Source organism: Dendropsophus ebraccatus, chromosome 6 (assembly GCF_027789765.1).
Source record: "Dendropsophus ebraccatus isolate aDenEbr1 chromosome 6, aDenEbr1.pat, whole genome shotgun sequence".
Classification (NCBI taxonomy): domain Eukaryota; kingdom Metazoa; phylum Chordata; class Amphibia; order Anura; family Hylidae; genus Dendropsophus; species Dendropsophus ebraccatus.
In genome coordinates this window covers 57,890,859-57,962,947 of record NC_091459.1, presented here as the reverse complement: position 1 = coordinate 57,962,947, position 72,089 = coordinate 57,890,859, and the positions used below count along the sequence as shown (strand labels likewise).

Here is a 72,089-nt window from a genome sequence, read left to right as displayed (position 1 = left end):
TCCTTATTGTGGGTCTCAAGTTGAAATACAAAACATGCTCTATCATAATATGTACGGGGAGATGAAAAGAAAAAATCAGAAAGATAATTATTCCAATATCGGCGTTACAGGTAGAGAATACAGTGCGCTGAGTGGGCAAGAACACAATGAAGTGATGTAGTACTACAAACGATAAAGTACTGCACTTAAATAATTCAGTAACACAATGAAACTGCGATGTGTGAACACAGCCTAGATGTTCTGCAGCAGCTTTGGGCGGGAATGTGCAGGGTGGAGGACTGTGATGAACAGCTGAGGGAAAGCATTGCATTCTGGAACCTGTAGTACTGAGCATCTGCTCAACCAGGAAGTAGAACCAGAAAATACAGAACTAAGACTCCCAAACAAATGGATTTTTGGTAGTTTCAGAACTTGGTCAGACAGGTAAGAAATGCTATATGCCTCTACAGCTGATTTATTATTTTTACCTTTAGCTGGAGTACCCCTTTAATGGGTTTATCCAGCGTGAGAAAAACATTGCCATTTTCTTCTGGAGACAGCACCACTCTTGTCTCCAGTTTGGGTGCAGGTTTTGCAACTCTATTCCATTAAAGTGAATGGATCTTAATTGCAAACCACAACTAAACTGGAGACAAGATTGGTACTGTCTCTGGAGAAAAGGGGGCATGTTTTTCTAATACCCTGTAACCCCTTTAAAATCTGAATCATTTCCCCTTGGTTTTAGCAGAGTACATATTGCACATGTTAAAACCCTGTGTTTTCTTTGTGTTCTTTGGTAGAAGCCAAATGTGTTCCCAAATGATCGCTTATACCCAGCACAGATGAAAAGGTAGAATAGTGTTTGGTTAAAGCAGTGCTTCCTAACCTTTTCCACCTAAGGGCACCCCTTAGAAAAAAAAATTAGCTTGGGGCACCCCAACAAAATAATGTTCTACACAATATAAAAACCGCCATTCAGTGACTCACAGGTAACTGCTTCTTTGATCCGATAACTTTCCCTTTCCCTCTCCATCTGACCCAGACCTCCATGACAATTTCTTCCAGCTACAATTCATCTCTTGGCAGAGCCTGCCAGACAGACATTTTAGGCTCCACACATTTCTAGCAACTTTCTTCCCTTTCTCCCTCCTATAGGCTCCTAAACTGTATTAACTGCTTGGTGTCATGCACAGTAAAGCGAGTAGGTATGTAGGTTGCTCCATATAGTAGTAGTAATCCATGCTGTGCCCCAATATAGTAATAATGACCCCTGCTGTTCCCTCATATACTAATAATGACCCCTGTTGTGCTCCACATTCAATAATAATGCCCCCTGCTGTGCTCCCACATAGTAATAATGCCCCCTTATACTAATAATGCCCCATATAGTACATATAGTAGTAATGCCCTTCATAGTAATAACACCCCTGCTGTGCCCTCTGCATGGTAATAACACCCCTGCTGTGCCCTCTGCATGGTAATAACACCCCTGCTGTGCCCTCTGCATGGTAATAACACCCCTGCTGTGCCCTCTGCATGGTAATAACACCCCTGCTGTGCCCTCTATATAGTAATAATATCCTTGTTTTGCCTCATAATAAAAATGCCAACTGTTGTCCCTTCCATAGTAATAAAATATCCCATACTGTGCCCTTCATAATTTATGCCCCCATGCTGTCCCCCACAGTATTAAATGCCCCCCTCCACTGTGGCTTCCATAGTAATAATGCCCCCCCACCTGCTGTGCACCAAAATAATAAAAAAACATCCTACTCGCCTAATCCAGGCTGTGTGGATGCAGGGAACAGCTCTTCTCTATGAGCTCCATCCTGTGAACCGCAGGGATGGATCCTCTTGCAGGCATGATGACGTGACATCACCACTCCTTCTGGAGAGACCACGTCTCATAGGCTGCAGGCATGACGTGCTGGTGGCCTATGGGATTGAATGTAGAACCAGGACGCTTAAGCCCCTATTATACGGGGCAAGGGAGAGGAGCAAATGAACGATGTGAGTGGTCGCTTGCTCCTTGTTCCCCACTTGCTGCTGGGTGAGTGCAGAGGGAACTGCGGGGGGGGGGGGGGATTCGGGATGGGGGGAGCAAATAACAGTGGTCTACTGCCGCCGCCTCTATCCCGTGGAGCGGGGGCAGCATATCGCTGCTATCTAGGTTGTCTTCCAACATGTTGACAGACATTGTTCATGTTGGCTGCTCCTTGTCTTCTATTACACGAGACAATTAGCAGCCGAATACGGACGATAATCGTTTTGTGTAATAGGGCCTTGACAGTTCCTGCTCTTACATTCTGTTCATTTAAAAGTTCCGCCCGCTCACCAAGTGGGCAGGTGGAACATCAAAGTGATCAGTGTATGCTTGCATGCGGCCGCACAGCTTCTAGGGATACTTAAGTCAGTGTCACAATTCCCACCGGGATCCTGCAGCACCCCTAGCGGGTAGTCCTGGCGCCCCGGTGTGTCACGGTACCCTGGCTGGGAACCGCTGGGTTAGAGATTTGCAGTGATATCTTTACTGCAGGTTAAAGCTTCAGGGGGTTTAGTGGTTAATACCTACAAAAAGTTGTATAAAGAAAGACAGTGACCGGGACCGTCACTGGACATGTGGCTTTGGCTGCCACCTTGCCTTGTAATAACAGTAATACCTGGTGTGCTGGGGAGGTTGCAGCAGTCTGGCTCACTCCCACTATGAGCCACCAGCTCGGAGGAAGTCCCCGGTTACCTGTGGCTAAATACAATTGTGGGCTTATTCCAATGGGGACCCATTGCTGTGCCCCAGTAGCTGCCTCCGGGTAACTTATCAGGAGCGTACAAGTCTTTCACATATAGTAATATTCTTTACATATATTAAGTTTATCACACGTCTGTCCATCTGTCAGCACTTCAGTGGCTTGTGAAAAAGTTATTACCAACAGTTATAGGGCATCAGGTGCAGTGTTTTTTTCAGCATAGGATTCCATGGAAAGAGGCACAGACACTAGTAGATCTGCTAAGTACTGTGCACCTGCCCTGAAGTAGGGCAGCAATTCATCATAGATGTAATAATTGCTTTGTAACCTGGTGGGAAATGGGACAAGAGGTCCCAGAACGTGGTTCACTGGCATTGTATGCTACACTAACTGCTCCTGAACAAGAATACCTGTAGTTCTCTGCATTGTTTGGGATTGTCTGCAGTTTTCTCCTGTTTTACATCAGTTATAGCTTCTGTGGTCTCCCTGTGGTCTCCACAGACGAGCCACAGAGGGACATGCAGGAGCGGGTATGTATGCAGGACCCTGTCTGGGAGGTGGGGTGGGTTCGGGGGAGCTGCTCGGGGTAACAGGCTGCCTTTAAAGCTGCCATCATATACAGCAATTTTTTAAAGAACAGCCACTGCTGTTTTTGAGGCAAAGCCAAAAGTATTCCCATATATTTCACATTCCTTTTGGAATCCACTCTTAGGCCACATTCACACATTCAAAGAATGTGACATGTTACATAATCTGGTTTTGATCACCGTATAAGATCCCATGTAAAGGTGTATTGTGTAATTTGTTTTTGTTTTTTTTCTTTTTCAGTCTTCATTTGTTGTAGATGAAGTGAGCAACATCATTAAAGAGGTCAGTTCTCACCAGTCAGTGGAATTCTGCAGATATGCTGTACATTGACTTGTATAAACCTTCTTGTTGACTTGTCACAGGGTTTTAAGTGGTAAAGTGCACAGTTGTATAGGGCTTCTCTGATTTCATGCATATCTTGCTTTAACAGATTGAGCCCTCCAGTGCAGAAAGAGCTGCCTTTTTATTATGGAATTGAGCTCCAAAAGCCCAGGGGGTCTTCCTTCTGGATGCAAAGCTATGCATGAAACAGACTGAGAAACCCTATACAACCATGCCGTTTGTTTAACCACCTAAAGCCCAGTGACAGGTCCCCTTTAAAGGGGTAGTGCGGTGAAAAGCATTTCCCCTCATTCCCTTCCCACATGCAAAGTTATATAACTTCATAATATACATTGGTAGCCGATTCCAGGCTTACTTCCGGGTTTGTCAGGACCATCTTACAGCCCCGGGCGCCATCTGGGGGTCGACATGTAGGCCGGCACGTCATGATCTGGGGCGTTCCCTCCCTGCTTGGCACGCCTTTCCTACCTCCCCAAGCTCTGCTTCACTCTGCCTCTCTCTCTGTACAGCTGTCAGTACTATTAGAACTGCAAGTCCCAGTGCACCCGATGGTGATACACATATCTGGCCAGTGTGTATGACCATCGGGTCTGCTGGGACTTGCAGTTCTAACAGTACTCACAGCTGTACAGAGAGCAACAGGGTAAAGCAGGTCATACACATAGTCCTGTACCTCCCCGCACCCCACCCCCCCCCCCTTGTATACAGTCATGTTCGACCGCCCCGACTCTCATCCGCCGCGCTTGGGTTATACAGTGATGTGCGATTGCCCACACCTGATGTATACAGTCATGTACGCCCAGACCCCCCACCCCCCGTATACAATCCTGTTCCCCCTGCATGCACCGCCAACGACATCTGTCACTTCCCACCGGCAGATGGGTGACAGTGCCGCAGAGTCGCCATCTACCTCCTGTGCCGGCACCGCCACCACCATCGACGCTTCCCCCCCCAGCGCGGCTCACAGCTGACAGTGCCGCACAGCTGCCGGACTCAATGAACTCATAATGGCCACTGTGCGGCACTGTCAGCTGTGAGTCTCGCTGGGGGGGGAGCGTCGATGGTGGTGGCAGGGTTACAGGAAACGGGAGGTAGATGGCGACTCTGTGGCACTGTCACCCGGTCGCCGGGTGGGAGGTGACAGATGTAGATAGCGGATTGTATACAGGGGGGGGGCGTACATGACTGTATACATCGGGTGAGCGATCGCACATCACTGTATAACCCAAGCGGGGCGGATGGGAGTCAGGGCGGTCGTTCATGGGGGGGGGGTTGCGGGGAGGTACATGACTGTATGTGTATGACCTGCTTTACTTTGTTGCTCTCTGTAGAGCTCTCAGTACTGTTAGAACTGCAAGTCCCAGCGCACCCGATGGTGATACACATATCAGGCCAGTGTGTATGACCATCACCATCGGGTGCGCTGGGACTTGCAGTTCTAATAGTACTGACAGCTGTACAGAGAGAGGGGCAGAGTGAAGCAGGACCCAATTGCAGAGCTTGGGGAGGTAGGAGAGGCGTGCCAAGTAGGGAGGGAGTGCCTGGGAGCCCAAGGAACGCCCCAGATCATGAAGTGCCGGCCTACGTGACGACCCCCAGATGGCGCCCGGGGCTGTAAGATGGTCCTGACGAACCCGGAAGTAAGCCACTTTTGGTGGCCAGCGGGACCAGGGAAAATGGGGTAAGGACCTGGAATTGGCTACCAATGTATATTATGAAGTTATATAACTTTGCATGTGGGGAGGGAATGAGGGGAAATGCTTTTCACCGCACTACCCCTTTTAAATAAATTTTGGGTTGTGTGGTTTTCTGTATTTTTCAACATTTTTTAATATTGGGATGTTCTTTGTATTCAGTCCATAGAAAGTGCCATCGGTGGAAATGCTTATCAACACAACAAAGTCAACCAGTGGACCACCAATGTCGTGGAGCAAACTCTCAGCCAACTCACTAAACTGGGGAAGCCATTCAAGTACATTGGTATGTGGCAAAATCCCAGGAGTCAGATAGTCATTGTGGATATTAATTTGCTGATGGCGCCTTACTATCTGGATTGTTTTGAAATTATTTAAAGGGATACTGTCATCCTTTTACTCTATGTACGGTTCTCCGCACCATCCACAAGCTCAGATGCTGCATATTCGATATATACCTATATAAAACTTGTCTGTGTCTTCTTGCTATCCTAAAATCACTTCATTTCATCGGTGGACAGTGTCATCTAGGTGAGAGGAGGGGGCCCAACTGGTGTGAAGCCCCGCCTAGGTGACACTGTCCACTGATGACATGAAACGAAAGCAAGGGAGGTTCCAGGCCCGCTCAACCAAGCAGAGCAGGAACACCGCTACAGCCACTGACTGGCTGAGCGGGCCTGGAACATTGTGTTCCAAGTCCCCTTTCTAGGCTAGGGACCATGGGACCAGAGCGGAGTACAGGGTACACCAGCCCTGAAAAAATCTGGAGATCCCCTTTTAAAGATAAAACTATCTTTTTGAATTATGTGTTGGCTACATGTTCTGTTTTAAAGGGGTTGGCATTAAATTTAAAAAAACAATGTTTATTCTCCTGCCCCCATTCTTTCCCTTGCATTTGCCCCAATGGTGTCCAGGCTGGGTGCCTGAGATACCTTGATACCTGAGAAGCACCTCCTCAGGCAGTCACTGACTAGGGCAGGTTTAGCTTTTCTCTTTTCATTGCTATGCCTGAGCCCATTGATATGAATTCTGTCATGCTAGAAACCTCTTTACAGCCTGTTTCCCTCTAGTTTTATAATGTACCTCGCATATGAAAGAGACCAGGAAGAGAATTATGTTCACAAATGTTTTCTTACAAAGATTTTCCCCATATAATCTTTACTTTCCATATTTCATCCAGTTACCTGTGTGATCATGCAGAAGAACGGTGCGGGTCTTCATACAGCCAGTTCCTGTTTTTGGGATAACACTACGGACGGTATGCTTGATACTTGCTCACTTTTATCAGTGACCATTAGAAGGTTTATGGAGATACGGCTGATAACCTAATGGTACCCTCCAAATATCTTACACTAGGCTGATACTGAATTATGGCACAGTGCTGTGTCTTTTAGTTCTCCTCTTTTGCTTCATTCAGTTTTTATAGCTCATAGCTGAGAATAGTGACCACAATTCTTGAATTTCTTAGCAGCCCAATTTATGCAGTGTCTGCACAGTAATGGTGCTTTTACAGAGAGATTTATCTGAGAGATCTTTGAAGCCAAAGCCAGGAACAGACTGTAAACACAGAACAGGTCATAAAGGAAAGACTTGGATCTATCCTCTTTAAAATCCATTTGTGGCTTTGGCTTAAAAAAATTTGTTAGTTAAATCTCTGTGTAAATGCACCATTACTACAGCACCACTCCTGTTAGGTTGGGTGTGGGGATTTGCAACTAAGGCTGCATTCCCACGTTCCGTGATCCTGACGGATCACGGACATGGAATGCATGTACCAGAGTCCCCCTGTATTCATAAGCGCCACACTGTAGTAACAGCACCGCGCGGCTGATTCATTACAGCGCGGCGCTTATGAATACAGTCTCCCCCGCTCCCAGCATCTAATTACAGATGCTGTCCGGGCGCGGGGGGGGGGGGGATCCGTCAGCATCACGGAACGTGGGAATGCAGCCTAAGTTCTATTGAAGTAAATGGGACTGAATTGTAATACCACACACAACCTGAGGGACAGGGGTGGTGCTGTTTTGGCAAGAATAACTTTTTTTTTTAGAAATTCTGGATAACCCCTATATAAGCACCTGCTTAGTACTGAATAATATCCAATGAATAAACCTGAAGCATTACCCATATTTACATGGAAAAGCGGTCAGGGAAGGGCTGTAAAAATCGGAAATTCTCTAGCATGTGGTAGATATTATTTATACATTTTGCTAGCAAACAGCTTAGTCTTCTAAATCCTCTTGGTAGCAGGGCTGGGATAAGGGGCAGGCAGAGCAGGTGGCTGCCAAGGGTGCAGAGGCGCAATTTTATTGTAAGGGGGGGGCTGTTGATGTTGAGCATGAACAGGTAATGTATAAACTTCACTTTTATAGCAAGGGCTGCACGGACATCGCTAACACTATATACAGCCCTTGTTTACTATAGTGATCAAGCATGTAATCGGCCCTATGGCACCAAAATACCTTGTCCTGGCCCTGCTTGGGAAAGAAACATTCTTCTGTGTAGCTGCACTCAGTGACTATGGTTTTCTATAAATATTCATTTTTTTATTTTTTTTTTCAAACCTATTTTATTGCATTTTCATGGCTACAATACAGATAGGAACAAGTACACAGATGTATCTCCAGGATAGCTATATAAAGCGATACATGTCTGGATTAAAAGGATGTATACGTTGGAAGTTTATAGCTGAAGTAGCCAACAGTTTTTTACAGTTCATTGTCCAAAAAACATATCTGCGGGTAAATGAACTCGAAGAATAACCAAAGAACTCAAACTAGGCGTTCTAGCATACATTTAAAATGCAAGTTTTCTGTAGCATGAAACAGATTAAATACATAACAATGGATTATAACATGTCCGGCAATAGTCCTGGTGGGGGAAATCAAAGTAAAACTATGTCAAGGATGTAAACCATGTGTGAGGGGAATAGAAGTGCCCACCCATTACATGTCATATATATCTGACAATACCGCAAGGAGGACCAGAAACTAAAATCTAAATTCTCTTTAAAGGAGAAGCCTGGTGTTTTTTTTTTTTTTAAAGCCAGCAGGGGGGAAATTGATTTCAATTAACAATTTACCTCCCCCAGTGCCTGCATTGAGATGCTGGAGCCGCCACGGGACCCTCGACGGAAGTCATTTTCCTCAGAGTTGTGATGACTTCTTGGGGAGGTTTGATGCCTGTCCCGCTGACGCACTGGCCTCTCAGCTAATCAGTCACTGACTGGCTGAGCAGCCAGTCCATCAGCCGGACACGGGGAGAGGTAAGTTGTTACTTGAAATAAATTTCCCCCCTCCCCCTGCAGGCTGACGGCTTTTAGAAAACACGAGACTTCTCCTTCAGGTCAGCCAGACAATACCGTTCTGTCAGGTGAAACTGTATCATTATAGCTTACACTCCTTTTTGTTTCTTTGTAGGAAGCTGTACTGTAAGATGGGAGAACAAGACTATGTACTGTATAGTCAGTGCCTTTGGACTTGCAATTTGACCATTTTCTTCTTTGTTTCAGTCATTACATAGTCTATATGTATTTTGCTTTGTACACACTCTGAAATGTATTTTTTTTCTTTGATTCACCATTTCTTCACTATGTTAACACTTTCTTTCAATGTATGGAACCTCTATGTAATTTGAGGTGCTACAGCCTAAAAGTGCCACTATAAAACTTACTGAAAGTCATACCTCTGATACACTAACTGTTTATTATCATATTTTAGCTAGTGCAAAATAAATTATTGCTTTAAAAATTTTGTGTTTAGTATTTTTTATTTTTTTATTTTTTTTTTAACTATTTTATTAGTGGCTTATGTAATATTTGAACATACATATTGAAAATTCATTACATATTCAAAAAGAAAGTCGCTCACAGGCAACAAAGGATTGTATGTTTACAATATCATACAGATACAATGAGCCTTTGTAATAACCTTAAAAGATATATTATCATATACAATACAACATAGTCTTACCAAAAACATAAGTAGAAAAACAGTAATTTATAATATCACCTTAAAACACGGTATAGATGTCAGATATTCAAATATGCTACCAATAGAATGGAGAGAATTGTCTTTAGCAGAGAAAGGGAAAAGCTTAAGATATTTGGAGTGCTCCCAGAGTTCCCTTTTGGGCGGCCATGCAATACCAATCAGTGTCCTTAAATTGATTAATGACAGAGTCTCTCTCTTCTATAGTTAAATCATGAATTAGAAATTGTGTCCATTTGGACATAAATGTTTTTGTTGATTTTTCTTTGGTGCGCAATACATCCAAAAGTTCCCAATGAAAGATCTCCTTCAGAGCGGAGATTACCTCAGAAATGTCTGGTAGAGTATCCAGTATCCAGTGTCTTAATAAACATTTCAGGGAAACTAATAGAGTTAAATGAATTCCTTTAGAAGTAAGTAATTTAGGAGACGGAGTAGTAGAGTCTATATCAATAAAATGAAAAAGATAACTAAGAGGGAGAAGTGGTATGGCATGGCCCCAAGTGGACAAAAGATAGAGCCGCACAGAGTCCCAAAATTCCTGCACATGCGTGCAGGCCCAGGCACGATGAAACAAGTCTGCTTTAGGAAGTGAACATTTCGGGTAACTGTTTATGTGAGAAGTGTGGGAGTTGGAAAAAGGAATATTAAAGGCATATATAGCCTTGTGTATAAAGCGGAAATGTATTTCACGTAGAACCACATTAGGAGTAACAGAATGCACTGGTTGAGATCCTCTCAATATTTGTTGGGTCAGATCCTCTGAAAAATTACGGAGGACCATTTTTTGAAAAAAATTTGTCTAGATAAATTCTTTTGAGAGCGTGATCTAAGTTCTCCATATGTATGTGATAAAGAATTATGAACCGGTGGTGTTGGGAATAGATTATCAAATTCTATATCACTTTCTGCTTCTGCTATGTCCCGTACTCTGGAAGTAAGAAATTCAATTATAGAATCGTATTGAGGTAAATGAAATGAAGACAATTTAAATCGTGTTCTGATGATATCCCATGATAAGAAAGCGCTGGAATTAGTATCCAGCAGATCCCCAACAGAAGAAACATGTGCACTCTGCCACTCTGAGTAGTCCAATTTGTCTGAGTCAGGTGGGTAAAGTGGTGAATGCCACAGAGGAAATCTTTTCGATAGGCAAAAGGGTAAACCATATAATTTTCGTATCGCCTTCCATGTGGCAATGGTGTCTTTAACCTCTTAAGGACATATGACGTACCCGTACGTCATATGTCCTCATTAGCACTTCAAAGCGGGGCCGCGCGGCGCCCCCGCTTTGAAGTGCCACTGTCCCGGGTGCCGCGTGTAGCCCGGGACCGCCGCTATTAGCGGGCACGGTCTGATCTCCATGCCCGCTAATTAGCTAATCGGAGGCAGCACTATCTAAAATTCCGCACTATAGCCATCAGGGCCTGGAGCTTTATTTTTAAGTGTAGAGATAGTGGCAGTAATTTCCTCCAATGTGACTGGGGCGTTGAGAGAATCAAGAGAAGGTGTATCAAGAGAAGGTAGAGTTAATGACTCTAGAAAGTTCTTACCAGCAGCTATCTTACCAGCAGTTCTTCCAAAGCCTATCTTTGGAATATAGTGAGCGGTAAAATTGTTGTAAAAGTTGTGATATGACTTTAGGATCTTTTTGTATATTACCCGCTGTATCTTTGAGAGCTAAATCTAAACGGGATATGTATTGATCTCTATATATAGCATTGAGTTTTTCCTGTGCAATTTCGAAAGCTTGTCTAGCTGCTGTCCATTTAGATTTATTGTCATCTGTAGGGGAAGACCGGAAAAGAGTGTATGTAGAGCGCTGATCTTGGGAAAGTTGAAGATAGTTTTTACGTGCTTCACGTTTCTGGGCAACCACATAAGAAATTATTTGGCCCCTTAGAACTGCTTTTGCAGTCTCCCAGAAAAGTATTGGGGATTGTGTATGTTCAGCATTGTTAGAATAAAAGTCTGACCACCATTTTTTTAAGTTTGATAAATGATTCATCATTAGCTAAATGAGAAGGAAATCTCCAAATAATATCGGATCCCTTCTGAAAAATATCTCTTAATTGTAAACTAACAGGGGAGTGATCCGAAATGACTATATCATGAATTTCAGAGTCTTCTACTCTGCCAAGAGAGTCCGGTGACACTAAACAGTAGTCTATTCTTGACCAGGCCGTTTGGGAGTGAGAGTAAAAAGAGTATTCTCTACCATCTGGGTGTAGATGACGCCAAGAATCAGATAGGGAGGTAGCATTAAGGAAGTTGGATAAAATATTATCTGATGAAGTATATACAGTAGGGGTCTTAGTTCTTTTTCTATCTTCAGTTGTATTAAGAACAGTATTTAGGTCTCCACCAACTATTTTAAGATTGTCATCTTGCAGAATGAGGTTTTCCAATTTTTAAAAAAAATCAGGTCTCTGAGTGTTGGGACCATAAACGTTATATATGCTATATTTGCCCGCTGGAGTGTCAATAAGAAGATGACATATCCTGCCTTCATCATCTTGATATTGAGATAATACCGTACAGGCTAAATTTTTATGTGTAAGAATAACTACCCCGCCTTTACGGTTAATAGCTGGTGAACCATAAACAGCACCCACCCAAAAACATTTGAGTCTGAAATAATCCGATTCAGTTAAATGTGTTTCTTGCAATAATACTATATCGGCCCTAAGTCTCTTAAGATGTTTAAGTATAGAAGTCCTCATAGATGGGGAACGTAGTCCCTTAACATTCCAAGTGATTAATTTCATACAATATTAATAGAAGAGGAGGTGTTAAGAAGAGACCCTGGAAGCACAATAACATAGTGGGTAACCCTTTCAGGCAGAAAAAGAGGATAGCATGTAGCATTTTCAGACAAACTAAAGGTGATATACCTAAGAATAAAACAGTTAACAATATAAACTAAGCGAATAAAGTGAGATGTGGACTTCACTTTTTTCGTATTGTCCAATGTTCGGAGCATTCGCAAACTCCGCATTATGGAGAAGAAATAAAGAGAAAGAAATAACTGGTGGAGAGGTCACATCAACCTCCGCTCCACTAAATGAGTATATATTAAAATTAAAGACATACACATCCCTACCCTCCTGAGAAATGTGTGAGTTGTCACAGGGAAGCAAATAAATAAAAGGAAGAGCCAGTATATAATATTAGTACTTAAAGAAGTTGTACTTAAACCTAAAACCATACAAGGTGGAATTATACATATACATACATATATATGCACACACACATATACATATATACATACATAAATACATACTTACACACAGACACACACCACCAAATGCATTACTACCTAGACTAAAGAAAATAATAAAGTAGTAACAAGGTGTCCCTAATATAGTATTTAGTCAACATATATAGGGCTAAATAGAGAAACAATACTCAGTTTTAATGAGCAGCATAGCGTCCAACAGAATAGAGACGGAGTTCATAATCATTCCATTTTTTCTACCGTGTCAATAGTACGTCGTCTCTTGTGCTTGTCTTGAATAGGTGGAGTAAGACCATTAACATCTTTAAGGGAAAAAATGGCTTCCTCAGGAGAACTGTAAAGAGAGGCTGAACCATCCGATTTGAAAACTTTCAGTATGGCAGGATAAAGAAGAGCAAATCGTATTTGATTTTTTACCAATGTCGAGCAAATGTGCGAAAGCTTTACGTTTTTGAACCACTGCTGCGGAGTAGTCATTAAACATGAGGATTTTGTGGCCACGAATTGCAACATCAACTGTAGATTTTTTAAGCTTTGTAAAATGTTGTTTTTATCATTATAATTCAGATACTTGACAATCACTTGTCTGGATTTCTGCTCTTTTTTTATTTGCATCTTGCTTTTGTTTCGCTGGTGGGGGTCCCACACGGTGAGCTCTTTCCACAGTAATGTGACCTGGGATACCCAAGGCTTGAGGAATTTCTAGAGAACATATAGCATGTAATTGCATGGCTGGAATGGATTCAGGTAAACCTATAATACTTAAATTGTTGCGCCTAGAGCGGTTCTCTAGATCATCAGTCTTTGTTTGCAATGAAGCTGTGACATTCATATTCTGTTGTAGTTTTATTTTTGTAGAATGTATTTCATCTTCTAACAGGCTGACTCTCTCCTGAAGTTCAGTAATCTGTGAGGTATGCGTTGCTATATCTCCCTGTATGGTTGTTAGGAAGGAAACTATAGTGGCCTCAAGAGAGAATTTTATGTCATTTAATATCATCTTGGACACTTGAATTGCCAGTGCCTTGCAAGACATATTTAGTCCTGGTATTATGGTGTCACAGAGGTCCGGCACTGGGGTTTGTGAGGTATGTGTTTCCTCTGTGTGTGCCTCAGCAGCAGCACCTCGTGTCGGCGCCATCTTAGGTGTCCCTGTGACAGAGCTGTGAGTTAAATGAAGGAGGGCTTATGGGGAGGTGTATAACTGGTTCCCAGCTTAATGAAGTGGTGCTTCTGACTCCTCGGCACTTAGAGAAGTCAGAGATGTGGTCCGGCAGGGCCGGTAATGTCAGAAGTCAGAGCGGGGAGCGATATTATGAGCGGAGGGTGGAGGAGCTCACTCACACTGCTGCCATCCGATACGCGCCGGAACCGAAAGTTACGTGTTTAGTATTTTATGGCTAGTGTTTTTTTTTTCCCCCTTATGCTTCATCAGCGCCATTTCTTTGCTTTTGGTAGCAAAACAAAGTGTCATACGTGGTTTCCAGAAATAATAAGATGTGATGTTTGCTTTGAGGCCATTACATGGATCTTTATTACCAATGTGACTTATTCTGCACAGGAGTAGAGTTGAGCGAATCTTGAGCATGTTTGGGTCCATCCAAAATCAAAGTGTTCAGCTTTTGATTAACAGCGGCTACACTATGGCTTTGTCCAAGTTTTCCTGGACTCCCAATGGCTGCATCAAACTTCTTCAGCCATGCGTAATCAAATGCAGAATGATCAGACTCAAAATTGCAGGAGTCTCTCTCATCTCTAAAAGGCCTCTAATCATCAGATATGTAGTTATTGGAGCATTTCCCTTTCCTATTTATTTTACCAAACATGGTGGAATTTTCATACATGTAGCTATGCCGGGTACTGTAGGTCTGCTCCATTCAATTAAATGGTACCGGACTGAGCCCATGTATCATAAGCCATCAGTATAAGTGTCTGTAAAACAGAAAAAAAACGAAAAAATTGGTCAGCTCTCCTAGAACACTGTTCACACTAGGCAGGAGCAAGTTGCCATGGCTGAAATTGCAAACACACAAAAACACAGAAAAATGCAACAGCTCACCGCAACAGCAAGATACAGACCCACCATAGACATGAAAATAATTAAAAGCAGCCCCCCAACTGCCCAAAAAATTCCCACAAAAATAATGAGTCTCTTGGTTACTATTTGCAAACAGTGTAAACTGCCTCACCACAATAAGGTGGACTCATATCGAGGCAGACCCTACACTGTATGTACACTATGGCCTCTCCATGGCGTATAATACGCCTATGCTCTGGGCATGCAAGATCCGTCTAATACCTGCAAAAATAATTGCATCACCTGGGTGAGACAGGTGGAGTGCACGACCCAATAGAGGCAGCCACTCCTCCAACTGAAAAACAGAAAAAAAAAGGAAAAAATTGGTCAGCTCTCCTAGAACACTGTTCACACTAGGCAGGAGCACGTTGCCATGGCTGAAATTGCAAACACACAAAAACACAGAAAAATGCGACAGCTCACCGCAACAGCAAGATACAGTGTAGGGTCTGCCTCGATATGAGTCCACCTTATCGTGGTGAGGCAGTTTACGCTGTTTGCAAATAGTAACCAAGAGACTCATTATTTTTGTGGGAATTGTTTGGGCAGTTGGGGGGGGGCTGCTTTTAATTATTTTCATGTCTATGGTGGGTCTGTATCTTGCTGTTGCGGTGAGCTGTTGCATTTTTCTGTGTTTTTGTGTGTTTGCAATTTCAGCCATGGCAACGTGCTCCTGCCTAGTGTGAACAGTGTTCTAGGAGAGCTGACCAATTTTTTCCTTTTCTTTCTGTTTTCCAGTTGGGGGAGTGGCTGCCTCTATTGGGTCGTGCACTCCACCTGTCTCACCCAGGTGATGCAATTATTTTTGCAGGTATTAGACGGATCTTGCATGCCCAGAGCATAGGCGTATTATACACCATGGAGAGGCCATAGTGTACATACAGTGTAGGGTCTGCCTCGATATGAGTCCACCTTATCGTGGTGAGGCAGTTTACGCTGTTTGCAAATAGTAACCAAGAGACTCATTATTTTTGTGGGAATTGTTTGGGCAGTTGGGGGGGGCTGCTTTTAATTATTTTCATGTCTATGGTGGGTCTGTATCTTGCTGTTGCGGTGAGCTGTTGCATTTTTGTGTTTTGTGGTTTTTGTATAAGTGTCTGTAAACCCAATCACATTGTGGCCTGTTTCCACATACAATATTGCAGCGGATTCCATGCTGCGAAGTTCCGCAGCTGCGAGGGGACAGAGCACTGATTGGCTGAGTGGGACATCAGAGACCTGGGAGCCAGAAAAGAAAGCAGGAGTTTGGCCAGGTAACATTTTTAGTGGTGGGTTAACTGGGCAGGGGCTCCATTCAATTTCTGCAGGAATGTAGAGCCATAGGAAATGACAGGACACAGTATTGCAGCAGACTTTGCTGTTAAACTTGTATGGTGAAATTCGCTGTGATGTGGTCTGTGTGAAACTGGTCTAAAGTGTTATTCTGCCAATTTTATGAAAAATAAAAATTACCTCACCCTTCCATACTCGGGGGGGGGGGGGGGGGGATTGATCTTTTTGTGATATTTTACTACTTTTGCACACATTTGTGGATAAATTTTGGGCCTCTTGCTTACTTGGACCCATTCACACTGAGCAAAAGTCTCAGAATTTTGGACACCACCAAAACCCACCATATTAAGTGGCCCCTTCAGTCAATATCCAACTCAAGTAGATGATATAACCAGGGAGATACCAAGGCTAAGTAACCATCCTCAGACAGCTGTTGCTCCTCAACAGTGTGAAGCAGGATTCTGGCTAGGTGGGAGCAATGCCTAGTAGATAGAGATGAGTCCATCCGAACCTGATCGTTCGGCATTTGATTAGCGGTGGCTGCTGAACTTGGATAAAGCCCTTAGGCTATGTGGAAATTGTGGATATAGTCATTAGGTGTTTCCATGTTTTCCAGACAACCTTAGAGCGTTATCCAAGTTCAGCAGCCCCAGCTAATCAAATACCGAACGTTCGGATCGACCCGAAGCCGGTTCGCTCATCTCTACTAGTAGACCAATACTGCAAACAGATCACTGATCTGAGAGACCAGCCAAAGAAGACCCTCTCGGCTGCTGGTTCAAGCACTCAATAGAATGAAATCCTAGGTGCATTGCCCCCAGGGAAACATCAATATGCAAAAAGGTCCGCAGAGCCTCAATTATGAGTCTCAAAACACATGACTAGCCAGGCCTAAAAAAAAAAAAAGGATGGCTCCTGTACGGAGACTACCAACGCCACCATATTAAGTAGCCCCCAGATGTAAGATTCTCAGTGATTTATGCCTCTGCTTTTTTGTGCACTATGCACAAGTGCCTTTTTTTTATTTAAATTACGTTTGTCAGGAAGACATACATCTTTAGTTAAAAGCAAAAGCATCAAGCATATACATGGCTAAAGTGTCACCTGAGTAGTGTACACTGTGGGGGACATTTAGCAAGACTAGCATCTTATTTTTTGCTAAATAAACGGGAATTTGGTGTTTGAGGCAGCAACTGTATTGCTTCATACAGTAACATTGTCCCCACATAGAAGAGCCCCCAATGTGCCCAACATATAGTAGACAAGCCCACTCTGTGCATCCTTGTAGGTAGAGGTATAATAGATGAGGGGTGTAGTAGTAGTCACATTATAGTAGATAAGGGGTGTAGTAGAGGTATAGTGGCTGAGGGGAGTAGTAGCAGTAATATTGTAGATAAGTGGAGTAGTAGTACCAGGGCAATGCACAGGTCCTCACCCGCTCTCCGGTGGTGGCACTCATGCTCGTCCTGCCGCTCTCCCTTTTGTTTGTGGCCCCAGGCCACATTAATGTGTTCAAAGCAGTTTGAACCTGCCATTTTATATTTATGGGGAAGCCCAAGAAAATTTCAGGCCTCTTTTTATGATACACTTAGTTGATTTGCTGTATCAAAGCCTCTCATGTGTGATACACTCTCAGAGAAACACACAGCACTACACCCACCATCATATTGTATAGTCTAATGAATGTGGTATCTGTAAGGAAGAGACATATATGGTTGGAGGACTCTTCTTTTCCTTGGCATCTCCAGTTGTGCTGTGAAGTACAGTATGGAGCTACAGATGGCTAAAGGGCTGTATTATGGCTCCTTACAAAGCTTGTACTTTACACTTGTTCTCTAGATATAAATAATATACAGGGTGATCTTATAGAAATAAATAAGATGAGTAATAAACCATCTGGCTGCAGGTAGGAAGTGGAGAAGCAGTCTGGTGTCCATTGGCCCCTCTGGATGGGGATGTAAAGGGATTATCTCAGAATAAAGAGGTTTGCCTTGTCCCAGAATTTTCTCCACTCATTTGGTTGGATTGTAACCAGGAAAGGATTTTATACAAATTCCTCAGTTCTCCTTCCCTATTCACACTAAATCTTATCGCTTCTATCCTGACCTTTTCTGATGCAGTAAGTGTTTGTTTATTTTCAGTCTGACACGGTGCTCTCTGCTGACATCTCTGACCGAGACAGGAACTCTCTCGGTTTTCTATGAATCCCCATAGAAAACCTCTTCTGCTCTGGACAGTTCCTGTCTTGGACAGTGGTGGCAGCAGAGAGCACTGTGTTAGACTGAAAATAAAACAACATTCCTGCATGACATATATTAGCTAATAAGTATGGGAAGACTTGATATTTTTTTAATAGAAGTAAATTACAAATCTATTTAACTTTCTGACACAAGTTGATTTAAAAGAAAAAGGACAACCCCTTTAACCCTTTCAAGACTAAGGCCTTCAGAAGGCTTAACACCCAGTGAAAAATAATTATTCTTTTCTTTCTGTTTGTCCAGATAGGGGGCAAAGACCAAAGTTTTTGTTTTTTTTGTTTGTTTTTTTTGCCCAGCTTCTCTGGATTCTCTAGTTTCTACTTATTAGTCACTTGTATTTATTGCTGAAAGTTTAACCCTTTGAGGACCAAGCCCAAAATGACCCAGTAGACTGCGCAAATCTTCATTTTTGTGTTTTCGTTTTTTCCTCCCCTTCTAGGAGCTCTAGCACTTTCAGTTTTCTATCTACAGGGCTTGTTTTTTACAGGAGTAGTTGTACTTTGTAATGGCATCTTTCATTCTACCATAACATGTATGATGGAACCCCAAATATATTATTCGTGTCCAATCAAGGGGAAACAACTTCCGGCACCACTTAGTCCTTTGTTTGGCAGACAGTATTCATACCAACCGCTATATGATAACCTCCGTGCTGCAGGGGAGTGTTGCTCAACAACGAGTACAAGTGTCCGGTATATACGCAAAAAAGAAATTGTGGCACTCGCCCCAAAAAGCAGTAAATCGGCTGTAGCCCAGTCACTTGTCAGCCTCTTCACCGAGCCGCTCTGCAATAAAGGCTTTTAAAACTGCTTTTTGGGGTGAGTGCCACAATTTCTTTTTTGCATATATACCAAAAATATTATTTATGAAGATATAAATTGGTAATATCGTAAAATAGAATGCAATATGGTCACGTTTGGGGGGTTCCTGTGTCTACGTAATGCAATATATGGTAAAAGTGACATGATACCATTATTCTATAGGTCAGTCTGAACACAACCACATTGCAGGTTTACACAGATTCTCTGATGTTCTATATATTTTTTTATGAAATTCTTTTTTTTTTTTTTTTGCAATAATTAATAAAATGGGCCTATTGTGAAGCTTCTAACGGTTTTAGTTTTTCACCTACAGGGCTGTATGGGGTGTCTTTTTTTCCGCCATGATATTTAGTTTTTATTAAATTAAATTTTATTGTGAAGATCGAACGTTTTGATAATTTTTTTTTATATATAATGTAACAAAAAAATCAGTAACCCTGTCGCTATTTTCCCTCTTTTCGTCTACGCCGTTGATGATTGTTATATTTTAATAGATAGGACAATTTCGCATGCTACGGTATATTATATGTTTATTTTTATGTTTTATTTATATAATGGAAAAGGGGGCGATTTTAACTTTTATTGGGAAGGGTCTTTGGGATACTTATAAAAACTTTTTTACTTCTTTTTTTTATACACATTTTAAGTCCCCTTGGGGGACTTTTACATACAATTATTCCATTACATACACTGTACAATGCTATGCCATAGGCAGCGTTGTTCAGTGTAATAGGCGTTCTGCAGAAAGCCGATCAAACCGTTCGGAGGAAGGAAATAGGCGGTCCGATACAGCGAATCGAGACCCCCGCAGTTACACTGCGGGGGTCCCGATCGGTAAGTGACTGCCCCTGTCACTTACACTTAAAGGCTCGGTTCACACGTTGTAAGAGTGCGGCTGTATTTGCGGCTGTAATTGTGCGGCGGTATTTTTGGTGGTTCGTGTGTATGCTTGGAAGTATAGGATATGCGGCTGCACAGTGCACACTATGTATGAATCTACGGCCCTATCGTAAACGGACCCGTAAAAAATGAACAAGACCATTGTTTGCGGCTGAATATGCGGCCGTGGATTGACAGGCGGTCCGTACGGAGTACTTCAAAAATAGCCGGCAATGATGCCGAATGCCGATGCCTCTAATAGTTAATATATTAAATTAATCAAACACATTTTCTTTGTAATCAAGACACTTTCGTTGATCAATAATTTATTTCTAACGAATCCATCATTTTGCAATTAAATATACTGTTAAAAAAAATAGATATATAAATAAATGTATATTTATCTATATATTTATTTTTTGACAGTATATTGAATTGCACAATGATGGATTCGTTAGAAATAAATTATTGACCAACGAAACTGAATTTATTTCAACGAAAATGTGTTTTTTTAATTAAATATTAATTAGTACAGGAAGCTCCATAAGCCGTTAATTCATATTGCCGGTAATAGAGCATTCTGTACTAATCATCACTTTACTTTAATGAAAACATCAAATGTTTCTTCTAATTATGTTATCACAATAGCATTATTAGAAGAAACATTTAGAATTATATGTGCGCTCAGCTGATTGGCTGTTCGGCTGAGCGCACATATAATGAGCCGGTCCGCAGTACAGTGACTTCATTGTGCTGCGGACCAGCGAAGGGGCAACATCGGGGTGAGTATAGAGCTCTCCCCACCCCCTCCCCTGCACTGCACCCCTCCCAGCAAGGAAGGGGGGTCACTTAACCCCTTCCTTGCTGGGATGGGTGCAGTCTGACATCAGTCTGGCCCCCAAGGGGTTAAGGGGGATGCAATACATCCTCCCTTAACCCCTTGGGGGCCAGACTGTAAGCAGCGATCTGTAAAGATGCTGCATACTGTAAGGAGCACAACACCGCTCACAATGATGGGTGTTGTGCTCCTGTTTGTGTGTTTTTGTGTGTTTCTCCCTTTTTGTTTTTCAGATATCGGTATCCTGGGGATTACGTCGGATTCCGTGGACTACGTCGATGACCAGCGTTTTTTTAATGTTTTTTTTTAATAAAATGGTCAATGAGGGGTGTGGGGGTGTTTTTATTTGAATAAAAAAATTTGTAAACTTGTGTCTTGTCTTTATTTCTTTACTTTATAGACTTAGTAGTGGAAGCCGTCTAATAGACGGAATCCATTACTAAGTCGGGGCCTAGTGTTAGCCGGTATAAAATGGCTAACACTAACCCCCCATTATTACCCCAGTACCCAATGCCACCAGGGGTACTGGGAAGAGCCGGGTGCCAGTGGTCCCGGAGCGTCAAAATTGGCGCTCCTGGACCGGGCGGCAGCAGGCTGGTAAGATTTAGGCTGGGGAGGGCCTAAACCAATGGCTCTTCCCACCCTGGTGTTACCAGGCTGCTGTCGCTTGGTTTTTAACCCGGCTGGTTATAAAAATAGGGGGGACCCTATGCGGGGTTTTTTTTTAAATAAATAAATAATTAAAAAAAAACGCATAGGGTCCCCCCTATTTTTATAACCAGCCGGGTTAAAAACCAAACGACAGCAGCCTGGTAACACCAGGGTGGGAAGAGCCATTGGTTTAGGCCCTCCCCAGCCTAAATCTTACCAGCCTGCTGCCGCCCGGTCCAGGAGCGCCAATTTTGACGCTCCGGGACCACTGGCACCCGGCTCTTCCCAGTACCCCTGGTGGCATTGGGTACTGGGGTAATAATGGGGGGTTAGTGTTAGCCATTTTATACCGGCTAACACTAGGCCCCGACTTAGTAATGGATTCCGTCTATTAGACGGCTTCCACTACTAAGTCTATAAAGTAAAGAAATAAAGACAAGACACAAGTTTACAAATTTTTTTATTCAAATAAAAACACCCCCACACCCCTCATTGACCATTTTATTAAAAAAAACATTAAAAAAACGCTGGTCATCGACGTAGTCCATGGAATCCGACGTAATCCCCAGGATACCGATATCTGAAAAACAAAAAGGGAGAAACACACAAAAAACACACAAACAGGAGCACAACACCCATCATTGTGAGCGGTGTTGTGCACCTTACAGTATGCAGCATCTTTACAGATCGCTGCTTACAGTCTGACCCCCAAGGGGTTAAGGGAGGATGTATTGCATCCCCCTTAACCCCCTGGGGGCCAGACTGATGTCAGACTGCACCCATCCCAGCAAGGAAGGGGTTAAGTGACCCCCCTTCCTTGCTGGGAGGGGTGCAGTGCTGGGGAGGGGGTGGGGAGAGCTCTATACTCACCCCGATGTTGCCCCTTCGCTGGTCCGCAGCACAATGAAGTCACTGTACTGCGGACCGGCTCATTATATGTGCGCTGAGCCGAACAGCCAATCAGCTGAGCGCACATATAATTCTAAATGTTTCTTCTAATAATGCTATTGTGATAACATAATTAGAAGAAACATTTGATGTTTTCATTAAAGTAAAGTGATGATTAGTACAGAATGCTCTATTGCCGGCATATGAATTACCGGCTTATGGAGTTTCCTGTACTAATTAATATTTAATTAAGAAAACACATTTTCGTTTAAATAAATTCAGTTTCGTTGGTCAATAATTTAATTCTAACGAATCCATCATTGTGCAATTAAATATACTGTCAAAAAATAAATATATATATAAATATACATTTATTTATATATATATTTATTTTAACAGTATATTTAATTGCAAAATGATGGAATCGTTTACATTTAATTATTGAACAATAAAAGGGACTTTATTAGACAGAAAATGTGTTTTATTAATTCAATATATTAACCATGAGACACATCGGCTATAGTGCAGAGGATCGCAAACCCCGGTAATAGCGATTCATGTAAACTGTGTTCCCTGCTTTCCCAGATGCATCCAGAGGTGTTTGCATCACTTTCTTAACATTTTATTTGTTATTTTTAGTTGAACCAGATTTCCAAGTAAATGACCGTATGTTTTGAGCCGCATGTCTATTTTTTCCCACGGCCGGAGTTTCACCCGCACATTTACAGCCGCATAAAAAATACAGCCGCACAGTTACAGCGTGTGAACCCAGCCAAACACTGCGGTCGTGGCGTTTAAGGGGTTAATGACACGCTGCAGCCTGTCATTTACGGTGAGGGCCGGGCTGCTCAATACAGCCGGCCCCCATCTCCTATGAAACGCGCTCTAAGACGTCCTGATACGCCCAGGGCCGTCTGGCTGGTATTTTTAGGCTGGGAAGGGACCCAAAAAATGGCCCTTCCTGCCATGGTACTACAAGGGCGCTGCTGTTTGGTATTTAAATCTGGCTTGTTATGGAAATAGAGGGAACCCTATACATTTTTTTTTTCAATAAACAAAAAAAAAAAAAAATAAATAAAAAAAAAAAAATATATATATATATATATATATATATATTTTTTTTATATATATATATATATATATATATATATATATATATATATATAGGGTTTCCCCTATTTCCATAACCAGCTAGGTTTTAAAACCAAACAGCGGCAGCCTAGTAGTACCAGGGTGGGAAAGGACATCTTTTTGGCCCTCCCCAGCCTAACAATACCAGCCTGATAGCGCCCAGTTCAAGAGTGCCAAAGTTGAGACTCCGGAACTACTGGTACCCGGCTTTTCTCAGTACCCTTAGTGTGGTGGGTACGGCAAAAAAAAAATTCAGTACTGGTTCAGTACATTTGCTTTTATGTCTTAAATGGCCATCAGTGCTTATAGGCTAAATACCTTTAACATAAAGTTCATACAGATCCAGTGACTTGACTCGTCTTCTTTAAAGGGGTTATCCAGTGCTAGAAAATACATGGCCACTTTCTTTCAGATACAACACAACTCTTGTCTCCAGTTCAGGTGTGGTTTGCAATTAAGCTCCATTCACTTCAATGGAACTGAGCAGCAAAACCCCACCCAAGCTGGAGACAAGAGTGGGGCTGTCTCTGGAGGAAAGTGGCCATGTTTTTGTGGCGCTGGATAACCCCTTTAAGAATAACATGTCTGTCTGCTAGCTGTCTACTCTGCAACTACTCCACAACAGTTGTCAGACCTCGTATTACAGCCATGTTGGCCCTACAGTGAAAAATCCTCTATCTCTGCCAGAGAACGTGTGAATGAGGCCGAATCTGTCCCTAATGCACCATATTCAGCTAATGTGAAGGTGCCTTATTAACTGGCTGCTTTAGTGCTGTGTGCTACCCACAGGTGAGACTCTGATAGCCAGGGCCCTGCTGTGATGGAACTTTTGGCTGCAGTGTATTAGTGCTCAGTGATGTCAGGATGAGTGTGGCAGGCACAGGATGGAGTTAATGTCTGAATAAGTATGGCAGGCACAGGATGGAGGTGATGTCTGGATGAGTGTGGCAGGTACAGGATGGAGTTAATGTCTGAATAAGTATGGCAGGTACAGGATGGAGGTGATGTCTGGATGAGTGTGTCAGGTACAGGATGGAGGTGATGGAAGGATGAGTGTGTCAGGTACAGGATGGAAGTGATGGAAGGATGAGTGTGGCAGGCACAAGATGGAGGTGATGTCACAGGGATGGCGGTGATGTCACAAGGATGAAGAGTCTGTCAGAATGAGTGTGGCAGGCACAGGATGGAGGTGATGTCAGGATGAGTGTGGCAGGTACAGGATGGATGGAGGTGATGTCACAGGGATGGAGGTGATGTCAGGATCAGTGTGGCAGGCACAGGATGGATGGAGGGGATGTCACTGGGATGGCGGTGTGGCAGGCACAGGATGGATGGAGGTGATGTCACTGGGATGGCAGTATGGCAGGCACAGGATGGATGGAGGTGATGTCACTGGGATGGCGGTGAGGCAGGCACAGGATGGATGGAGGTGATGTCAGGATCAGTGTGGCAGGCACAGGGTGGATGGAGGTGATGTCACTGGCATGGCGGTGTGGCAGGCACAGGATGGATGGAGGTGATGTCACTGGGATGGCAGTATAGCAGGCACAGGATGGACGGAGGTGATGTCACTGGGATGGCGGTGCTGTCAGGATCAGTGTGACAGGCACAGGGTGGATGGAGGTGATGTCACTAGGATGGCAGTATGGCAGGCACAGGATGGAGGTAATGTCACTGGAATTGCAGTATGGCAGGCACAGGATGGAGGTGATGTCACTGGAATGGCAGTATGGCAGACACAGGATGGATAGAGGTGATGTCACTGGGATGGAGGTACTGTCAGGATCAGTGTGGCAGGCACAGGATGGATGGAAGTGATGTCACAGGGATGGAGGTGATGTCACTGGGATGGCGGTGTGGCAGGCTCAGGATGGATGAAGGTGCTGTCAGGATCAGTGTGGCAGGCACAGGGTGGATGGAGGTGATGTCACTAGGATGGCAGTATGGCAGGCACAGGATGGAGGTGATATCACTGGGATGGCAGTATGGCAGGCACAGGATGGATGGAGGTGATGTCACTGGAATGGCAGTATGGCAGACACAGGATGGATAGAGGTGATGTCAGGATCAGTGTGGCAGGCACAGGATGGATGGAGGTGATGTCACAGGGATGGCAGTATGGCAGGCACAGGATGGATGGAGGTGATGTCACAGGGATGGCAGTATGGCAGGCACAGGATGGATGGAGGTGCTGTCAGGATGAGTGTGGGATGGCGGTGATGACGGTGTGGCAGGCACAGGATGGATGGAGGTGATGTCACTGAGATGGCAGTATGGCAGGCACAGGATGGATGGAGGTGATGTCACAGGGTTGGCAGTATGTCAGGCACAGGATGGATGGAGGTGATGTCACTGGGATGGCAGTATGGCAGGCACAGGATGGAGGTGATGTCACTGGGATGGCAGTATGGCAGGCACAGGATGGATGGAGGTGATGTCACTGAGATGGAGGTGCTGTCAGGATCAGTGTGGCAGGCACAGGATGGATGGAGGTGATGTCACTGGGATGACAGTATGGCAGGCACAGGATGGATGAAGGTGATGTCACTGGGATGGAGGTGCTGTCAGGATCAGTGTGGCAGGCACAGGATGGATGGAGTTGATGTTACTTTGATGGCGGTATGGCAGGCACTGGATGGATGGAGGTGATGTCACTGGGATGGCAGGCACAGGATGGAGGTGATTTCAGGATCAGTGTGGCAGGCACAGGATGGATGGAGGTGATGTCAATGGGATGGCGGTGTGGCAGGCACAGGATGGATGGAGGTGATGTCACTGGGATGGCAGTATGGCAGGCACAGGATGGATGGAGGTGATGTCACTGGGATGGCGGTGAGGCAGGCACAGGATGGATGGAGGTGATGTCAGGATCAGTGTGGCAGGCACAGGGTGGATGGAGGTGATGTCACTGGCATGGCGGTGTGGCAGGCACAGGATGGATAGAGGTGATGTCACAGGGATGGCAGTATGGCAGGCACAGGATGGATGGAGGTGATGTCACAGGGATGGCAGTATGGCAGGCACAGGATGGATGGAGGTGCTGTCAAGATGAGTGTGGAATAGGCGGTGTGGCAGGCACAGGATGGATGGAGGTGATGTCACTGAGATGGCAGTATGGCAGGCACAGGATGGATGGAGGTGATGTCACTGAGATGGCAGTATGGCAGGCACAGGATGGATGCAGGTGATATCACAGGGTTGGCAGTATGGCAGGCACAGGATGGATGGAGGTGATGTCACTGGGATGGCAGTATGGCAGGCACAGGATGGAGGTGATGTCAGTGGGATGGCAGTATGGCAGGCACAGGATGGATGGATGTGATGTCCCTGGGATAGCGGTGTGGCAGGCACAGGATGGATGGAGGTGATGTCACTGATAACCCCTTTAAGAATAACATGTCTGTCTGCTAGCTGTCTACTCTGCAACTACTCCACAACAGTTGTCAGACCTCGTATTACAGTCATGTTGGCCCTACGGTGAAAAATCCTCTATCTCTGCCAGAGAATGTGTGAATGAGGCCGAATCTGTCCCTAATGCACCATATTCAGCTAATGTGAAGGTGCCCTATTAACTGGCTGCTTTAGTGCTGTGTGCTACCCACAGGTGAGAATCTGATAGCCAGGGCCCTGCTGTGATGGAACTTTTGGCTGCAGTGTATTAGTGCTCAGTGATGTCAGGATGAGTGTGGCAGGCACAGGATGGAGTTAATGTCTGAATAAGTATGGCAGGCACAGGATGGAGGTGATGTCTGGATGAGTGTGGCAGGTACAGGATGGAGTTAATGTCTGAATAAGTATGGCAGGTACAGGATGGAGGTGATGTCTGGATGAGTGTGTCAGGTACAGGATGGAAGTGATGGAAGGATGAGTGTGGCAGGCACAAGATGGAGGTGATGTCACAGGGATGGCGGTGATGTCACAGGGATGAAGAGTCTGTCAGAATGAGTGTGGCAGGCACAGGATGGAGGTGATGTCAGGATGAGTGTGGCAGGTACAGGATGGATGGAGGTGATGTCACAGGGATGGAGGTGATGTCAGGATCAGTGTGGCAGGCACAGGATGGATGGAGGGGATGTCACTGGGATGGCGGTGTGGCAGGCACAGGATGGATGGAGGTGATGTCACTGGGATGGCGGAGTGGCAGGCACAGGATGGATGGAGGTGATGTCACTGGGATGGCAGTATGGCAGGCACACAATGGATGGAGGTGATGTCACTGGGATGGCGGTGTGGCAGGCACAGGATGGATGGAGGTGCTGACAGGATCAGTGTGGCAGGCACAGGGTGGATGGAGGTGATGTCACTGGGATGGGAGTATGGCAGGCACAGGATGGAGGTGATGTCACTGGGATGGCAGTATCGCAGGCACAGCATGGATGGAGGTGATGTCACTGGAATGGCAGTATGGCAGACACAGGATGGATAGAGGTGATGTCACTGGGATGGAGGTACTGTCAGGATCAGTGTGGCAGGCACAGGATGGATGGAGGTGATGTCACAGGGATGGAGGTGCTGTCAGGATCAGTGTGGCAGGCACAGGATGGATGGAGGTGATGTCACAGGGATGGCAGTATGGCAGGCACAGGATGGATGGAGGTGATGTCACTGGGATGGCAGTATAGCAGGCACAGGATGGACGGAGGTGATGTCACTGGGATGGCGGTGTGGCAGGCACAGGATGGATGGAGGTGCTGTCAGGATCAGTGTGGCAGGCACAGGGTGGATGGAGGTGATGTCACTAGGATGGCAGTATGGGAGGCACAGGATGGAGGTAATGTCACTGGAATTGCAGTATGGCAGGCACAGGATGGAGGTGATGTCACTGGAATGGCAGTATGGCAGACACAGGATGGATAGAGGTGATGTCACTGGGATGGAGGTACTGTCAGGATCAGTGTGGCAGGCACAGGATGGATGGAAGTGATGTCACAGGGTTGGAGGTGATGTCACTGGGATGGCGGTGTGGCAGGCTCAGGATGGATGAGGTGCTGTCAGGATCAGTGTGGCAGGCACAGGGTGGATGGAGGTGATGTCACTAGGATGGCAGTATGGCAGGCACAGGATGGAGGTGATATCACTGGGATGGCAGTATGGCAGGCACAGGATGGATGGAGGTGATGTCACTGGAATGGCAGTATGGCAGACACAGGATGGATAGAAGTGATGTCAGGATCAGTGTGGCAGGCACAGGATGGATGGAGGTGATGTCACAGGGATGGCAGTATAGCAGGCACAGGATGGATGGAGGTGATGTCACAGGGATGGCAGTATGGCAGGTACAGGATGGATGGAGGTGCTGTCAGGATGAGTGTGGGATGGCGGTGATGACGGTGTGGCAGGCACAGGATGGATGGAGGTGATGTCACTGAGATGGCAGTATGGCAGGCACAGGATGGATGGAGGTGATGTCACAGGGTTGGCAGCATGTCAGGCACAGGATGGATGGAGGTGATGTCACTGGGATGGCAGTATGGCAGGCACAGGATGGAGGTGATGTCACTGGGATGGCAGTATGGCAGGCACAGGATGGATGGAGGTGATGTCACTGAGATGGAGGTGCTGTCAGGATCAGTGTGGCAGGCACAGGATGGATGGAGGTGATGTCACTGGGATGACAATATGGCAGGCACAGGATGGATGGAGGTGATGTCACTGGGATGGAGGTGCTGTCAGGATCAGTGTGGCAGGCACAGGATGGATGGAGTTGATGTTACTGGGATGGCGGGATGGCAGGCACAGGATGGATGGAGGTGATGTCACTGGGATGGCAGGCACAGGATGGAGGTGATTTCAGGATCAGTGTGGCAGGCACAGGATGGATGGAGGTGATGTCACTGGGATGGCGGTGTGGCAGGCACAGGATGGATGGAGGTGATGTCACTGGGATGGAGGTGATGTCACTGGGATGGCGGTGAGGCAGGCACAGGATGGATGGAGGTGATGTCAGGATCAGTGTGGCAGGCACAGGGTGGATGGAGGTGATGTCACTGGCATGGCGGTGTGGCAGGCACAGGATGGATAGAGGTGATGTCACAGGGATGGCAGTATGGCAGGCACAAGATGCATGGAGGTGTTGTCACAGGGATGGCAGTATGGCAGGCACAGGATGGATGGAGGTGCTGTCAAGATGAGTGTGGAATAGGCGGTGTGGCAGGCACAGGATGGATGGAGGTGATGTCACTGAGATGGCAGTATGGCAGGCACAGGATGGATGGAGGTGATGTCACTGAGATGGCAGTATGGCAGGCACAGGATGGATGCAGGTGATATCACAGGGTTGGCAGTATGGCAGGCACAGGATGGATGGAGGTGATGTCACTGGGATGGCAGTATGGCAGGCACAGGATGGAGGTGATGTCAGTGGGATGGCAGTATGGCAGGCACAGGATGGATGGATGTGATGTCCCTGGGATAGCGGTGTGGCAGGCACAGGATGGATGGAGGTGATGTCACAGGGATGGCAGTGTGGCAGGCACAGGATGGAGGTGATGTCACTGGGATGGCAGTGCGGCAGGGACAGGATGGAGGTGATGTCACTAGGATGTCAGTATGGCAGGCACAGGATTGATGGAGGTGATGTCACAGGGATGGCAGTGTGGCAGGCACAGGATGGAGGTGATGTCACTGGGATGGCAGTATGGCAGGGACAGGATGGAGGTGATGTCACTAGGATGTCAGTATGGCAGGCACAGGATGGATGGAGGTGATGTCACTGGGATGGCAGTGTGGCAGGCAAAGGATGGAGGTGATGTCACTGGGATGGCAGTATGGCAGGCACAGGATGGATGGAGGGGATGTCACTGGGATGGCAGTGTGGCAGGCACAGGATGGAGGTGATGTCACTGGGATGGCAGTATGGCAGGCACAGGATGGATGGAGGGGATGTCACTGGGATGGCAGTATGGCAGGCACAGGATGGATGGAGGTGATGTCACAGGGATGGCAGTGTGGCAGGCACAGGATGGAGGTGATGTCACTGGGATGGCAGTGCGGCAGGCACAGGATGGATGGAGGTGATGTCACAGGGATGTCAGTGTGGCAGGCACAGGATGGAGGTGATGTCACTGGGATGGCAGTATGGCAGGCACAGGATGGAGGTGATGTCACTGGGATGGCGGTGTGGCAGGCACAGGATGGATGGAGGTGATGTCACTGGGATGGCAGTATGGCAGGCACAGGATGGATGGAGGTGATGTCACTGGGATGGCAGTGCGGCAGGCACAGGATGGATGGAGGTGATGTCACAGGGATGGCAGTGTGGCAGGCACAGAATGGAGGTGATGTCACTGGGATGGCAGTATGGCAGGCACAGGATAGATGGAGGTGATGTCACTGGGATGGCAGTGTGGCAGGCACAGGATGGAGGTGATGTCACTGGGATGGCAGTATGGCAGGCACAGGATGGATGGAGGGGATGTCACTGGGATGGCAGTATGGCAGGCACAGGATGGATGGAGGTGATGTCACAGGGATGGCAGTGTGGCAGGCACAGGATGGAGGTGATGTCACTGGGATGGCAGTGCGGCAGGCACAGGATGGATGAAGGTGATGTCACAGGGATGGCAGTGTGGCAGGCACAGGATGGAGGTGATGTCACTGGGATGGCAGTATGGCAGGCACAGGATTGAGGTGATGTCACTAGGATGTCAGTATGGCAGGCACAGGATAGATGGAGGTGATGTCACTGGGATGGCAGTGTGGCAGGCACAGGATGGAGGTGATGTCACTGGGATGGCAGTATGGCAGGCACAGGATGGATGGAGGGGATGTCACTGGGATGGCAGTGTGGCAGGCACAGGATGGAGGTGATGTCACTGGGATGGCAGTATGGCAGGCACAGGATGGATGGAGGGGATGTCACTGGGATGGCAGTATGGCAGGCACAGGATGGATGGAGGTGATGTCACAGGGATGGCAGTGTGGCAGGCACCGGATGGAGGTGATGTCACTGGGATGGCAGTGCGGCAGGCACAGGATGGATGGAGGTAATGTCACAGGGATGGCAGTGTGGCAGGCACAGGATGGAGGTGATGTCACTGGGATGGCAGTATGGCAGGCACAGGATGGAGGTGATGTCACTAGGATGTCAGTATGGCAGGCACAGGATGGATGGAGGTGATGTCACTGGGATGGCAGTGTGGCAGGCACAGGATGGAGGTGATGTCACTGGGATGGCAGTATGGCAGGCACAGGATGGATGGAGGGGATGTCACTGGGATGGCAGTGTGGCAGGCACAGGATGGAGGTGATGTCACTGGGATGGCAGTATGGCAGGCACAGGATGGATGGAGGGGATGTCACTGGGATGGCGATTTGGCAGGCACAGGATGGATGGAGGTGATGTCACAGGGATGGCAGTATGGCAGGCACAGAATGGATGGAAATGATGTCACTGGGATGGCGGTGTGGCAGGCACAGGATGGATGGAGGTGATGTCACTGGGATGGCAGTATGGCAGGCACAGGATGGATGGAGGTGATGTCACAGGGATGGCAGTGTGGCAGGCACAGGATGGAGGTGATGTCACTGGGATGGCAGTGCGGCAGGCACAGGATGGATGGAGGTGATGTCACAGGGATGGCAGTGTGGCAGGCACAGGATGGAGGTGATGTCACTGGGATGGCAGTATGGCAGGCACAGGATGGAGGTGATGTCACTAGGATGTCAGTATGGCAGGCACAGGATAGATGGAGGGATGTCACTGGGATGGCAGTGTGGCAGGCACAGGATGGAGGTGATATCACTGGGATGGCAGTATGGCAGGCACAAGATGGATGGAGGGGATGTCACTGGGATGGCAGTGTGGCAGGCACAGGATGGAGGTGATGTCACTGGGATGGCAGTATGGCAGGCACAGGATGGATGGAGGGGATGTCACTGGGATGGCAGTATGGCAGGCACAGGATGGATGGAGGTGATGTCACAGGGATGGCAGTGTGGCAGGCACAGGATGGAGGTGATGTCACTGGGATGGCAGTGCGGCAGGCACAGGATGGATGGAGGTAATGTCACAGGGATGGCAGTGTGGCAGGCACAGGATGGAGGTGATGTCACTGGGATGGCAGTATGGCAGGCACAGGATGGAGGTGATGTCACTAGGATGTCAGTATGGCAGGCACAGGATGGATGGAGGTGATGTCACTGGGATGGCAGTGTGGCAGGCACAGGATGGAGGTGATGTCACTGGGATGGCTGTATGGCAGGCACAGGATGGATTGAGGGGATGTCACTGGGATGGCAGTGTGGCAGGCACAGGATGGAGGTGATGTCACTGGGATGGCAGTATGGCAGGCACAGGATGGATGGAGGGGATGTCACTGGGATGGCGATGTGGCAGGCACAGGATGGATGGAGGTGATGTCACAGGGATGGCAGTATGGCAGGCACAGGATGGATGGAAATGATGTGACTGGGATGGCGGTGTGGCAGGCACAGGATGGATGGAGGTGATGTCAGGATCAGTGTGGCAGGCACAGGGTGGATGGAGGTGATGTCACTGGGATGGCAGTGTGGCAGGCACAGGATGGAGGTGATGTCACTGGGATGGCAGTATGGCAGGCACAGGATGGATGGAGGTGATGTCACTGGGATGGCAGTATGGCAGGCACAGGATGGATGGAGGGGATGTCACTGGGATGGCAGTATGGCAGGCACAGGATGGATGGAGGGGATGTCACTGAGATGGCAGTATGGCAGGCACAGGATGGATGGAGGTGATGTCACTGGGATGGCAGTGTGGCAGGCACAGGATGGATGGAGGGGATGTCACTGAGATGGCAGTATGGCAGGCACAGGATGGATGGAGGGGATGTCACAGGGATGGCAGTATGGCAGGCACAGGATGGATGGAGGGGATGTCACAGGGATGGCAGGCACAGGATGGATGGAGGGGATGTCACTGGGATGGCAGTATGGCAGGCACAGGATGGATGGAGGTGATGTCACAGGGATGGCGGGGGTTGGCGCTGTCCCTCCTCCTTGGTGCTGATCACGGCCGCCTCCCCTCATACACCTGGCCTGGAGGAGACCGCAGGAGGAGGGGGCGCTGATCATGCTCCGGCCTTAGCTCGGTCCCGGCAATATGTCACGGTCAGGCTCCGTATAGTGACCGCTCGGTACCGGAGGAGCCGCCGCCATGCTGTACCCCTTCCCCTCTCATCACATCCCCGCGGTGGGGCCGGCGCTCTCTTGCCTCTCCCTGCTGCTTCTGTGCGGGGATCCCGGGAGCTGCCGCAGGGTCTCCCCCGGCTCTCCGGCCCCGCAGCTGACCGATCTCCGCACTCAGATCTCCGGGGTGGAGGAGCTTCTGGAGGAATTCCGCAAGCAGCTGCAGCAGCAGAGGCCGGGGGAGGCGGAGGACTGGCCGCAGGACACCGGGCACCGGCACCGGCAGAGTGGACGGGAGGACGAGGAGACGGCGATGCGGCAGCAGCTGCAGGAAGTGGCGGTGCGGCCCTCCGGGGACTCCGGGGAGGATCTGTGTAACTTCAGCCGGCAGGAGGACTATATCATCCGCACCAAGGACTCTCTGGAGGCCGGGGCCACCTTCCTGCAGGCTCCGGCGGAGGTGTCCAGCTGGCGGCAGTGCCTGGAGGAGTGCTGCACCCTGCCCCGCTGCTCCGCCGCTGTGGTGGAGAGGTCGGGTCGGGGACTCAGCTGCTTCCTTTTTGACTGCAGTCACCACGGACACAATGTCTGCCAGTTCTCCCCTCACAGGGACTATGCCAGCTTCACCCTCACAGGCCGCAATGCTTCCTGGGCATCTCTGCGCACTGTCACCAGCAGCATGGGTAAGGTCTACTATAGAGATAGTAGTGTCACCCGGGGCATTAAGATCTTTAACTCATCATTCAGTAGTGTCTCACGGGGCATTGCCATCTATAACTAATCATTCACTAGTGTCACCTGTGGCAATACCATCTATAACTCCTATCATTCAGTAGTGTCACCTGTGGCATTGCCCTCTATAACTCCTATCATACAGTAGTGTCACCTGGGCATTGCCCTACATAACTCCTATCATTCAGTAGTATCACCCTGGGCATTGCCATCTATAACTCCTATCATACAGTAGTGTCACCTGGGGCATTACCATCTATAACTCCTATCATTCAGTAGTATCACCCGGGGCATTGCCATCTATAACTCCTATCATTCAGCAGTGTCACCCTGGGCATTGCCACCTATAACTCTTATCATTCAGTAGTGTCACCCAGGGCATTGCCATCTATAACTCTTATCATTCAGTAGTGTCACCCGGGGCATTGCCATCTATAACTCCTACGATTCAGTAGTGTCACCCAGGGCATTACCATCTATAACTCCCATGATTCAGTAGTGTCACCCAGGGCATTGCCAAATATAACTCCTATCATTCAGTAGGGACACCCTGGGCATTGCCATCTATAACTCCTATCATTCAGTAGGGACACCCTGGGCATTGCCATCTATAACTCCTATCATTCAGTAGGGACACCCTGGGCATTGCCATCTATAACTCCTATCATACAGTAGTGTCACCTGGGCATTGCCATCTATAACTCCTATCATTCAGTAGTGTCACCTGATGCATTGCCATCTATAACTCTTATCATTCAGTAGTGTCACCCGGGGCATTGCCATCTATAACTCCAATCATTCAGTAGTGTCACCCGTGGCATTGCCACCTATAACTCTTATCATTCAGTAGTGTCACCCGGGGCATTGCCATCTATAACTCTTATCATTCAGTAGTGTCACCCGGGGCATTGCCATCTATAACTCTTATCATTCAGTAGTGTCACCCGGGGCATTGCCATCTATAACTCCTACGATTCAGTAGTGTCACCCAGGGCATTACCATCTATAACTCCTATGATTCAGTAGTGTCACCCAGGGCATTGCCATCTATAACTCCTATCATTCAGTAGTGACACCCGGGGCATTGCCATCTATAACTCCTATCATTCAGTAGTGACACCCGGGGCATTGCCATCTATAACTCTTATCATTCAGTAGTGTCACCCGGGGCATTGCAATCTATAACTCCTATCATTCAGTAGTGACACCCGGGGCATTGCCATCTATAACTCCTATCATTAAGTAGTGTCACCCGGGGCATTGCCATCTATAACTCCAATCATTCAGTAGTGTCACCCGTGGCATTGCCATCTATAACTCCTATCATTCAGCAGTGTCACCCTGGGCATTGCCACCTATAACTCTTATCATTCAGTAGTGTCACCCGGGGCATTGCCATCTATAACTCCTATCATTCAGTAGTGTCACCCGGGGCATTGCCATCTATAACTCCTATCATTCAGTAGTGTCACCCGGGGCATTGCCATCTATAACTCCAATCATTCAGTAGTGTCACCCGTGGCATTGCCATCTATAACTCCTATCATTCAGCAGTGTCACCCTGGGCATTGCCACCTATAACTCTTATCATTCAGTAGTGTCACCCGGGGCATTGCCATCTATAACTCCTATCATTCAGTAGTGTCACCCGGGGCATTGCCATCTATAACTCCTATCATTCAGTAGTGTCACCCGGGGCATTGCCATCTATTACTCCAATCATTCAGTAGTGTCACCCGTGGCATTGCCATCTATAACTCCTATCATTCAGCAGTGTCACCCTGGGCATTGCCACCTATAACTCTTATCATTCAGTAGTGTCACCCGGGGCATTGCCATCTATAACTCCTATCATTCAGTAGTGTCACCCGGGGCATTGCCATCTATAACTCCTATCATTCAGTAGTGTCACCCGGGGCATTGCCATCTATAACTCTTATCATTCAGTAGTGTCACCCGGGGCATTGCCATCTATAACTCTTATTCAGTAGTGTCACCTGGGGCATTGCCATCTATAATTCTTATCACACAGTAGTGTCACCCAGAGCATTGCTTTCTATAACTCTTATCATTTAGTAGTGTCACCCGGGGCATTGCCATCTATAACTCTTATTATTCAGTAGTGTCACCCAGGACATTGCCACCTATAACTCTTATCATTCAGTAGTGACACCCGGGGCATTGCCATCTATAACTCATATCATTCAGTAGTGTCACCCAGGGAATTGCCATCTATAACTCCTATCATTCAGTAGTGTCACCCAGGGAATTGCCATCTATAACTCTTATCATTCAGTAGTGACACCCGGGGCATTGCCATCTATAACTCTTATTATACAGTAGTGTCACCCAGGGAATTGCCATCTATAACTCCTATCACTCAGTAGTGTCACCTGGGGCATTACCATCTATAACTCTTATCATTTAGCAGTGTCACCCTGGGCATTGCCACCTATAACTCTTATCATTCAGTAGTGTCGCCCGGGGCATTGCCATCTATAACTCCTATCATTCAGTAGTGTCACCCGGGGCATTGCCATCTATGACTCCTATCATTCAGTAGTGTCACCTGGGGCATTGCCATCTATAACTCTTATTATACAGTAGTGTCACCTGGGGCATTACCATCTATAACTCCTATCATTCAGTAGTGTCACCTGGGGCATTACCATCTATAACTCCTATCATTCAGTAGTGTCACCTGCGGCATTGCCATCTGTAACTCCTATCATTTAGCAGTGTCACCCTGGGCATTGCCATCTATAACTTTTATCATTCAGTAGTGTCACCTGGGTATTGCCACCTATAACTCCTATGATTCAGTACTGACACCCGGGGCATTACCATCTATAACTCTTATTATACAGTAGTGTCACCTGGGGCATTGCCATCTATAACTCTTATCATTCAGTAGTGTCACCTGGGGCATTACCATCTATAACTCCTATCATTCAGTAGTGTCACCTGGGCATTGCCATCTATAACTCCTATCATTTAGTAGTATCACCCTGGGCATTGCCCTCTATAACTCCTATCATTTAGCAGTATCACCCGGGACATTGCCATCTATAACTCTTATCATTCAGTAGTGTCACCTGCGGCATTGCCATCTATAACTCCTATCATTTAGTAGTATCACCCGGGGCATTACCATCTATAACTCCTATCATTTAGTAGTATCACCCGGGGCATTACCATCTATAACTCCTATGATTCAGTAGTGTCACCCTGGGCATTGCCCTCTATAACTCCTATCATTTAGTAGTATCACCCGGGGCATTGCCATCTATAACTCTTATTCAGTAGTGTCACCTGGGTATTGCCACCTATAACTCCTATGATTCAGTACTGACACCCGGGGCATTACCATCTATAACTCTTATCATTCAGTAGTGTCACCTGGGGCATTACCATCTATAACTCCTATCATTCAGTAGTGTCACCTGGGGCATTACCATCTATAACTAATCATTCAGTAGTGACACCCTGGGGCTTTGCCATCTATAACTTTAACAAAGTATAAGACCACAGTCTCTGGATGGAATGCTAACTTAAGAGTACTAACTTATTCAACAATACAAGGGTAACTTGACAGTAAGGCCTTATTCCCACATTTCATATACAGTCCAGATATATGAATGATGCGCTGTGGCATGGAGTAAGGAGCTACCAGCATCATCATTCATTATGATACCAGGAGCTTCTTACTCCATTTCGTAGCACATTATCCGTATTTACAGACCGTGCACGGAATGTGGGAATAAAACCTTACTGTCAAGCTACCTAAGTTAAGGTGGTACTCTTACTTAAGCATTCCATTTAGACATTATGATGCCGGGAGCTCTGAAACTTTTTTAAATGTGCAGCAGCAGACTGACTCAGCCTAGGCTTTCTAAGACTTTCTCTTATTCTTTCTGGGACATAACACATGCTAAGCCCCGCCCACTCCTGTCGCTAGTGTTAGAAGACACCCATTTCTGCTAACAACAAGCAGTGGACAGCAGATTGCTGAGAAGGGAGACATCTAGGGTAACATTTTAAAGTTGTTTTTTTTTTGTTTAGGGTAAGAAGTCATTTTTGGTAAATCAAGTGTATTAGAAATATATTAGGAATCACATAGGTGGGAAGTGCCCATTTAAAAATCCCATCCCAATTATTTAGGCATATAAGCTTGTAGGCAGTGTAGGTGCGTTACTCTTGGGAGTAATGGTGTGTTTAGACAGAGGGATTTATCTGATAGATTTTTGAAGCCAAAGCCAGGAACAGACTATAAACAGAGAACAGGTCATAAAGGAAAGACTGAGATTTCTCCTCTTTTCAAATCCATTCCTGGCTTTGGCTTCAAAAGTCTGTCAGATAAATCTCCCTGTGTAAATGCACCATTTGGGATGTATAGATCGTTGGACGAATGACATTAGAGTATGAGCAGTTACAGATTCCCCTTTACATACATAGAATTTTATTTTTTACACAAAATGACATAAGAACAAATAAAATATTTGTTAAATAACCCAGGAAAGTGGCAGACTCAAGTATCTGATTTTGAGATTGACACATTACTTGATTCTCTGCTCCTTTTCCAGTGTCTCTCATAGGTAACACTGGAAGTACAAATATTTTATGATCCATGAGACATGAGATCAGTGCTATGTAATGGATGTGTACAATACTGGAAAACAATATCTCCATTCAGCATATAATAGTGCAGTCAGGAGATCTCCGAAAGGAACATTCACTTCCTGAGATTCAGCAGATGGCATAGCAGATGGTGATGTACCCCATACACAGCGCACCACTGTATACTATCTGTGTGCTGTACAATACACAATATGTTTAGAATATGTTTTTAGTATTAACAGAACTTGATAGTGAAGATTTACTGAGTTGTTACATATTGAATACATTTTAATACAGTTGAATCACAAGGACCAATGCTTGTATTGCTTTAAAGAGGTACTCCGGCAAAATTATTTTTCTTACAAATCAGTTGGTGTGAGAAAGTTATATAGATTTGTAATTGACTTCTGTTTAAAAAATCTCCAGTCTCCCAGTACTTATCAGCTGCTGTATGTCCTGCAGGAAGTGGTGTATTCTTTGCAGTCTGACACAGTGCTCTCTGCTGCCCCCTCTGTTCATGTCAGAAACTGTTCAGAGCAGGAGAGGTTATCTATGGGGATTTACTACTGTTCTGCACAATTCCTGACATGGACAGAGGTGGCAGCAGTGAGCACTGTGTCAAACTGGAAAGAATACACCATTTCCTGCAGGACATACAGCAGCTGATAAGTACACCAGTTGATTTAAAAACGTTTTTTTCTCCAGAGTGCCCCTTTAAACAATGTTAATGTTCTCCTTACAGATGCTGACAAACCACCAAACAGCAATGCAGGACAAGACATTGTACTTCAGCTGCCGGTCGATTGGGTTGTCTTGGATGGACGTGAAAGCAGTGATGACCATGCCATTATTCGATATGAGTGGACTCTGCTTCGAGGGGACCCTTTAGTAGAAATGAAGGTATGATGGTTTGGATTATATTAGACATCTTTAGTTTTCTTAGAGTTACTCTAGCGTCAGTTATCATTCTTCTTATAGTTTATATGGTGATAGTGATGCATTTTGAGAACATACGTCAGTTACCATCTAAATATATAGTAAAGCCTGTGTTATTGTTACATGTACTAATATTCCAGCCGATTTATCCATGTTTCTTTGCATCCTCAAACGCTGCATCTGTGTCCAGAACTAACAAATGTGCAGCCATCAGAATATCCAGTTTCCATTGCATTACACACCTGAACAAAGAAGCTACAGATGAAATGGTCCAAGACTGATGAACCATAAAGATCAGAGTGGATTTGTAACCATGGTTCCTTGTTTTCTGTCCGGGAAGGTTGTCTGTAAATGTTATGAGATACAATACTTTGCCTTGGAGAAAATGCGGCCACATATAGTATTTCAGTGTGCTTCTCTAGCATAATTCCTACCGTTACCATTTATCCCGCCCACAACATATAAACGCATTGGTCCGGCTGCTGGTCTCTACCCTGGGATGTTAAGAATATAATGGTGTAAATATGTTTTTTAGTGGTATATACCTTTAAGGGGTTAATGCAGCCGAGTCATGACCACTACTCAGACCACTAAATATGAGAAGACTTAATGTGTAAGAGGAAGTGGTCTGTTTTGTATCAGCTAACTTCCCGTGGACTACAGGATAACATCATACACATACCACATTAGCTGACCTAGATATATACACAAGAGCCTCTACTTTATTATCTATTAATGGACGTTGCTGCACGATACAAGAAAAAAAAGGAAAAAATCTGCAGTGCTTCTTTAAACCCATGCTTTTGTAAATGTGTAGGGTGGGTTTAAAGGGTTATTACACTGAAAAATAATTTCATATGTTTGGAAAAGCAAACAATGTATGTTTACTCCACCCTACTATGGATATTGGGAGATGTAGGATATGTACTCCGAGTGCGCTACTATTCCGGCGCCCAAGAATAACACAGAAAATAAAAATAAAAATAATATGTAGGCTCTCTAGGAGTAAATCTTATATGGCTGGTTTTATGAGGACAACTAGATTACAGAGAGATGTTTATCGTGAAAAATATCATGTTTTTATCTTTTTTAAAACATTTTAAAATTCATACATTGGTAAAATTCATGATCATACAAAATAAATCAAAATAAATCCAAAAGAACAAAAAACAAAACAGTCAAATAAATGATTCAATTCATGTAGAGTGAATATTACAATTCAAAATCAAAAATAAGAAATAGATGAAAATAAAATACAAATAAAAATAAAAATCTAATGCTCTATATTATGGTTTACTGAAATTAGAGTGTCAGCGCTGTCTGTTTTAATAGTTGAGATCGTTGTTTACATATGCGGTAAGTCTCTTTGAGATATTTTAAGCTCTCTAGCCCCTTGTCTTGTACTGATTCCGGACCTCAGTGAAAATGGATAACTGTCAAATGACAAATGACAGTTATCCATTTTCACTGAGGAAAGGAGTGAGCATACTCCAGAAACGCGTCTGATAAGGATAACTCAACCGATAAAGACATTTTGATTTATATCTAACTACTCTCGTAGCCTCTATCCTGTACTCACCAGGACCGTTATCAGAGATTCAAATGAGCGCGCGCTCCATACCATGCGGACATAGTGACAGCCTCCGGATAGATAGATTCTGTACACGCCGGCAAGTGAGAACAACAGAGACCGGACAACCACACAATCTGAAGTCCGACTGATTCATCTCTTACACGGCTATCGACTACAAGATATCGGGTGAGAGGTGGATTATCCACCAATGCAGTCTATATACAGATGCACATAAAGTGGGATTTATTGAACTAAAACGTTGCAAACATCACTATTTAAACATACTACTATATTACAACTGTTACTATCTATATCGCTATATTGCAATTGCCACTACTTTAAACAATACAGCTGTACTACGATACTGTTACATGGTTCGGAATCAGTACAAGACAAGGGGCTAGAGAGCTTAAAATATCTCAAAGAGACTTACCGCATATGTAAACAACGATCTCAACTATTAAAACAGACAGCGCAAGGGCCCTGCGCTGACACTCTAATTTCAGTAAACCATAATATAGAGCATTAGATTTTTATTTTTATTTTCATCTATTTCTTATTTTTGATTTTGAATTGTAATATTCACTCTCCATGAATCATTTATTTGACTGTTTTGTTTTTTGTTCTTTTGGATTTATTTTCATTTATTTTGTATGATCATGAATTTTACCAATGTATGAATTTAAAATGTTTTAAAAAAGATAAAAACACGATATTTTTCATGATAAACATCTCTCTGTAATCTAGTTGTCCTCATAAAACCAGCCATATAAGATTTACTCCTAGAGAGCCTACATATTATTTTTATTTTAATTTCATATGTTGCTGCCATGGTGAGACTAACAATTTCTATACTACTATTGTCTATTTAGTCTTCTTCTCCTAGTTCTGAGCTGCTGTTTTCAACTGAAGACACAAAACACTGTGGGGGAGATTTATAAAAGGGTGTAAATATACACCTGGTGTAAACTGCCCACAGCAACCAATCACAGCTCCTCTTATATTTTACCAGAGCTGAAAGCTGAGCTGTGATTGGTTGCTGTGGGCAGTTTACACCAGGTGTATATTTACAGCCTTTCATAAATCTCCCCCTGTGTGTGAGCTTTTCACTCCGTCTTCCCCACCTCCCCCCTACCTTCTGAGACGGGTGATGAAAACAAGTCCCTGGCAGGCTGTATCTGCAACTTTGTAGCTTCTTTCTAATGCCTGGAGGGTTAATCTGAGGTCAAGTTACTGATGAACTCACTGTTTTCCTTCCCGGCATTACAGAAATGCTGCAAATAGGGACTTTTTTTTCACATCAACCATCTCAGAAGGGAGGAGGGAATGGAGAGAACTGTTTTTTTGTTTCTTTAGTAGAAAGCAGCAGCTCAGAACTGGGAGAAGTAGACTTAATAGATAATAATAAGTATGAAAGGAATTGTAAGTCTCACCATGGGCAGCAACATATGAAAAGTTATATTTGAGTAGAATACCCCTTTTAAAGCCTCTGCTTTTACATATCATGTAAAAATATGTATCTACAAATATAAGTTTATAAAAATAAAAAGTTATGAATGTACATAAAATACAAATGGGAAAAAAACACACAATCCAACAAAAAACGGTCATAGGTCCCCCATTGGCCTAAGGTTATACACGTTATATGTGACAATGACTGAGGCAAACTACAAATCCCATTTTTATGACTTTTTATTAGAACCAATTACGCTAAAAAGCTAATAGTGTATGTGTCTATATATATATATCGGCAAAAATCGATAGTCTATTACCGGTAGGATAGATGCCTTTACTTCATTTGGGAATTACTTTTCGGAACACTGAGTGAACCTGGTACCATAGAAAGTAGTTGGGTAAATTGTTCAATGGATAGTAAACCTGTACAATAGATAGAGACCCCTGTACAATAGATAGAAACACCCATATACATGTACAATGGTTATAGACACTTGTACACCTGTACAATGGATAGAGACACCTGTACACCTGTACAATGGATAGACACACCTGTATACCTGTACAATAGATAGAAACACCCATATACATGTACAATGGTTATAGACACTTGTACACCTGTACAATAAATAGAGACACCTATACACCTGTATAATAGATAGACACCTGTACAATAAATAGAAACACCCATATGCATGTACAATGGTTATAGACACCTGTACAATGGATAGAGACACCTGTACACCGTATAGACACCTGTAGATTGGGTAGAGACACCTGTATACCTGTACAATGGATAGACACTAGAGATGAGCGAACCTCGAGCATGCTCGAGTTCATTCGAACCCCAGCGTTCAGCATTTGATTAGCGGGGGCTGTTGAAGTTGGATAAAGCTCCAAGGTTGTCTGGAAAACATGGATACAGCCAATGACTATATCCATGTTTTCTACATAGCCTTAGGGCCCTATTACACGGAACGATTATCGTGCGAAAAATCGTTCGAATTTAAACAATAATCGTTCTGTGTAATTGCAGGCAACGATCGAACAATCGTTTGTATGTCGTTGATGTTGATATAGATCCGAACCTAAAATTATCGTTAATCGTTCGCTAATCGTTCTCTGTAATTCCACGTTCGTTCACTAAAGTTCCGCATTTGTTTTTTACTAATCCGTCAGTGTAATTGCACATTGTTCATTGTTTTTCTGGGATCAGAAGGAGTAAACGATCATAGTTATGATTGCAATAACGATCGTAACTAACGATTATCGTTCTGTGTAATATGGTGAACGATTTCCGGTTAACGATAAACAATCTCGTTTGCGATCGTTTATCGTTAGCCGTTAATCGTTAAAAATCGCTCAGTGTAATAGGACCCTTAGGGCTTTATCCAACTTCAGCAGCCACCGCTAATCAAATGCAGAACGCTCGGGTTCGGATGATCTCGAGCATGCTCAAGGTTCGCTCATCTCTAATAGACGCCTATACAATAAATAGAGACACCTGTACACCTGTACAATGGGTAGAGACACCTGCACATGGGCTAGATCTACAGAATGGAAAGATAAAGAGGAATCACTAGGGTATACAAAGATATTTGTAGGTAAGTAGATCCTCCTCCCGGTTAGGTAGTTAGGTCCTCTTTAAAGTAGGTATGTCACTCTCACACTAGTTAGGTAGGTTCCCCCATTAGGTATATTCCCCCAGTATGCAGGTAGGTAGGTCCCCATTAGGTAGCTAGTTTCCCCCATTATTAAGGCAGGTTCCCCAGGTATTTAGGTCCTCCAAGTAAGTAGGTTGCCCAGTAGGTAATTTCCCCCAGATAGTGGGAGAGATTCTGACCAGGACTAGGTAGTTTCTCCCATTAGGTAGGTAGATTATTGACCAAAGTCAGGCCTTACGTGATTGTGTGGAGCTCCTAATATTTTCACTGTCACAGGGCTTGTTCCTTTCACCATATTTAATTTATATGGGCCCCATTAAGACTGTCAGCTAAATAAGTGATGATATAGGCTTTGGCTATGTGTGTGACCAGGCCCCTGATGGCATGACAAATGCTAGAAACATATGCACAATTAATTTACAGTATTGACCACTGTGCTGTGTCTTATTCCTTCTGTATTGTATCTACAGTACATTTTTAAAGGGGTACTTTAACAAAAAACTATTTCAAATGAACTGTTTTCATAAAATTATACAGATTTATACTTTATTTCTATTTTTTTAAAAGAAATCTGGAGTCTTCCAGTACTTATCAGCTGCTGTATGTCGCTGCAGGAAGTGGCGTATTCTTTCCAGTCTGACACAGTGATCTCTGCTGCCACCTCTGTCCATGTCAGGAACTGTCCAGAGCAGTAGCAAATCCCTATAGAAAACCTGTACTGCTCTGGACAGTTAATGATATTTTAAATAGAAGTAAATTACAAATCTATCTGACGTCACATGTTTTAAAAGAAAAAACTAATTTCCAGGGTTCCCCTTTAAAGCTGTGTATCTGGTCTTGGTTGTTTAAAGTCGCATGTGACTATAACAAATATGGATGTCAATATTGACATGAATAAAATATCCTTGTACTATTTTATCCTATTCTGTGTTATATACTATTTCTTATCATTCTCTTATTAGTGTTGACTGAAAATGGATGAGAGCTAACACAGGGTATCTTTCTAGGTTCCCCAACCAGGGACGCTGAGGCTTTCCCATTTGCAGGAAGGAGTGTATACCTTGCAGCTGACGGTAACTGATACATCTGGACAGAAGAGCTCGGACAATGTGTCTGTCAGTGTCCTCCCCGAGGAACATCATAAGTCAGGTTTGTTCTTGCAGAGTATTGAGGAAAATAACAACCTATGATTTAAAGCTTGAGGCTGCATAAAGAGCACAATGAAGTCACTTTTATCACCAGACCAGGTGATGTGGTCAGATGGCCAGTGCATTGTATGATCACTTCTATCTCCACCTAATCTAGTGAGTCATGCTATGCCATCTTCTCTCTCTTTTGAAGAAACTGCCATCTAGTGGTTAAAACAGGAACTTCACAAGCCACACACACCTTTTGTATGTATGATTATAAGTAGAAATGAGCAAATGTACAGTTTCCCAGGATTGGATCCAGCTTTTCCCAGCACCCTGGGAGGAGCGGCACAGTGTGACAGTCATTAAAAAGGCAGCAGGCAGATGAGCAGATTGCAGAGATAATTAACGAATTATTTATTTAGTTATTGTCATTAAAAAATAAATGATGTTTTTCACCTTCTTACCTTTTTTTTTTTAAATCACCTGCTTGGTGCCGACGCAGAGGTCCCGATGGCGTGTTCCATTTTCCAAATGGCCATCTGGTCCCCACCATCTGGGCCGGTTTGTGAAATGCAAATCGAGCCATTCTATGCAGTGGAGGCGGGCCCAGTACCCCTAGTACACCACTATCCCCTTCTTCTGTAATATGCCTCTTTCAGAATCAAGTCTGGCTGCATCACCGGGTAGAGGAGATAACAGTGTACTGGGGGCACCAGGCCCGCCTCCAGTGCATAGAACTGTCCGATTTGCATGTCACAAAACTGGTACAGATGGCGGGAAACTGACGACGATTTGAAGAATAGAGCGCATCATTAGGACCTCCACACCAGCCCCGACCAAGTGATGTAAAAAAATTTTTTTAGTTAGCTATTTGGTACATTTGCTTTAATCTTACTTATGCATCAGGACCAAGCATACATAAGATAGGAGAAGCCGACCCATGCTCACTTATGCTTACACACAGCATTTGAGCAGTTTCTTGAAGCCTGGCAGTTTTTGCGTTATTGAGTGTTGTTGATCTCATTAGAAAAATGACTGGTACTTAACATTAGGTAAAATTTTACAACTATAATTTTACGGCTGTGAGATTAGGGGAAAGGTTTTTTTTCCATTTATGGCTCAAAAGAAAGGTTACAAGTTTTCTGTGCCATTTTTGTCCCAATAAATTGCTCTTTTATCTCATAATAGCATTTGTTGTGGCAAAACACTTTAAAAAACATTAAGAAGTATTCCTATCTCAGCCAATATAGTTATACTTGAAGAACTCATCAAGTTAAATATATTTGCAGCTACATTTATTTAGCAAACTTGTCTCCTTCTCCTGATATGCTGCTCTTTCCTTCCCATTTTTGTCTAGGTTACAGGACACCACTGTGCTCTAAAAGCATTGGTCTAGTGCAGGGGTGTCAAACACACAGTGGGCCAAAATTAAAAAATTGGACAAAGTCGCGGGCCAACCATAATATTTGATGAAAAGTGCATGTGGCGTTCCTGGCACTGCCGATCCTAAAGTAATTGTCCCCACATGGTAGTTACCCATTATATCTCTCAAGCAGTAGGTAATCCCATAATTGTGCCCCATGTAGTAGCCCCCCTCCCCTAATAGTGCCCCACATACTAGCCAGGCCTACTATTAGAGCCCCACATAGTAGCAAGCCCTCCGAATAGTGACCCATATAGTAGCCAGCACACCTTATAGTGCCTAATATAGTAGCCAGACCCCTAATAGGGTCCCATATAGTAGCCAGACCCCAATAGTGTCTTATATAGTAGTCAGCCCTCCCAATAGTGTCTTACATAGTAGCCAACCCTCCCAATAGTGTCTTATATAGTAGCCAGCCCCCAGTAGTGTCTTACATAGTAACCAACCCTCCCAATAGTGTCTTATATAGTAGCCAGCCCCCAATAGTGTCTTATATAGTAGCCAGCCCTCCGAATAGTGTCTTATATAGTAGCCCCCTACCAATAGTGTCTTACATAGTAGCCAACTCTCCCAATAGTGTCTTATATAGTAGCCAGCCCTTCCAATAGTGTCCAATATAGTAGCCAGCCCTCCAAATAGTCTCTTATATAGTGGCCAGCCCTCTCCCATAGTCTCTTATATAGTAGCTAGCCCTCCGAATAGTCACTTATGTAGAAGCCAGTCCCTAAAATAGTCTCTTATATAGTAGCCAGCCCTCCCTAATAGTTTTATATAGTGGCCAGCCCTCCCCAATAGTGTCTTATATAGAAGCCAGTCCCTAAAATAGTCTCTTTTATAGTAGCCTGCAGCCTACGAGATTATATGGGCGGTCTGGCGGCCGTCTGGACCACCCATTTTATAATCTGCTGCAATGTCAGGTGGGCCAGATTTAACACAGCAATGGAAAAGTGTGGCGGGCCAAAAATAATGGCACCATGTATTGGAAAGTTCCATGCTTAATATATTAGGAATTTACATGTCAATCTTCTGCAAGATCCACAATACATTCCACTGCAGATTTAGACTTCCCCACTGAAGTTAGGTGGGAAAATGTACAAAAAGTCTGCAACATCAACATTGTTTTCTGTTGTTTTTACTTTACTTAAAGTAGAACTTCATCTAATTTTTTTAAATCAACTGGTGGTATAAAGTCATATAGATTTGTAACTTACTTTTATTGAAAAATCTTCAGTGTTCCAGTACTTATCAGCTGCTATATGTCCTGCAAGAAGTGGTGTATTCTTTCCAGTCTGACAAAGTGCTCTTTGCTAAACACCTCTATCCATGCCAGGAACTGTCCAGAGAGGTTTTCTATGGGTATTTGCTACTGTTCTGGACAGTTCCTGACATGGACAGAGGTGGCAGCAGAGAGCATTGTGTCAGTAATAACAATAAAAGAAATAAAAACAGAGAAATATATAAAGTGTGCACATCAAATAGGTATAAAAGATATTTTTTTTTATTGAGAAAATGCAGATTCTGTCTACATAAGGTAAAAACAGGAAGGGGGAAAAAAGTCCACCCCCACCTCATAGCCAGAGACATACATACATGTAATTTAATGCATTAAAAAGCCTCCGTCCACATGTATAATCAATAGTGTAACATAGAGCTGGAAAGGTCCTGCACAATAATGTAATGCATAACCACATATGCAAATGAATAAGAAAAAGGGAGAGGGCGGGGGCACTTCCTTGTGCAATAGGTGGAGGTCAGGTGTATGGTAGTAGATAGCTACAGGAAACCACTCAACTGGCGGAGTTGTGCAAGGCTAGGCACAACTCTATTGATAGCATGTAAAGTAGTACTCCGCAGCTGTTCCGGGGCATCACCACCAGGGGTGGGAGAGAAATATGCAGAAAGCATAACCAGACGGTTACTGGACCAAGGGAAAGAGACCCGTGCCACTTGGGTTAGCGCAGGAGTACTGAGATGTGTGCACAGCCCTATACACCAGCTTCGTATATCCACGATACATGTAATCCAGCCACGAAAGGTGTAATGAACCAATTACTTTTATTTGCAACGCGTTTCGGCCTTAATAAATATTATAAGGGCCTTTCTCAAGCATCAGAAAGGCCCTCATAATATTTATTAAGGCCGAAACGTGTTTCAAATAAAAGTAATTGGTTCAATACACCTTTCGTGGCTGGATTACACGTATCGTGGATATACAAAGCTGGTGTATACGGTTGTGCACACATCTCAGTACTCCTGCGCTAACCCAAGTGGCATGGGTCTCTTTCCCTTGGTCCAGTAACCGTCTGGTTACGCTTTCTACATATGAATAAGGTGTCACAGTGCAGTTAATTACAATATAGTAACTCAATATGGTATAATCATAGACCTATATGATATAATGGATACAACCTCACCAAACAAATATTGGATGCACACGTAGAAGGAGAAGCGGTTCTGGCACAACCCTGTATCACGCGCTCTTTCAGTGCATGACTGACTTCATCAGGGGTCCTCTTCCTACTTGTGCATGTAATATTTGTTTGGTAAGGTTGTATCCATTATATCATATAGGTCTATGTTGATACCATATTGAGCTACTATATTGTTATTACCTGCACTGTGACACCTATTTCATTTGTGTATGTGGTTATGCATTATATTATTGTGCAGGACCTTGCCAGCTATATGTGAAGGGAGTCTTTTAAATGCATTATATTGAATGTATGTTTGTCTCTGGCTGTAAAAAATCTGTATTTGAGTAAGACAAGATAATCCTTTAGCATTTTCGTTGACTGATATCTGAATAAATTGTATCATTGCATTAGATAAGTGAATGAAAAGCTCTACAGGAATCTGATTCCAGAGATATATTTTTTAAAAAGCCAGCGCTGAGTAACTGTAGCTCATCTCCCATTCACTTCAGTGGCATCTGAGCTGCAGTAACCCAGCACAACCACTAAACAATGTCCAGCGCTGTCTGCTTCCGGCTTTATTCACTGTGTAATATGAGTGCTGTGGCTCTGGGGTGTTGGCACTCCACCAGTCAGATATTGATGACCTATCCACATGTTTTCACTTAAAAATCTCTTTTAAAGGGGGTATTCCCATCTGAGCTTGTTAGTTGATTGTTGGTCCCAGGGATGGGGACAAAATGTACTGAGCTCCTACACAACGACTGTGGCTAGCTCTCCATTCATTCTCCATGTGGCTGCTGAACTCTTCCGAGCTGAATGCTCTGTTCACTGCGGGGAGGTTGCATTTCCATCCTCAGGATCTCTATGGATAGGGGATAACTAGCTAAGATGGAAATATCCCTTTAAAGTCTTTAAATATTGGGGTTGGGTGGAAAGTTACATACATATTTCTTCCAATGTCGTGTAATTTGTGTCATCCTGTTTCCTCTACTTTCCCAGCAGCCACATCATGTAGCGGAGCTTGTTCCCGTTACCAGTTTCTATGTGACGATGGCTGCTGTATAGATATCACCCTGGCCTGTGACAGAGTGGTGCAGTGCCCCGATGGCTCGGATGAAGCTTTCTGCCAGAACTGTGAGTCATTCTGCACAATATGAAGTCATGATCTAAGGGATCACATCTATTTAGGTTATGTGGGGATTAAGTAAACAAGAATAGAAAGCAGCCATTGTAATTCCTGCTTTGCGGTAAACATGGGCTTCTTATATGTTCTGTGTTATTACATAAATGACGTGTATTTACAATGAGGAGACCTGTTTTCTTCCCCATCTATCCCTAGCTCCGTAGGGTTTAGCCTATTACAGCTTCTGCCATACCTTGTATATAATATATACCTACCAGAGCAGGTCCTTATATGTCATGCTTCTGTTCTGACATCTGGCAACTGTCAGTGATAGAGATGACCAAACCTCAAGAACTGATTAGCGGTGGCTGAAGAAGTTTGATGCAGCCGTAGGGAGTCCTGGTATATACAGTCATGGCCAAAAGTTTTGAGAATGACACAAATATTATATTTTCACATGATCTGCTGCCCTCTGGTTTTTATGTGTGTTTGTCAGATGTTTTTATCACATACAGAAATATAATTGCAATCACATTATGAGTAACAAAAGCTTATATTGACAGAATGAGTTTATGCAGCAAGTCAATATTTGCAGTGTTGAGCCTTCTTCTTCAGGACCTCTGCAATTCTCCCTGGCATGCTCTTTACCAAATCCTGACTGATAGCAGTCCATTCTTGCACAATCAATGCTTGCATTTTGTCAGAATTTGTTGGTTTTTGTTTGTCCACCCGTCTCTTGATGATTGACCACAAGTTCTCAATGGGATTTAGATATGGGGAGTTTCCAGGCTATGGCCCCAAAATCTCTGTTTTGTTCCCTGAGCCATTTAGTTATCACCTTTGCTTTATGGCAAGGTGCTCCCATCATGCTGGAAAAGGCATTGTTGATCGCCAAACTGCTCTTGAACGGTTGGGAGAAGTTGCTCTTGGAGGACATTCTGGCACCATTCTTTATTCATGGCTGTGTTTTTAGGCAAGACTGTGAGAGAGGCAATTCCCTTGGCTGAGAAGCAACCCCACACATGAATGGTTTCAGGATGCTTTACAGTTGGCATGAGACAAGACTGGTGGTAGTGCTCACCTCGTCTTCTCCAAATAAGCTGTTTTCCGGATGTCCCAAACAATCAGAAAGGGGATTCATCAGAGAAAATGATACCCCAGTCGTCAGCAGTCCACCCCCTGTACCTTTTCCAGAATATCAGTCTGTCCCTGATGTTTTTTCTGGAGAGAAGTGGCTTCTTTGCTGCCCTCCTTGAGACCAGGCCTTGCTCCAAGAGTCTCTGCCTCACAGTGCATGCAGATGCACTCACACCTGCCTGCTGCCATTCCTGAGCAAGCTCTGCACTGCTGGTAACCCAATCCCGCAGCTGAAACACTTTTAAGAGATGGTCCTGGCGCTTGATGGTCTTTCTAGGGCGCCCTGGAGCCTTTTTGGCAACAATGGAACCTCTCTCCTTGAAGTTCTTGATGATGCGATAGATTGTTGACTGAGGTTCAATCTTTCTAGCTGCGATACTCTTCCCTGTTAGGCCAATTTTGTGCAGAGCAATGATGACTGCACGTGTTTCTTTACAGATAACCATGGTTAACAGAAGAGAAACAATGATGCCAAGCACCAGCCTCCTTTTAAAGTGTCCAGTGGTGTCATTCTTACTTAATTATGACAGATTGATCTCCAGCCCTGTCCTCATCAACACCCACACCTCTGTTAATGGAGCAATCACTGAAACGATGTTAGCTGGTCTTTTTAAGGCAGGGCTGCAATGATGTTGAAATGTGTTTTGGGGGATAAAGATCATTTTCTAGGCAAATATTGACTTTGCAAGTAATTGCTGTTAAGCTGGTCACTCTTTATAACATTCTGTAGTATATGCAAATTTCCATTTTAAAAACTGAAGCAGTAGACTTTGTAAAAATTAATATTTGTATCATTCTCAAAACTTTTGGCCACAACTGTACAGCCTATGGCTTATAGCTGTATCCATCTTTTCCAGGCAGCCTTATGGCTGCATCCAACTTCTTCACCCACTGCTAATCAAAGGCAGAGCGTTTAGGTTTGGACAAGCCAGAGCATGCTCGAGGTTCACTCATCTCTAGTCAGTGAGTAAGGGGCCTGTTAGACAAAGTGATTTTTTATTTTTCTCCAATTAAGGGTGAGTTGACACTACAGAATCTGTGCGGATAAATTCCGGCGGATTCCATCACCCATACCTGTTCGCGGTGGCGCGCGCCTCTCCGCCCGTGCCATAGACCCCATTCTATGGCCAGGCCAATTCCGTGTTCCACCGAAAGTATTGACATGTCACTTCTTTCGGTGGAATGCGGAATCTGGCAGGCCATAGAATTGTGTCTATGGAACCGGCGGAAATGCGCACCGCCGCAAAAAGGAACGGGTGACGGAATCCGCTGGAACTTACCTGTGCGGATTCTGTAGTGTGAACCCACCCTAACAATAAACAATTGCAAACGAGCTCTTTTGTGAATGACCTGAAATCTTTAACCATAATACACGAAACGATTGTCGTTAGTTACAATGGTAATTACAATAGTTTGTATACTCTAGTAAATGAATGATTATAATAACAAACAAACAATGTGTACATACACCAAAAGATATGCAAAGATTAGCCAATGATTAATGACGATTTTATGGCCAGCTGAAAAAGATATATCGATATATGAATGAATTTTCATTAGTCTTTAGATTGTTGCCTGCATACACACGGAAGCATTATCACTTAAAGTGTCACTGTCGTGAATTTTTTTTTTGCAGAAATCAATAGTCCAGGCGATTTTAAGAAACTTTGTAATTGGGTTTATTATCCGAAAAATGCATTTTTATCATGAAAAAGCAGTTTGAAGCTCTCCCCCCTGTCTTCATTGTTCTCCTATGGAGAGAGCTAAAGAAAAGACCAAAACAGGACAACAAAGAGTTAATCTACAAATCCCTCACCTGATATCTCTTGGGAACATCACCAGTGACCTGTCTGAGCTCTGATTACAGCTGTCACCCAGCTCCGTGCCTGTAATCCTCTGTTATCTGCTTTCTGCTGCCGGCTAACTCCCTCCTTCCTCCTCCCCCCTCCCCTCTCCCTAGAACAGACAGGGGACGTCTCCTGCAACAAGTCACAATTTTCAGATTTTTCAGAGTGGATGAAAAAGAGGAAGGAGGGGGGGACCTGGGAAAAGGCTTTTTACATGCAGATAATGGCAGATTTGGCTAATAAACCCAATTACAAAGTTTCTTAAAATCGCCTGGACTATTGATTTCTGCAAAAAAAAAAAATACGACAGTGACTCTTTAAATTCTAATGATATAATGATTTCCACACAATAATTTTTCCATGTAATAGGGCCCTTAGTCTGCAAGTTATATCTATTGATCATCATATCTGATGAAGATACAGAGATGAGGGTGGGGCCACTTTGATTTATAGAACGTCTGTGACAATTTCTAGAGATCCGTACACAACGTGCTAGGCTTTCCAAATAGTACCAAAGCAGGGATGAACTGGCACAGCACTCAGTTGATGGAATCTTTCCACTTATTTCAACTGTCTGTTGGGTTCTCAGCACCTGGACCACTGGCATGTTATTATGTTTCCTCATTGACTGTTAAAGGGGAACTCCGGTGGAAAAAAATGTTTTTAAATCAACTGGTGGCCGAAAGTTATACAGATTTGTAATTTGCTTCTATTTAAGAATCTCAAACCTTCCAGCACTTAGCTGCTTTATGTCCTACAGGAAGTATTGTATGCTTTTCTCTGGTGCTACCTCTGTCCATGTCAGGAACTGTCCAAAGGCAGAGAGGTTTTCTATGGGGATTTGCTACCGCTCTGGACAGTTCCTGACATGGACATAGATGGCAGCAGAGAGCACTGGGTCATCACTTCCTGCAGGATATACAGCAGCTGATAAGTATTGGAAGACTTGAAATGTTTAAATAGTAGCAAATTACAAATCTGTATGGTATTGATAGAAAATATAGAAAATGACACCCCTTACAGCCCCATAGGCGACAAACTAAAACCATAATAAGAGTGACAACAAGGCCATTTTACTAATAATTAATTGCATTACAAAAAGGTTTTATTGAAAAAATAAAACATTAAAAAAACTGTGTAAACCTGCATATGGTTGTGTTCGGACTGACCTATAAAATAATGGTATCATGTCTTTTTTTTACCATTTAGTGCATTACAAAGACACAGGAACCCCCCCCCCCCCCCTATACAATATTGGATTTCTTTTTAATTTCACCAATTTTTATTTCCATAAATAATATTTTGGGGGTTCTATCATACATGTTTTATAGTAGAATGAAAAGAGCCATTACAAAGTACACTTGTTCCTGAAAAAAAACATGGCCATGTAGATAGAAAAATAAAAGCGCTAGAGCTCTTAAAAGGGAGGATGAAAAAACAAAAGCGCAAAAATGAAAATTGGTGCAGTGATATTTTGGGCTGGGTCATGAAGGGGTTAATGAGTGTGGTTTTTGGAATACAGAAAGACCTTAGTTATGTGTTTATGCTCATTGGCAGTTTATGGCCGTATGCTCTGGCCATTCTGCCATCCGATAGACAAAACACTAGCTAAACCCCTCTGCCTACAGTCACCAGTCACAGCTTAGCTCTCATTTTACCAGAGCTGAAAACAGAACTGCAATTGGTTGTTGTGGGCAGTTTACACCAGTTGCTAATTTACACACCTTGTTCTGGGACGTGGATAAAATCCACCTCAAAAAACAGTGCCAAAAACTGCCTCTATTTAAAGGGTAAAATACATGTTTAATCCCCCTCACCTGGGGACTAACAGTTCTTTCCATACATGTTATTATCTTAACAGCCTCTTTCCCCAGTTCTGAGTTGCTGCTTTCTGCTAAAGACATAGAAAACGGTGTGTGGGCTGTTATCTCCCCCTCCCCCTCCACTCTGACCTCCTCCCTCCTCCCTTCCTAGATGGCTCTTGTAAACAGAGTCACTGGCTGGCTGTTACTGCACTGTATAATGCTGGGAGGGTAAATCACAATGAGGTCACTAGCAAGTTGACCTTAGATAAACCCTCCTGGCACTACAGAGTGAAGAGACAGCCAGCCTGTGACGCTGTTCACATCAGCCATTTCAGAAGGGGAGGGGGAGGATAGGGAGATAGAGAGAACAGCTTACACACAGTTTTCTCTCTTTTCAGCAGAAAGCATCAGCTCAAAACTGGGGGAAGGAGACTGAATAGATAATTACATGTATGGAATAAATCGTTAGTCTCCAGGAGGGGGAATGATCCAACATGTATTTTACATGTGGAATATACAGCACTACAGGTTCTACAGCACCAAAATGTTGCCAGATATACACAAGATCTTCCATTGATTTTAATGGGAAAACCCAGTGCTGCTTACAGACTGAACCAAAGAGGTGACTTTCAGATGGGAAAGAATCTTGCAAAAAAGTGTTTTTTTACAAGGCCCCCAATCAAAAACATAGTGCTTTATGCGATGGAAAAAACATGATTCCCACCTCAGAAATCATGCTGACTTGTGAACATGGCTTTAATATGGTTTAATGCTCTGTATATGTCATATTATGTGGACAATCCAAAGATACAGCAGTTATTATTACTGCTGACCTTTCTGCTTTGGGCACGGATGCTTATATTTCTGATATGTAACAAGTCATTTATATTTACTTGCAGTCAGTTCTGGTCGTAAGACGGTGATTCACATAACCGACAAGACGAGCCACCATGAAGACTCAGGGAGTGAGAGGGAATCCGAAGTGGAAAAATCCAGAGTCCCAGGGAAGAAGATTTCGGTGTCCTCCAATGCAGAAAGAAATCTGACACTTCATGAGGACCTGAAAGACCACAGTATGGTGAAGACAGGTAGGAAATGTTCTGCACCTGATCAGCTATGTGTCACAAAGCTATTGTTAAAGGGGTTATCCAGCATTAGAAAAACATAGCCACTTTCTTCCAGAGACAGCCCCACTCTTGTTTCCAGTTTGGGTGAGGTTTCCTCATTGGGTGTCATCATTTTGAACTTAGAAAGCAATGTGAAAACCACCATTTTTATCTATTGTGCCATTTTTAGGAATCTGATTGAAGGGGTTATCCAATGTTAGAAAAATATGGCAAATTTCTTCAAGAGACAGCTCTATTCTTGACTCCAGTTCAGGCATGGCTTGCAATTAAAGGGGTTATCCAGAATTAGAAAGACAAGGCTGCTTACTTCCAAAAACAGCACCACCCTTGTCTCTGGTTTAGATGTGTTTTGCAATTCAGATCCATTCATTTTATTAGAAATGAGCAGCGCAACCTGCATCCAAACTGGAGACAAGCGTGTTGCTGTTTCTTGAAGGACGAGGCTATGTTTTCCTGATCTTGGATAGCCCCTAGCCATACTTGAACTGAAGAGCTGTCTCTTTAAGAAATTTGCCATATTTTTCTAACACTGGATAACCCCTTTAATGAGATTCCTTAAAAATGGCACAATAGGAAAAAAATGGTGGTTTTCATATTGCTTTCTAAGTCCAAAGTGAAGACAGATCAGAAAATGAATAGTGGTATGCCATGTTCCTCATTTTATTATTTATATGATTTACTTGGTACAATGAATAAAGAGAGGGGCACCCACCCCAGTGCAGCACCTATAGTTCCTCACCCATTACACAAACAGATAGGGACTCCCTAAGCTTTTTTTCAGTTGCGCCAAATGCAGGTGCATTTGGGGTTCTACAGTGTAATATACATCCAGTGCTCCTCTACCCCTCTTACTCCTCAATAAAGGACACAGGATGCAAACTTTAGAAACCAAGATCAACCAGGAGACATTTTTCCAATTGAACTACAGGGAAGAACGTGTGGATGACATCCACAGTCTTCACAGTATTCTCCATTACAAAAGTGGGTCACATCACATAGGACAGATTCTCCCTAGACTGACTGCATCCAACTTCAATCTGATTGCAATGTCAATCAGCTGCTTCTAAGGCCAGCAAGATATTGTCATGTATATAACAGGCATGTACTCTTGGGACAGGGATATAATATTACTGCTTTGGTGCGGCCTCATCTGGAGTATGCTGTTCAGTTCTGGGCACCAATTTATAGAGAGGACGTCCTAGAGCTGGAAAAGTTACAAAGGCGGCAACTAATCTAGTAAGAGGAATGGAGCATGTTAGTTATAATGATAGATTAAGGGAATTAAATTTGTTTAGTCTCGAGAAGAGACATTTAAGGGGAGATATCATTCATTTATTTAAATATATAAATGGCCCCTACAAGAAATATGGGGAAAAGATGTTCCAGGTAAAACCCCCTCAAAGGACAAAGGGGCACTGCCTCCGACTGGAGAAAAAAAGGTTCAATCTCCGGAGGAGACAAGCCTTCTTTACCATGAGAACTGTGAATCTGTGGAACAGTCTACCACAGGATCTGGTCACAGCAAAAACAGTAGAGGGCTTCAAAATAGGGCTAGACAAGTTCTTAGACCAAAATAACATAAACACATATGTATAGAACAGACCCATCATTCCTCCCCTTCACCATCCCCTCCTTGGTTGAACTTGATGGACATGTGTCTTTTATCAACCTTACTAACTATGTAACTTCTTCAGCCACCGGGTTCAGACAGACTTAAGCTGCACTCACTAATTGTAATATCTTGTGTCTTTGAGCAGGAGCCATTCTGCAACACACAACACTAGACCCACGAGGAAATCTTGAAGCAGTAGCAGGTATGTTGCTGATTGTATATATACAGTATGTTGAAATGTACTGGGACCCGCCACTTAGTCATTCAGTATAGGTGTTTCATTCAATGCCATTGCTACAGGTATATAAAATTAAGCAGCTACCAATGCGGTTGCCTTTACAAACACTTGTAATGGATCCTTCCAGTGTGGTATTGTAATAGGATGCCACAACTGCAACATGTCTTCCTTCCTGGATCTTCTAGGACCACCTGTGAGGGGTTTTATTAAAAATGGGAAAGGCCTTTAGGATGTCAAAAAAATGGCACCTAAATTTTGTTTCATGAATGTAGTACCTACATTTTTTTTTAGACCCAGATACTTTGTAGTCTGTTACTATTCTCTAATTTTATATTATTTTTTGTAGATTATTGTGGGGGGCAGCCATCTTGCATGTTAATTTTTTAGGGGCACTTAGTGATATGTTTTACAGCAAGCCCCATGGATAGAAAACAATAGACAGGACCTGTCCCATTCACATAAATGGGAAACATTACAGAGCTTACTTTATCACTAGAGGTGAGCGAACCTCAAGCATGCTCGAGTCGATCCGAACCTGAACTTTCGGCATTTGATTAGCGGTGGCTGCTGAACTTGGATAAATTCCTAAGGCTATGTGGAAATCATGGATATAGTCATTGGCTGTATCCATGTTTTCCAGACAACCTTAGAGCTTTATCCAAGTTCAGCAGCCCCAGCTAATTAAATACCGAAGGTTCGGGTTCAGATCGACTCGAACCCGAACCCAGTTCGCTCATCTCTATTTATGACCTTTGAAGAGATCATTCCACAGGGAGGGGGGGGGGCTCAGCTATGAGCTTCATATATTAAATCTCTATCTATTGTTTTCACCCTACACTGTAGTGCTGTATAGATTACTTTACAGCAGCCTTATAACAGACAGTCTGAGCATGCGGCACTTTATTACTGGGAGCTAAAGAAGTTGGATGCAGCCCTATAGAGTCCTGGAAAAAATAAATAAATACAGCCTATGGCTGTATCCATGTTTTCCATGACTCTCTAGGGCTGCATCCAACTTCTTCAGCCACCTGTATTCAAATGCTGCACAGTTGGACTCCATTCTCTAGTACCAAGCATAACCCACCGTGCTTCCGACAGAGTCTCCTTTCTTTCTACATTATATGTGTTGGTTGTTCCACAGTAAACAGAGATTACTTGCAGAGACCTGGATGTGTGGAGAGTAACTGAGCATGTGTGTCCTCCAGCACTCAGCTCAGTAGGTTGGTAAGCACTATCCCTAGAGATGAGCAAGAAGTACTCTATCGAGTAGCTATTCGATCAAATACTACACTATTCAAAATACTCATTTTGGATTGAGTATCAGTAAGAATGTGTTTGTCCTCCCACACCTGGCACCTATTTCTAGCCAATTACTATGTGTGTGTGTGTGGGGGGGGTGACAGGCCCTAGGAGCATGCTGGCATCGCGAGAACAGCATCTACAATCGCTGGCTGGCTTACTCATGTGACCTCCCAATTATAAGAACTTGGCTTTTCCTGCTGTCAGAGGCCATCTTGAAGGTAGTGAAGGAGAGATCCTGGAGTAGGGACAGTTAGCTGATTGTAGGCAGGCAAGAACCCAAAAGCCCTTCTTAGGGCTACTACAATACACAGCACAGTATATATCTACAGAATACCTGTGAATAGGCCGGCTACCAGCACATCTGCAACTTATTCTCACAGGCAGGCAGCTGCTAACTTTGAAGAATATTCTTCAGTTCATCTATTTGCTCCCACAAGACAGCATATAGCTCAGTCCATACAGTGAATAGGCTGCCTACCAGCTCATCATCTACTTAGACAGACAAGCAGACAGCTGAAACTTCTCCAACATAGGTTCTCCAGACCTCGTTGCTGTTACATTCTAATTGTAGCAGGGCAAGTTTTGACCCTCTTCACTACTTATAAAAAAAAAAAAAAAAAAATTAAAACAGTGTCACAACTTTTTTTGACTTGTTTGCTGTTACATTCCAATTGTAGTGGGGCATGTTTTGGCGCTCTGTGCTACTTATAAAAAACTGTGTCACACCTTTTTTTTCCCACCTATTTGCTGGTACATTCCAATTGTAGTGGGGCAAGATAGCAGTGGGTGCTGTTTGAGTTCCTCCATGCCTATGCCATCTGTGGTTGTCATAGGCAACGTGATTTAAAGGGGTGCATGAAAATGTTTCTTTTGCTTAAAATGTGGCCATGCTAATGTAGAGGAGAAAAGGTTTCCTTGTATTTTTTTCCACTTCATATAGAGGTTATATTGTGTTTGGAGTGTATAGTTGAGAGGCTGTGATAGTGGCATAATGCTACGACTTGGGCATGTTAGATGCACCCAGGCATGCTTCCCCTGCTGTCCCAGTTGCATTTCAGAAGTGTGTGATTCAATTTCTGAGGTGTCATTTTGGACTTAGTGACCTCCAAGTGGTCGAATTTAGGTTTCCAAGAAATAAGCATTTTTCTCCCATTGACTTTTATGATGTTTGATATTCGATTGAAAAGTCGAGCTTCGCGGTTGGTTTGAATTGAATTTCGAGCTTTCGAATATATACAATACAGTTTATATCAATCTATGCAGTGAACTTGATATTTATTGATGGGACACCCACTTTAACTATTGAGTACATCCTACAGTCCTCAGGAATATACTGACAAATGTGCAGCTCAGTTAAAGAAGCTGTCCCTTAAAGTGATACTGTCACCCCCTTTCTATATGAGGACTTCTCTACACAGTTGTTAAGCCTAAATTCTGTAGTTTTCAAACCTTACTGCAGGAAGTGGTATGGTAGGTCCTGCAGGAAGTGCTGTATTCTTTTCAGTCTGACACAGTGCTCTCTGCTGCCACCACTGTTCATGTCAGGAACTGTCCAGAGTAGTAGAAGTTTTCTATGAAGATTTGGACAGTTCCTGACATGGATAGAGGTGGCAGCAGAGAGCACTAGGTCAGACTGGAAAGAATACACCATGTCCTGTAGGACATACAGCAGCTGATATGTAATGGAAGACTGGAGATTTTTTAAAACTGGAAATAATTTACAAATCTGTGTAACTTTCTGATAACAATTCTTATTTTCAAGTACCCCTTTGATTAAAGCAGTATGGTATTCATTACCCCTCCCCCCAACCCCCAAACCATTGGTACAGTCTATTTGATAAGAGTAAATCATTCCCAGTCGTGTCTTTTAAAATAAAAAAAAATCTTTCAATCTGCAGCAGTCGAGTCAATGAGGTGTGGCATGTGCACTGTTAAGACAAGTGATGAATAGGAGAAATCCTGCCTAGGGGAGTTCCTAATGTTAAGGAGAGAGGGGAGGAAGAAAGGAGAGGCGTTGCAGGCCTAGGGCACAGACGCTCTAGGCCACACTTGTTTGACTCACCTGCTGCAGATTAAGGTTTTTTTTACCCTAACCAAGGCACCAGGAGCATTTTAAAAGACACGACTGGGAAGGACTTGCGCTCATCAAGTGGATTGTACCAGTGGTTTTGGGAGCTGGGTTGGGGAATACAGTATTGCTTTAATGATTAATAAGAGAGTTTCTGTTCATTTAACCTGTAATATTAACTTTCAGTAATATACAATATAATCTCATGTATATTAAGAATGAAATATGTAAATGGTTTATACTGTATATTCATTGTTTATTTAATTTTTTCTAGGCACAGTTTCATCGAAAACTGAGAAAACAGTGGAGAAGAATTTCTTACTCTCAAAAGACATTGTAAAGGGTAATGAACACCCGGCACCTGAAGCAGGTAAATGTGTGACTAATCTAGAATACTCAGACCGATCCCAACATCCCAACAGTGTTCCCAACATGGTGGACACTGTACCACTATATCAATCTCCACAACATGGCGGGATTGGGGCATGGTTTCCACGTTTGAAAATCTGTGGCTCATGTCTCCCTGAACAAAGAGTTGGCTGTGATTTTCCATCACGACTGACCCCTATGACCACTGACATTATCACTTGGTGGTTGTTCTAGACCAGTGGTGTCAAACTCAAATACACAGTGGGACAAAATAACAAAAAATTTGACAAAGTCGCGGGCCAACCTTAATAATTATCGAAGCGCGTATGCGGCGGTCCTGGCATTATCAGTGGTGTGCGTCTCCCAGCACTGTGCACTATGATGAATTAAATGATAAATTACTATGATATGATTAAGCCCCAACCCATGTAATAGCCAACCCCCCCAATATTGCCCCATGTTGTAGCCAACCCAAACAAAATTGCCCGACATAGTAGCCAGCCCTCCCAGTAGTGCCCAAATAGTAGCCAGCCCCCCAAGTGTCCTGTATAGTAAATAAATGAATAGGTCCCGGCACTCGCTCTTGTAAATTGCTTCTTTAAGGTTTTATTTTAACATAAATGCAGACGCTGCACGCGATGCGACCCTCCGGTCTTTCTCAACAGCATAAAGTAAATGGTCATAGTTACAAGCTTATAACAAAGAAAAGCATGTGATCCACAATTAGGTGACGTCATTACAAAACACATGTTATGTTAACTCATTCATTGCTGAAAAAATCCAATTGGATGAAATGAAATGAAATCAATGTAAAAATAATGTGGAAATAGGATATGCAAATCAAAATAATATATAACAGAGCACTTGAAGTCCTTTTCAATGAGAGTAGTAATTATCCTGTTTTCTTGAGCCTAAAAGAGAAATGTAAATAAACAAGGTATAAATGAGGCCGAATGATTGTGAAAGTGGTAAACAACCATTGGCGGAGGGAAGCTTACTGAATTTACTCCCTACGCACCCTGGAACCGCTCGGTCTGAACAGGGAGTATGAAATAACACACATTTAATTATGGTTCATATATCATCTTAGTTTAACCAATGGTTGTTTACCACTTTCACAATCATTCAGCCTTGTAACTATGACCATTTACTTATGCTGTTGAGAAAGACCGGAGGGTCGCAACGCGTGCAGTTTCTGCATTTATGTTAAAATAAAACCTTAAAGAAGCAATTTACAAGTGCGAGTACCGGGACCTATTCATTTATTTGGTTCATTGTTTGCCACGAGCACCGCGCCATCACAGTGCTGGAGTGCCGGTTGATATACCCAAGTGACTTGTCCTGTATAGTAGCCAGCCCCCCAAGTGTCCTATATAGTAGCCAGCCCCCCAAGTGTCCTTTATACTAGCCAGCCCTCCCAAATAGTCTCCTATAGTAGCCAGCTCTCCCCTGTAGTCTCATATAGTAGCCAACCCACCCCCATAGTCTCATACAGTAGCCAGCCCTCCTCAATAGTCTCATACAGTAGCCAGCCCTGCCCCATAGTCTGTTATATAGTAGCAAGCCCGCCCCATAGTCTCTTATATAGTTACCAGCCCTCCCCAGTAGTCTCATATAGTAGCCAGCCCCTGTAATCTCTTATATAGTAGCCAGCCCTCCCCTGTAGTCCCATATAGTAGCCACCCCCCCATAGTCTCTTATATAGTAGCCAGCCCTCCCCTGAAGTCTCTTATATAGTAGCCATCCCTCCCCAGTAGTCTCATATAGTAGCCATCCCTCCCCAGTAGTCTCATACAGTAGCCAGCTCTCCCCATAGTCTCATATAGTAGCCAGCCCTCCTCTATAGTCTTGTTTATAGTAGCCATTGCGGGCCAGATGTAATTCAAACTCTGAATTGCCTGGCAGGCCAAAAATAATGGTCTGCGGGCCAGAGTTTGACATGACTGTTCTAGACACTGGGGGACTTTAGTGCTGTTCAGTTTACTTTACAGCAGCCTCCTCTTACCACCACAGACAGAACAGGAAGCCTCAGCTTAGTTTTACACATAGTGGTGAGAATGAAAACTGCAAGAATTCAAAATTATTTTATAATACAGACAGAAAAATTAAAAATTAGAAAAAAGTCAACAAAAACTTATTAAAAACACATTATTTAAACAAACGATCATTTTCTGATGACACATTCCCTTTAACCCCTTAATGACCCATGACGTATCTCATACGTTATGGCGCCGTTAGGGGGGTTAACAGTGGGGTCGTGCCCAATTATAAGAACAATTAAATGCAGCTGTCAGACAAAGCCATGCAGAGCGCCATCTCCCCTCTGTGATGTGATAACGCAGGGAAGATCCCTTCTTCTGAGACGGCTGGGGCTCAGCGTTGGACTGACGCTGATCCCGTCCCGGCAATCCATGTATCTGGTCTGCTGCAGACCTGATAGATCGGTGCTGTATAATGCATACTACACTGATCTCAATGGGAGATCAGTTTAGTTGTATTAGAAGTCTCCCAGGGAGAGTTCTAATTAATGTGTATGTTAAAAAAAAAAGTTTTTTATTATTAAAAAATCCCATCCTCTAATAACTAAAAACTAAATATATTTGGTAGCGCCGTGTGCATAATTGCCTGAGCTATTAAATGATACCATTAGTGATTATGTACGGTAAACGTCGTAAGCGCTAGTGATTATGTATGGTAAACGTCGTAAGCGCAAAAAAATTCCAAAGTGCAAAATTGCGCATTTTTGGTCGCATCAAGTCCAGAAAAATTGTAATAAAAAGTGATCAAAAAGTCACATATACGCAAGCAAGGTACCGATAGAAAGAACACATCATGGTGCAAAAAACGACACCTCACACAGTCCCATAGACCAAAGGATACAAGCATTACAATGATGGTAATAGAGCAATATTAAGGAACATTCAGTCTCTTTTTAAAGATTTAAATTTTTTAAAAGCAGTCAGATAAAATAAAAGTAATGCAAGTTGCATATCATTGTAATCGTAACATCTTAGGGAACATGTGTAACATGTCAGTTTTACATCAGGGTGAACAGCGTAAACACAACCACCGCCGCTCCTTCCCCCGTTCATGTAAAAAAAATTGCGTTTTATTTTCAGTTGCACCACACATTTTTTTTTCCTGGTTTCACAGCATTTTTTATGCACAAATTAAGTCTGTCATTGAAAAGTACAATTAATAACGCAAAAAAAAAAAAGGGCTCATGTGGGTCTCTAGGTAAAAAAAATACAAGCACTATGGTCTTTTAAACACAAGGAGGAAAAGACAAAAGCGCAAAACTGAAAATTGGCTCAGACCTAAAGGGGTTAAGCAGTAACACACATTAAGGAGTTTTACTAAGCAGAATGTGCCAGAATCCAAGCAAAAATTAAGCCAAACAAGGGATGTGTATGCTTGGTACCAATTTTTTTTTAACCATCTGCCTCACTAGACAGTTTAAATAAAAATAAGAAGGTGTGGCTAAGAGGAGATACAAAATGCGCCAGACATCACCTTGATATATCGGATAGATACATTTATCACACAGGATGCAATTTCCTTGCCTTAATCACATCCTTATATTGGAGGGCAGGAGGCTTTGTCATCCTTTTCAGGTTTGACAATGACATTTCGCTTAGTCAGCTGAGTTGTCAGTAATTGCAGCTGCCAGTGTACAGCGTTCAATCAATACCCATTAGCCGGAAAGTGTGGTGCTAGGAGTACTTTCTCTCGGTAATAGGACATTATCTGAAGAGTACATAGAGTACACTATAATTATATAAGAAAAAGATCAATGAACATTGTAGATTTACCGCATAAACGCTTCTCTACCATTACATACACAGCGCAGTCCATGGACAGGGGTCAAGCAGAGGCAAGTAATAGACAACCCCTGTAAGGAGTGTGTTATCATTAACACATTGAGTAATTAGTTTAAAGTGTAAACTTATGTTTACAGGGGTTTGCACTTTTTTTTTTTTTTTTTTTTTTCGCCAGACAAAATCGCAGCAGGGATGTACATCCCCGCTGCGAGTCCGTCCCCAGCCCACCCCGTTAACCCCCCGGCCGCCAGAGCACACACTCCACCCGATCCCGGCTCCGGCCTGCCTTGGCGGTTCCCGGAGTCCTCAGCAAGTCGGAGCCGGGACCAGGCACAGCACACGCTCGCCCCAGTGCCCACCCGCAGCCCCGGCCGGGGGGTTTGCACTTTACAGAGGAAAGGAACACTTTTCTTCACTTCCAGCGTTCCATGTCCGCCACAATCCCTGCTCAGTATAAATTCTGTGGTGGAACTTGCCAATATTTCAGCAACATTGTATGGTCATTAGAGATGAGAAAATGCTTGGCATTTGAATACCAGTGACTGAAGAAGTTGGATGCAGCCCTAGGGAGTCCTGGAAAACATACATACAGCCTAAGGCCGCTGATAGTTTTCCTTTAACTCTCTCACACAAGGTTCCCTCAGAGCCCACATTGTCATGATCCTGAAGGACAAAATCTTTCCCAATGCCAGAACTACTATTAACTTATTTCACTCCTTAAAGGGAATTCCGCCTGTTATACTCCTTGAACATTCTGTGTTTCGGAGTCACTCAATGGACTGGACTCTTTAGCATGGAAGCATCAGAGGTTTCAATCAATAAATTACAAGTTATACTGAATTGAGGTATATGCTCCTGCAGCGAAGGGGTTAATGGGGCGGGCTGCTGACAAACTCGCAGCGGGATGTGCATCCTGCTGCGAGTTTGTCTGCCCATAGAGTTTACTGGGCAGGGATCCGCTGCGGATCCGGTACGTGTGAACGTACCCTTAAATAAGAAATGCCCCAATCAGCTTGTGGTGTGATACAATAAGACTCCATAGCCTAGGTTTTAAACCTGTGGTACGAGGACCCGAGGTTATATGACATGACTTTCTGCTCTGTGCTGTACATGGTGCTGTACATCCATGATTGTTGCAGTCAGTCAGTGACCACAATGGTCTTTTGCCACATATGTCAGCATCAAGTCCAGCAATTGGCTGTACTAATCACATGCACACAATGTCACTGCAATCGCTTCTCAGCCTTTTGGCTAAGATCAAGTGTAATCAAGCAGAGCTGATAATATAATTAGTAAAAGTTAAAGTGATATACAACCTGCATGATATACAGGTGTATCTCCTTGTGTGAGTGTGTAAAGGACTGGGATTTCCTGTGTTTAGTTTCATTTTTTGAATAGAGAAAAGACCAAATATCAGAATGGAGGAAGCATTGACCATAGTTTGGTAGGGAGACACCTAGTGGCCATAAGTATAACTTTGATTTAAACATAGAAAAAAAAAGAAAGCAAGCATAATTAAAAAAAAAAAAAAAAAAATGATTGCGATTGTTGATTTCATAAAAAAAAAACCCCACTACAAATCCACTTTAAGAATCTTGAAAAGCAAGGTCATACAGTATAATTCTAGGTCACATTGACAGGGAATATTTTATTATATTCTAAAATCATAATGCAACTGTATGGAGGGCTGGAGACAGCAGTGTACGTAAGGGAATGTCCCATGTATCCCAACAGTGCAGTATCCTCAAGGACACAAGGGGGGAGATTTATCAAAGGGTGTAAAATTTAGACTGGTGCAAACTGTCCATAGCAACCAATCACAGCTCCTCTTTCCTTTCACCAGAGCTGGAACCTGAGCTGTGATTAGTTGCTGTGGCCAGTTTGCACCAGTCTAAGTTTTACACCCTTTGATAAATCTCGCCCAAGGAGTCTTGGCTTATTCAATTGTTACCCAGCATCCAGTTTTTGGTAGCTACTTTGTTATGCTCTCTCTCTCTCTCTCTCAACTTTGTAAATGTGTCTGAACCTGTATCTCTGTAGATTTCTCATCCTGTACTTGTCCTTTCTTTCAGGAGCTGTTTTACCACTGGCCCTTGGTTTAGCAATCACCTCCCTGCTGCTATTGATGGTAGTTTGTCGTCTCCAGCTAGTGAGACAGAAGCTGAAGAAAGCTCGTCCATTAACTTCTGAAGAGTCCGATTATCTTATAAATGGCATGTATCTGTAGCAGTGTGCCCCTTTCCGATCCTATATACTTTAACTTATTATCCAAATACCTGAACATACTTGTGATAATTAAAGGGAAAGTGTCTTCATTTTTTTTCTGTATGTGGTGTAAAAAGAGGGAAGCAAATGTAAACAGATCACAGTATTGTTCTGATAAATGTCATCAAGATCATGGATAAAACCTGAGCAATCTGTCAGCTATTTCTAGCTGTGGAGAAACGTAGCTTTTCCTATATATTGTTGTATCTCCATTGTGGACTTGTTGCTTCATACATAAAGGGTAAGGAAGATGACATGTATATACAAAAATATCATCTGAGCTATAGGAAACATGTTAGCCAGTGGACAGGTTCAAGCTTTTGAAACAGCTTAGGTCTTTTTATTAGTAGAGATGAGCGTATTTATAGTACAAACAAAGAAAATTGCTTAGTTAGTTTGGCAATCTGCTTATCAGCCTGCTGTTATTGCAGTCCATGCCACTCCGTGCTGCTCCATCCCGGGTGCTTGGAAAAGCTGCATCCAATCCTAGGAAGCTTCTCCAAGGACTGGATTTAGCTTTTCCAGGCACCCAAGGCAGAGCGTCGCAGATTGCCGAGCTAACAAAGCGATTCATTTCGTTTCATCTCTATTTATCAGCCATATTTGATGAAGAGTACCGGATGAAGAGACTAAACAGTCCAAACTTTTTGTCTTTAGCCATTAAATATATCAACATTACTGCACATACACCCCAAAATACACCCAAATTATTATGCAAATATTATTTTTTTCAGGTTCTCCTATGTAGAAGATGCAAATTACAGTCAGTGTAATTTTCAAGTAATCATTCATTAATAATAAATCAAATTTTATTTATAAATCAAATTTTATTGAGCAAACCTCCCAATGAGAATATTTCTTTTTCGCAAATTAAAGTACCGTATTTTCCATCGCATAAGGCGACCCCTGACTTTTAAGCAGATTGTCAGGGGTTGCCTTATACGCCGGAAAATGTTAACCCCTGCTGCGGTCAGGCAGAGGTTAACTGCAGCTAAATAAAAAAAAAAAAACAACAAAACTTTAACTCACCTAGGGCCCGTTCCCCGCCTCCATGCGCCTCCCGTAGTGAAGTACACTACCTGCGCCGGGGACAGAGATCGACAAACCTCTCCCTAGCAGCCGAGCGCCTCATCGGAGAGGCTCGGAGATGTCCGGCTGCCAGGAGAGCTTCGGGAGAATGAGAGAGGCTTCGGGAACTTCCGGCGCCTCTCTCATTCTCCCGAAGCTCTCCCGGCAGCCGAGCGTCTCCGAGCCCCTCCGCTGAGACTCTCAGCTGCCCGGGAGAGGTTCAGCGATCTCTGTCACCGGTAGTGTGCGTCACACTGCCTGCGCCGGGAACGGTACGGGAGGTGCACGGAGGCTGGGAACGGGTCCTAGGTGAGTTAAAGGTTGTTTTTTTTTTTATTATAGTGGTCGCCCCATACGGTGGGGATGGGGCCATTTTTGAGCCCCCCCACCGTATAAGGCGACCATACCCGGCTTATAAGACGACCCTTATACTTATACTTTGGAAAATATGGTACTCAACCTGCAATGTTCCAAATTATTATGCACAAGAGTTTAAATACATTTTATAGGTAAAGAATGTAAAGAACTGAAAATGGTCATTTGTTGGATTTTAAGCATTAAGAGGTCATATTTACTAAAATCAAAAGCTATTTCAAGCAAAAACATTTTAATAAGCCAAATTACCAGGAGCTTGGGAAAGCTGGGAGTATAGTTCACACTCCTGCATATATATTGATCCCCCCAGGTTTAGTGTGAGCAAAAAAAGTCTTGGATCATTTTAATGGAGAAAGCACCCAACTTTTCTAAGGTCATGATATACTCAAGCAATGACTGGTGTCCCGTTAACATAGTACCTCTTCTTTAATATCTTCACAATTGGTTTATCCATTGAACTTGTGAGTTTTTGGATAGTTTCTCCTTTAATTACTTTATATGATATCAGAACAGCCTCCCAGAGCTGCTGTCTTGATGTGTACTACCTCCCAACTTCATATAGCTTTTGCCTGAGAATACTGCAATGGTTCTCAGTAGGCTTGAGGTCAGGGGAGGATGGTGGCCGCACCATGAGATTCTCTCCTTTTGTGCCTATAGCAGCCAATGAGGTATTTATTGCAGCATGAGACGGTGCTTTGTCATGCATGAAGATGAATTTGCTAGGGAAGGCATGGTTCTTCTTTTGTAATATAACCTCTCTCCCCATGATTCCGTCCCAAAACATGACTCCACCCCCTGCTTGCTGACTTTGCAGCCTTGTTGGCCTTGTTCATGTATGTCTGGGACCATTGCAGCCGTTTCTGCTTGTGAGAGTTGATTATGTCTTTATCTGCATGAACCCGTTTGTGCTCTGAATCAGCCACGCATTTCTTCACAGTAAGATGATCGTTTCGTATGTAAGTTTTTGTGAAATATCAATTGTTGTCCAAGGCATTGCAAGGCAAGCATCTGAAGCTATTCAGCAGAAGAGAGATCCTTTTTCTTTCCCATATTGCTTGAAACCTGTGGCTTGCTTAATAATGTGGAACATCTTTCTAAAGGCCTTGTTCCCACATTGCAGGTTTCGTTGTGGTGCTGCAATAATTTCTGTCAAGACTCTGCAGTACCATGACAGTACTGCAATAAAACTGCTAAGTGTGTGAACACAGCCCAAGTAGTTTTATTTTATTTGAGCAAACTAATTGTCACAGGCGTATATTTATTATTTATAAGTATTTATACACTATAAGCCCTGCCACTGCTTTTAGAGTAGACTGATGGTTGGTAACCTAGAGAACGAGCTATCAACAATTGGAGGTAAAGTGCAAATTATCTAGAAGAGAGAAGTTTGCTCAATAACCCTTTAAGACCCCTCTATAAGCCAAAGCAGAAGGCTGCAGAGTAAGGTGGCTCACACTTTGATGGACTTGACTGATCCAAGTAATGGTGTGTTTACACAGAGAGATTTATCTGACAGATTTTTGAAGCCAAAGCCAGGAATGGATTTGAGAAGAGGAGAAATCTACCATTATATGTGGTCATTTCATACAATTAAATCAAAATGTAAGTATGGAATGACGTGGTGTCTCACCACGGGTGTTGCTATTGGTTACACCCTCCATAAAAGCCTGTACTTTTTGAGTGTAAGTGGTGATGTCGTAGTAGCAGAGTTTCGCCACAAGATGTTGTTATCTTAAGTGTGTATATTCAGTTATTGCACAGCTGTAGTACTTAAAGAGTTACTGGTTGTTTGTATATCACATGGATCTGTAAGCCAATGAGAGTTCTTCTCTCCTATCATCTCTCTCTTTACTTCTCACTTACCCACTCCTCAGAAACTCACGGCCTATCTTACAGGGGCTGTAGGTAGGAAGTCACATGGGTAGAGGAAGTGTAGGGTCTTTTGCCATTGGACTCTGTAGAGGAAGGACACAAGCCAGAACGCTCTCTACAGCGGTCCAGTTGGGCCCTGGCCCCTGCCACGTCCCCAGCCTAAGTTGTGTAGTCTAGACGTAGACCAGTGCACATGCAGCTATCTACAGTTTCTTCTCAAGTAACGCTATCCAGCACTATGCAGTGTTAAACCTTTACTAGAGAGGACAAGTCAGGGATTATCTCAACCCATGCCGTAAATCAGGAGAGACACAGTGCAGGACAGTATCCATAAAGAAAGTAAAAGGAACTGATCTGCATAGAGCAAAGTTGCTAGAAGCCTATGAACTCTATCTCGCAGTGCTGGTGTAAGCAGGGAACCCTTAGCATTCCGCTCATCCCAGGTAACAAGGTCTGGGGCTTGTGTTACCCCCTAGGATGGGTCACTCGACACTGGTGGGCAATAGGTGGTGCAAAGACCAAAGAGTGAAAACACAGGCACAAGTATTCTCTCTCTTTTCTCAAGTATTCTATTATTTCCACCTCCGAAGTTCCGGCAGAGCACAGTACTATTTGGG

The 72,089-nt window shown here is 43.9% G+C and overlaps 2 protein-coding genes across 3 annotated transcripts in view; both read left to right on the top strand.

Annotated features, from left to right (window-relative positions):
- DYNLT1 (dynein light chain Tctex-type 1) overlaps positions 1-9,096 on the top strand; it is a 13,119-nt gene extending 4,023 nt beyond the window's left edge. Inside the window, exons 2-5 of the mRNA XM_069973758.1 lie at positions 3,552-3,593; positions 5,510-5,633; positions 6,528-6,605; positions 8,767-9,096. Of these exons, the coding sequence (XP_069829859.1) occupies positions 3,552-3,593; positions 5,510-5,633; positions 6,528-6,605; positions 8,767-8,837 (315 nt within the window). The 3' untranslated portion in view covers positions 8,838-9,096. The remainder of the gene's footprint in view (positions 1-3,551; positions 3,594-5,509; positions 5,634-6,527; positions 6,606-8,766) is intronic.
- A 24,286-nt stretch (positions 9,097-33,382) lies between these two features.
- On the top strand, positions 33,383-68,921 carry LRP11 (LDL receptor related protein 11). 2 transcript variants are annotated; one of them, XM_069973757.1, is made up of 8 exons: positions 33,383-34,179; positions 39,588-39,745; positions 45,481-45,622; positions 50,446-50,577; positions 56,255-56,443; positions 58,240-58,296; positions 61,977-62,072; positions 67,965-68,921. In XM_069973757.1, the coding sequence occupies exons 1-8, from the start codon at positions 33,525-33,527 to the stop codon at positions 68,117-68,119; spliced, it is 1,584 nt and encodes a 527-aa protein (XP_069829858.1). In that variant the 5' UTR covers positions 33,383-33,524; the 3' UTR covers positions 68,120-68,921. The 2 variants fall into 2 exon arrangements, with proteins under 2 accessions (XP_069829858.1, XP_069829857.1); XM_069973756.1 differs by having other exon boundaries at positions 50,443-50,577.
- Positions 68,922-72,089: the final 3,168 nt, after the last annotated feature.

Excerpts from the sequence above, each read along its gene's own strand:
- LRP11 (XM_069973756.1), top strand. The coding sequence starts at position 33,525 with ATGCTGTACCCCTTCCCCTCTCATCACATCCCCGCGGTGGGGCCGGCG. Across the intron at positions 34,180-39,587 it reads CACTGTCACCAGCAGCATGG|ATGCTGACAAACCACCAAAC; the intron begins GTAAGGTCTACT and ends TTCTCCTTACAG. Across the intron at positions 50,578-56,254 it reads TGAAGCTTTCTGCCAGAACT|TCAGTTCTGGTCGTAAGACG; the intron begins GTGAGTCATTCT and ends ATTTACTTGCAG.